Source organism: Ambystoma mexicanum, chromosome 6q (assembly GCF_040938575.1).
Source record: "Ambystoma mexicanum isolate Mex_15411 chromosome 6q, UKY_AmexF1_1, whole genome shotgun sequence".
NCBI lineage: Eukaryota > Metazoa > Chordata > Amphibia > Caudata > Ambystomatidae > Ambystoma > Ambystoma mexicanum.
In genome coordinates this window covers 1,270,116,205-1,270,188,293 of record NC_090937.1, presented here as the reverse complement: position 1 = coordinate 1,270,188,293, position 72,089 = coordinate 1,270,116,205, and positions in this window count along the sequence as shown.

Here is a 72,089-nt window from a genome sequence, read left to right as displayed (position 1 = left end):
TGCCCTAGCAATCTGCCACCCCAACTGCAGTCCTCCCGCTCTCTAAATCCCAAGTAGTCGTATGCTCTATTGGGCCTTCCCTGAGCTCCAACTTAAGGATGGATTCTTTCCTTGTCATTCTGCCTCTAAAGACCATTGACTTAGATTTATGAGTTTTTAAAAGAAAACCCATTTAAGTCACAGATTCAAAGATATATAATTGGAGTCTGAGGCCCATCGGGGTGAGGGAGGGGAGTATGGCATCATCTGTGAACAGGGGGACTGGTAGTCTATCTTGGGCTAACATTGGATCATCTGTCGGTGTGCCTAACAATTTTGCAATTACTACATTGATAAAAATGCAAAACAACATATGGGCCAGCACGCAACCTTGGCGCACTCCCATCTCAATGCCCACTGTGGTAGAGGTGTACCCATCTACACCCCATCTAATCATCACTCCATTCCCTGTGCATAAAAACAGTATTGCCCTCAGCAGTACAGGCGGGATGCCCAATGCTTCCAGGGTACCCCATAACCTTTCTCTCTGCACCCTGTCAAAAGCTCCCTTGAGGTCAGTAAAAGTGGCATAAAAAACATGCATGTTTTCCTAAGGGTGACATTTTTGTCACAAATTAAATGTAATCTCAAGCTTTGGAACACCTTTGGAAACTGCCGTACATATGGGTTAGGACCCCATGAGCTTCAATCCATACCTTAATGAGGACCACGGCTGCCCAAGCAAATGTTTTACCTCCCGCATCCAGCAGAGAGATAGGTCTATAGTTGCGGGGAGATCCCTGTCCCCCTTCTTAAATATAGGCACTATTGTATTGTATTCTTTTTCTCTTTTATATAGCACCCTTTCGCCATTTGTATGGCCTCAATGCGCTTTGTGGTTGGAACGCCCTCGTGACTGAAGTCCATGTGTGGGAGATTCTAAGAGTTAATTTTTGGCGAGGGTCCAGTAAGCAGCTTAGAGGTCAGGCACGTGGATGGGTGATGTCAATGGTTTAGGATAGAGTGCTAATGTTGGAAACTCAATGTGTGCCCAACTAGACCAACTTTTGCACAGGTTTTTGCAGTATAATAATGGCAGAGGTGTTAAGGTACATCAGGGGTTTCAGTATGGACAGCTCTGCGAGCTGCTAGACCGGAATTTCATAGACATAGCTGGATTCTATAGTGCAGGGATGGGTGGCTGTACCTGCGGCCTGTGTCACAGACATTGTGCAAAGTATACATACCATAAACTCGGATGGAGTTCATCTTCAAAGTCGTTTTCTTGTTTCTAGGTCCAGCGCAATTGGCTGATCATGCCAGTTGTGGTCTCCCTAGATTGAGAGCTTGAGCAGTGCGAGAGGGGGCGTCCGGAGGGACAGGGCACTGATGTACACTCATCTGGGGATAAGGTGATTGGTGAATTTATCATGGTGTGCCGCTGCGTTGGAGACTGTTGGAGACGGGTGTGGAGGGTATCGTTGAGCATACTGGCACACTAGCATGTGGCTCTCATTTGGGCATTGTGTGGGATGGTGTCTATTTTGTGCGTAGGATGCACCTTAATTGGGAGATCACACACGTATGAACGGTGCAGCTGGGGTCAGGTGTGGGAGTAGGGGGTGGGTCTGGGCAGTAAGTGTAGAGACAGAAACACTTGCAATCGGGACACCTGGATAGCTGGTGAAACACCTAAATTGGGGGCACAACAATAAATGCACTAACACCTAACATTGGACATCTGGATAGAGGGACAACACCCAAAATGGGGGCGAAACAGTAAATTCAGTAACACCTAGATAGAGAGAGAAATGCCTGAAATAGGGCCACAACAGTAAATGCAGTAACACCTAGAATTTAGACATCTAGATAGAGGTAGAAACACCTGAAATGGGGGCACAACATTAAAGGCAATAACATGTAGATTCGAGAAGAGCACATAAAATGGAGACCCAAGAGTTAATTAAATGGTATTCAACGGTTGAAGTGCAGCAGTGATAGGACTATTATTTACTAGCTAGCAATCCTTGGTAAGCTATGTTATGAAGCTGAGAGGAGCGGTAGGGCTTTCAGGCATACAGTAGTTGCGGTTTTCCCCACCCAGACCACTCTTACCTTGTCAGTTGCTGCTGGTTGACTACGGCAGGCTTCTCAGGTGAACACGAGCAAACAAGACTGGAACTGCTTCCCTTTGCCTTGGGGTCCTTAACAACAGGGGCTACACGGGCAGGCGGCTGCCCTGAGTGGACTTCTTAATAGGGTTCTTAAGGCCCAAACAGAATGGAGGTGGGCAGGCACAGTGAAACACCTGGAAGCATGAGGGCCACGGGCATGGAGGAAACAGAGAGAGCATTGAGAAGCGTGATGAGTATCCTTTAAGAAAATCAAGAAATGCTCAGGGTTAGCTCGGGAAGCAAGAAAACACACTTGCCTGCAAGGGAGACAATACAAAATGAATGTGTAGCACTGGAGATGCTACCTACACTCTCATGGACCTGTGATGGTAAAAAGCCCAATCAGAATGGAGGTTGGCGGGCACAGGGAAGCACCTGGAAGCATGAGGACCGGGGGCAAGGAGGAAAGAGCGAGAGTACCGAGGAGCGCAATAATTATGCTTTAAAAACATGTAAAAATGCTTAGGGTCAGCTCGGGTTGCTATCACTTTTTGGGCCCAGGAAACAGGCACCCTGCTAACTTCTAATGCTGCACTAAACAATTTTGCTAAGTAGGGACCACACACCCCAATTTTTGATGCATAGAAGTCTACTGGAATCATGTCAGGCCTGGTTCCTTGCCAATGTTTTGGTTTTGGTGGGTGAGCCTGACCTCCTCCATGCTTAGCACCAAGGGACAGTCAGTGGCTATGGAATGATCAGTATGAATTTGATTGTCTATTGACAAGCCATTAAAGTCCATGGTTTCATGATAGAGATTCTCAAAATGAGCTACACAACTAGATTCTGGGATGTTGCCCTGTATGGAACTCTGGTCCACCGGGCGCCCTGTCCCCATGATTGTCCAGAATCCTTTTGATATGATATGATATGTCATTTATAACACGCCTGTACACAAGTGTTTTGAGTAATTAATTTTAGATGCAGATAGAAATGTGCCCCATAGACCCACCACATAGGCCAGTTTTTATCCTTGAAAATAGATTGATAGTTTTCAGTGGCCTCATGCAGCGCTGCTGCTCCATCCTCTGCCACCTGTTTGGCTTACCTTATCAAGGCACTCTTAGCATGGCAGCAATCCCTATCGTACCAAGTGGTCCTTCTCAAAGTATGGGTTTTAACTACTCTCTTTGTTTTTACTAGGAACTTGACAAGATTACTGGTGAGCTCCTCATGTGTAGCTAGTATCTCATTGACGTTCTCATTAGCAATAGCAAAGAAAGTCTCTAGATGTGGTAAGGTGCCCTATAAATTAATGGGAATACTGATACCGATGTAATAGAATGTCTTTAGTGGCCGGTTACAGAGCTAGCAACTGAAGGGTTCTCATGTGCTTCTTTTGCTAGCCCCAATAAGGCACTCAACCTGATAACAAGTATAGGGTAATGGTCACTCTCAGGTCTGGGTAAAACTGATTTTTTTTTAAATAAGTGACCACATCGCCATGTTCTCTAATGCATGGTATATCAGACTAGTGTGATTTGGGGCATTACATATTTTACATGCTGGAGAATCCCCCAGAAACCAACAGTTACATGCCCTCGAGTAGGATTACATGATCAAACTGGCTATTTCTTCTGCATTTTTATACTCTCTCTTAGAACACAAGGCCATCAAATCTCCAATTCCCCAGATCTATCCTCCTCCGAAAGGTTAGCCATGATATTTAAAGGCTCAAATTGGAGGTTGAAGTCACACATTGCCATGAACCTGATATACAGGGGTGATTATCCCTCCATGCAACCACCCTTTCCTCGAGGAGAGCAAAGAGTCTTAACCCTCTCTGTGTAGCTTGCCGGTTATACGTGTTAATTAGAAGCACCTCTACACACCTCTTGTGTAGCTGCAAAAAATCCTTGATACCAGTACTAAAAGCCTTGATGCTAGAAGAAATCATAGCACTGACCCAGGTGAGTAGACCCCCACTCGGCCTTCCACCATTTCCTTGGTTAGCTGGCGTGGCAAAAGTTGCGACCCCCTGAACATTAATAGTGATCAAGGCCCATGTCTCCTGTAGACTTTTTGGTTTGTCCGAATAAACTCCATCCAACTCTCATCGATTAGATGCTTATGGACCTCTGCTATGTTCCATGATACGAGGTACACTTACAACCCTGGGGAATTCTCACATGCCACCTAAAATGTCCTTATCACAACACCCGTAAATATGTGAGTTTCCACAGATGTGGGGTGCACATCCCATCAATCCAACTGCCGTAGAACTGACCAATCCTCTTCAGGTTCCTCACTACTGTAGACAAGGTCTTTGACCCCTCCCCCCCAGACTGAATACAGGTAACATGCCAGGCTGATCAATGGTTCCAGTATCATTACAAAAATTAGCCTGCCAAGTGTAGTAGGCAGGTCTCGGTGATCAGATAAGGGGCTGCTACTTTACAAACATCTAAGGATTTAACATGAGGGCTGGCAAGATCTCACACAAGTTTAATTAGCCTATGTGTCAGTGAAATAATGCTTGCCAAGATAAGTCATGTGGGCTTGGTGAATGACAGTTAAGCCAGCCAGTAATAGACAAGGAGAAGTTTGCGTTTGGCTGCAGGGACCAATCAGTATGTATTGTGCAATCATATGTAATGTTGCATCAGCCTTAAAAGATTATAAAAGGCAGATGATTCTAGGAGCTCAGTGTGCCTTTCAGCCTGTCTTCTGAACCAGTATTAAAAGATGACTTGAAACTGAATCCGGTCATCCGTCTCTTCCTGTGTCCTGTATCCAAGTGCCAAAGTCCACAGATGTCAAGGTTCATGGGGTGAATGCAGAAGGTCCTCCTATTCACTATGCAGCGCTGTTACTGTCCCAGATGTAGAACTAGTACTTTGAGCATTACTTTGAATGGCTATCGAGATGGTGTAGGTGTTATTAATGAGACACCTAAACTCTCCCCCATGGGGCCTGGAAAGGTTACTGCATGAGCTGACGTAAACGGGACCTGCACAAGATCTCAATAGTTAGATTTGTTAATCATAGCGTCATGTGGATAAGTAGGTGGGCCTGTCTGCACTCTGTCTAGCTGTTGACCCCCAGGTTTTCAAGGGTCAATTTTAGATATTGCTTGCACTGGAGGAGGAGTCATACTAATTGCAACCTCCAGACCTGCTGGTGGAAGAGCCCATTGTTTCATAGAAAGCAGGCACTCTACCATCAACTTCACTGTCAGCTGAACTCTATAATCCCTAGATAGAGCACCCACTATTTGTTCACATGTTAAAATATAATTTTTATCATGGAATAACAGCCTCTTTTGGATGCAGCCAATGCAAGAACTTATTAGATAGACGTTCCCTTTTTTCTCTTTGATTAGTGGCCAGTTGGGTACATTAGCACAACAAAAAGGTGGGCACCATGCTCACCAGTACTGGAGGCTACCTGCCTTACCTATCTCATTTGTGGTTCTCACTAATCTGGTCAGCTGGTTCTTGAGCTTCTAAGCATTGATCACTCTCATAATCTGCCCCATGAAGCTGTGCATACGTAGATGGGTTGGAGCTATTTCCCCTCTTCTTGCATTCTCTACTATGGTAACCTCCCTTTTGTTATCTTTTCCTTCATTGCTGTCTTCAATTTGCCAATGCCGATTTTAAGAAAGCTACATTCTTGATGGAGTCCTCTGTAATCATCTTTCACCTTTTCTAAAAGCCATTGGAGGTGTTACACCCTTCACACTGAGAGACCACTGACTGCAAAGTAAATTGCCTATTACCCCGCTCAAGGGCTACCCAAACATACCCCTTATGACAGCTATTCCTAAGTCCATCAGGGGACTGTACCTGTTTTGAGTGGGGACAATCAGGACTGCTATTCGGGTGGGACTTGCTGAAACCGAACTCTGCTGATGCTGAAGTGTTCATTATTTTAAACATTTTACCTTGAGGAATCTATCTTACTTTGTCGGTCCCAATTTTGCTAAGGCTCGCGTAACCGGAAGGCAGCATTTCTTACAGACATGAACACCCTTGCAGCGTAAGCCCTGGTGGCAGAAGGGCTGGTACTGTTTGGCATGGACGGCTGCCGGATGCTGCACTACAGTAAGCAATCGTTTATTTCCTGAGATAACCGGTCATTACTGCCTATATTCCTGAACAATTTTAGCTGGCTATCAAATCTGGCTAGAATATTTTCAAAGCCACTGACTGCTGCTCCAGTCACTGAGAAGTACCTTTGCCTCTCCATCTTACCAGAGACAGCAGGGTTTGCAGAATTGGTGCCAGATCTGCAAACTCTTTGATCTGGTAAAACCGATTTTATATTTAAAGTAATGTTGCACTTATCGGAATAACCTTGGATCTTCTCTCCTTCATTTTGTAATCTACTACAGAAGGTTGTTTTTAGTACTTGCTCTAAGGCTTTTTTAACATTTTTTAGAACTATGAGGTCTGGTCTACTCAGTCAAAAAGGATCTTCCATGCTTCCGGATGCCATTTCGGCAGATCCACCGTGTATTAGCCTGCCACTTCCTCCATTTATGAACTGCTGGCTACCTACCAGTGGACATTTAACTTCCTCAACTTCACTTTAGATCTCACCTCTGCCTCTGCTTACTACCTCAAACTCAACACGGGGCCTATCATCTAGTCTTTCTACAGCCAAGCTTACAACCTCAATCTATACCACTAACTCATAATGTATTGATCCATAATGCTGAGACTGTACGGGGATGTGTTATCCCAGTTACACCGAATGGTAAAGTGCATCATAAAACCCCCCGCCATTCAAAGGTTATTCAGCCCATCTCAGGCCAAACATTTATAGACAAATATACTTTGAAAGCAACCTCCACGAGCACTGAAATCAAACTACCTAATGCTTTTAGAGGTAATTCTATGTTGGACCATTCAGCTATGACTAACCAGGCTTTTTTTGGTGGCAACAATAATATCACTGATATCAGTATTATTGAATGTGCAGATAAAGCCATGGAGTTGCCTTCTGCTGATGAACTCCCTGTACAGTCGATCCTACAGCCTCAAGAAGGCCCGTCCCAGAATACTCCAACTGCTCTTACAAATATTATTGAAGGTAACGTACACTCTGTGGGGGAAGCAAGCTCATGGGATATAAATCAGAGCCATGGACACTCACCTAGACTACACCACACCTTGAAAGATCTGGATGAATTCATCCGTCTGACTCACCCGATAGTATCTGCTTTAAATGTGGTGCTTAGTTCATTGTTGACTTGTACGACAATGTCTGGGCTGAATTTAAGTCTGTATAAAGATCAATGACAGAACTTAACTTGAAAATCGACTGTATTGGCACTGAAATGCTTGTAGACTTAACCAACAAAGTGGATTTGATCGGAACAGAATTGTCTCAGAAATTGGTTGTGCAGGGCCAATTATTGGAACCACAGTGTGATTGTGATGTAATTTCCCCTGTAGCTGCGCAAGTACCTATAGCAACACCGCAAATAATTGAAATAATAGACAATATGCCTATTTTGGAAGCTACTACTAATGACTTACCACAAGGACAGCCTAAGCCTGCACTACCTGATGCTGATGGTCTGTGCATTAGTACTGCTTCCCTACCCTGCTCAGCTAACCCTCCTTTGATTATTCCCAATCCTCATTATATCTCTAACCCACTAGCATCTGTTGAGACTGCTGTTACACTGGAAAATACTCTTAAGCATACTGTCCCTAAAAAGCTATTAGTTTCACGTAAATCATGCTGAATTAAGCGGAAAATGGTTACTAATTATTCTAACCAATTATTTGCCAAAACGTCAGCTTCTACTCTTTCCAAATCAAACTCAGCACCCATTTTTGAGGGACAGAGATTGTCCTCTGTTAGTCTAACTAAAATTAAATTGGTCAATTCTATTGCTCAAACTGACAGCTGTAATTCATTTAACACACCTATCCCAGGCATGCTGGATAGAAGCTTACTAGTGAAAGAAACCCTTGGAATCCCTAACAAAGGTTGGCCCAGATGCTGCATTATCCCTCCCCCCCCCCAACTTCAGTCTTGTGCCCGTCCTTTGCTTTACATCAGGGTTGTGGTTCTGACAAATTTAGGACTTTTGAAGATGCTTCAGTTCTGCCTATTGTGGTCCAGGAAGAAAATCCGATAAAGATCCAACGATTTGCTGATGCAAGGGCTGATCAACTTTCCTCCATCTGGGGGCCTCTCCAACTTCTGCCCTCCATGAACAAATATCCTAATCAGTCCTTCAGTCCTTGATTCCTGTACCCCCTTTAGATCTAGGGACAGAGTGAGGGAAGCTTCAGGTGGATAATATCCCTGCAGTATCTACACATCCATCTATCTCGGCAGGTTTACAGGATTTGGTGGAATGTTTACACAAAACCAACTGCTAGGCCACAGCAATTAGACCCTGTTATAAAACAAGGTACTAATCCAAAAGGTCCCCGTAGCCTACCCTTGGGCTTCATATGGAAACAAGAAGGCAATAATGCCCCCAAAATGAAACCATTGCACCTGATTAAATTACAGAGCCTTCTGGAGCTGGAAGCCCCGATCTGTCTGAACAGATGTAATGTATTGACCATATTTTCAGAAATACCTGCTCTTTCCTTAATCTCCTCTAAAGACATTGTTAGAGTGGCTTTTCCGGCCCGAAATTCTCAAGAGTCCAGTTTGATCCTCCTTTCTTCTCCGTTGGTTAAGGAATTGATTCTTACTCAAACAGAGTCTTTGCAGGAATTGGGATTTAAGGTTGAAGCTAGATCATCATGGGAAACAATGCCTCGTGGGCCTCTTACTACTCAACCACCCTCTAGACCACCGTTGGATCATTTATGTGGCCCTCAAACCATGTCCGACCAAAGAAACTCATCTAAACAGCAGGACACGGATGTTGATTGGGAAGCCATTATTTCCACCCTGTGGCAAAAACATGTGCCCTAGGCTGCTTCCCTCAAGGACAGACTCAGCTGCATCTCAGATCTATGCTTTAAATATTGGAATTCGAGTGGCAATCTGCATTTATTTACAAATCTGGAATGTCTACAGCTGCTGCGAGAAGCTAATATCATCTGTATTCAGGAGTCCTGGATGACCTCAACTCCATTTTTAGATGGCTATCAAATCTTTGACCAGCATGCTAGACATAACTTAGGTGGTAGACTATCAGGTGGTCTAATCGTTGCAGTCGACAACTGCATTGGTCTACACGGCATTGCACTCCTGGGCCTACCAAATGGGGCATTGGGGGTTGATCTTGAATTTAGCTGTGGACAACTGAAACTAGTAATTATTAATATCTACTGGCATAGTGGTATGGGAGCAGCTGAATTGTTTGTGTCCATGGTGTCTCAGACTATTTTTGACTGGGTACTTGAAAATGATTCAGGACATGTCCTACTGGCAGGAGATCTAAATTGCGATTGTACATTTTAGCTCTCACCATGGTAATTTTGCGAGATGAATATATCTAACTTAAGTCACTCGAGGAAGAAACATGCTGGCTATATTTAGTACTCTGGGTTGGGTAATGTAGGCCTACAACCTCTGGTAGTTCGTCCACAATATGTGCTTGATAATTCTATTTTGCACACTTGGCGGCGTGATTACTCTTCATCTATGCTTGACTACATCTTTGTGGATGACTATCTAAGCAAAAGATGCTCGCTGTTCGAAATGTATATGAACAACTGGAGCGACCATGGCATCTTAATGGCAATCTTTAAATAAGTCATCTCCAGTGGACCCATCAGTCGCAGCTTTTGGTTACACCTAATTCATAAGGCTCTGCGATTCGTTGGTCACCTAAAAATATTGACACCTTGAATCTCAATTTGAGGGCTAGGTTTAATCAGACTACCTATGATTGGAAAATGGGGACTTTCAATACTGCAACTGTTACGTCTCTTGTAAGAGCAGCGGTAGATGACCTGGGGAAACAACTCACATGCTCATCCTCTGCCAGTAAGAATACTCATCGCTATAATCCTGACCTAGCTTTGCCTAAATCTATCAGGAATAAAACCCTCAGGAGACTTAGACTTGCGAATCTAGATATGACTATACGTTTAGGCCTGATTAGAAGGATTAAACAAGGGTATAAAAATGTCTGTAAATCTATTAAACATCAGATTTTGCAACAGGATTCTGAATTAATGCTTCAGGTCATCATTAAGGCAAATGTGGGCACTTTCTGGTCAATTGTTAATGGACAAGACACCAACCCAGCTATTGGCTTATTAAACCCAATTTCGGAACAAGGCTGGTTGGATTTCTATGCCAATAGATTTGCTCTCAATCCGCTCAAGGGAGACGACACCCTTGTAAATTGTGTAAACTCAGGTCCTTTTCCTAAATGGGAACCCCCCCATTGAGATCAATACGGTGTTAGACCTAATATTAAAGTGCAAAAGTTCAAGAGCTCCTGGCCGAATGGCTTACTAATAACACCTTTAAAGCTGATCCTAATCTTTGGGCCAATCTTCTGTGCCTCGACTTTTGCAAATGTCATTCCAATTTTCAAATGTGGCAGTATGTCTGACCCATATAACTATCGGCCTATTGCGCTGATAGACGCAGATTGAAAAATCTTCTCCGCCCTACTTCTCTCGCATTTAAAGAACTGGGAAAAAAACAGTCACCCTTTGAGTCCCTTCCAAACTGGCTTTTGTAAATCCCATTCCACTAATATCAATGGAATTGTGGTTAAGTGCATTCAGGAGGCTGCCTGGACTTCTGACAGGGGCCCTACTTTTATGGCCTCTGTGGATCTCTCGGCAGCCTTTGATTGTGTTGACAGAAATAGCCTCTCCTCTGGTGTAAACTAGCATCAAGCGGCCTACCTAGGAGACTATTGAGCCTTTTGGAGGGAGTCTATAATATCTTTGGTGTAAGAATACACCTAAACCAAAAGGGGGACATGTCAGCTGTTGTTCGCACATTCCGAGGGGTCAGACAGGGGTGCGTTTTAGCCCCATGGGTGTTTACTCAGTATGCCTCTGATGCAGCAGAATTCCTATTGAAGGAGGGCCTCATAGCACCAAAACTGGGCTCTGTGAATATTATATGGCTGGCATATGCAGACGACTTTTTATTATTTGATCTCACGAAGGTGGGGCTTCAGCGTCTTTTAGTTGCCTTCTCAAACTATGCTAAGTTAAATGGCCTGAACATCAACCCCACCAAAACTAAAATCCGCGCTCTATCAAAAGTGCCCTGTAGGAAGAAAACCAATTCCTGGAACTTGGGGGGCGTAAGGGAACTACTTCCATCTGCTTTACCTATCTTGGCTATTATGTTGGGGCTAGTAGTGGTTCGAGAGGGCAGATAAATATGCTTCTGAACAAAGCTAAGACACTTGGTAAACGGATCCTTAAAATCTATCGCAAATATGGTCAATTCTCCATTAGACCAGATCTCCTCTTCTTTGAAGGGAAAATAGCTTTTAAGTTGACATACGGTTTGGAGCTATGTACGTGGCTAACCATTGCTAAACTCGATGTGATTGAAGGTGACATCTGGAGACAGGTTTTACTCCTACCTAGTGCGGTCCATCTGGCTGCAATTCGATACGAGTTAAGCTATATTTCCTTAAAATCTCATGTCTATTGGAGGATGCGTATGCTTTATGCTCATCTTAAGGTACCAATACCTAACACTTTATATGAACTTGTTGCAAGTAATACTGAACGTTCTGGCTATTTGTTCAAATTCTGTATTCTGTGTGAAACAATTCTTTGCAATATTGACTCAGACCTAGAACAGTTAACAACTAACCCTACTAAAACTAAAAAGAAATTGTGGGATTGTGATTGGTGCCTCACTATGGACTCCTTCCATTCATATAAATCTATGCTACATTTAGCACATGAACATAAGAAAAGAGGGGGGTTCCCTCTCCAGTCCTTACGATTTTCCCGAATCGAAACCATTGACATATTCTAGTAAGATTGCGCTGGAATATCCTTCCAACACTGGATACTAAATCGAGGTGGAAACAAATTACGGTGGAAGATAGCCTCTGCAGATTTTGCCAGTCAGCCCCTGAAACGGCTAAACACCTCATTCTGTTCTGTAGGCAACTTAGCGTCCTTAGAGACTCTTGTTTGAGTGCACTAAAGCTTCTATATTTGGGCTTACCAACTGACATGGTATGGCAACGCTGTCTGTGCCACCAAACTACGCGTGAGGGTCTGACATTGTCTGGTTTTATTTGCAACCTCCACTTGGACCATATGTGATAAAGTGCCTCAAGATATGTTTGTATATATATATATAGGCCTTTTCAGTCAATAATCACCATTATAGGTTGTTTACTCTGTTTTTCTTTTTATTTACTGTATATGAATTATTTGTATGTACTGTAAATTCCTATTTTTCTGTACTTTTCTCTTTTGTAACGGTTTAATAAAACCATACACAAATAAAATAAAAAGAAAAAAAAACTTGCCAAAACTGCTATCTCAGTTGCACCCTTGGCGTCAGTCTTCCAGTGGCTCCCCCTGTCCCCAGATGTGGATCCATTAAATTCCACTGGGATGGTATACCTTTTCCCAACACTTTGGATGTGAGGGTCATAACTAGGCAAGATTTCGCCCATATCTGCAAGCACTGGGAGGGGAACTTTTGCACCAGTTAAGTTGTCATTGGCATGTGAGATCTGACTTTCAGTAGTGGCCTAACTACACTGCTTGCATTGCTAGATGTGGGTGCTACTCCTATTATTGCAAGGCACCCATTGTCTTCAATGGCACATTCCAAGGCCAGGTGCCCTCCCACTTTACCCCTGCCCTCACTGCCTCTAATGCATGTGGGCTTGAGAATGCTAGATGCAGGCTCAATATCATATAATGAAGAGGCACTTTCATTTATAATTGTATTATCCTCATCTATGTGGTTTATGAGCATAGCAGCTCTCTTCCTAGCCTGGCCGGCAGAAGGTAACTTAGTTGCTTTTCTTTTTGCCATATTTGCAAGGCCCCCAAGATAGTGTAGTATAATATGTGTGTTAAACACCCTAAAACACAATATGACAATGCCACTCACTGTTATGTACTACTAAAAAGTTCCTTAGCACTGGAGAACATGCAAAAGGCACAAGAAAAGAAAAGAAAAAACTGAAAGGTTCAATTGCAAACAGAAATATATTGCTGCAAACTAAAATATTCATTCAATTTCAGACAGGGCGAGGCACGCTTGACTGCTTAATGGGCAGCCAAAGTCTGTCTAACCCCCTGCCCCTGAGCAAAAGTCGGGTAGTGTTAACCCTTACAGGATTTTGCTAATGATAAGCAAATTCCCAGGACCCAGCAGAAGAACAAGCACACAAATGGGCTGGGCAATGTCAGTAGTGTTCACCTGGAGACACGCGAGAAAATCTTTGCCAGTTCAGTAACCTCCACACGGCTTTACACGTGTCAGGCAAAGAAAACTGCAGAGACTACGGGTGGGTCGCGGGCTTGCCAAACAGAAACATCTGCAGCACCCAACACTGCACTCTGCCCTGGTCCGCTCTGGGCTTCACCGCGGTGGACTGCAGGCACTCCATTTCAGCTGGGAGAAGAAAGAAGGAGGTGGGCGCCCAACACTGCACTCTCCCCTTGTCCGCTCTGGGCTTCCAATATTCAAATGCTGGTTAGGGATGTCCCAGATTAGGTGCATTTGGCACCCTGACTTCGTTATCTTGATGCTGCTGGGTCAGAACTGTTACCTGGCACATTTCTGATTCTGCACTTTCTTTTGGTTTGAGATACATCACATCTGAAGCAGGAAGACTGGCCTAATGATTTGGCATAAGGACTGGCCTAAACATCTAACAGCCATGAAAGCAGATGTTTCAGAGAACCACCAGAGCACAACCAGCCGAGCTGTAGCCTCGCAGATGGGCATCAATAGCCCTCCCTTCGAGAACGTCCACAGAACAGTCCTGGAGCTGCTGGCTCAAGTCCCAAGGCTGCCTCACAGAATGTTTTCGTTGTACCTGTTGCGTGTTTCAATAGTGGACTTTGTGGAATTTGGAGTCTTCAGGGAATCTAGGAATAATACAAAGAAAGGCACCTGTAATACAGTCAGATCCCCGCGGCGTGGAGGGTCGATGCTGTAGAGGTCACAGAGTGGGAGTGGGAGGTCTGTCTCAAGATTGAGTTAAAGTGGAATAAAATAGATTAAAGAATACAGATTACAGAATACAGTTTCAGTGGCAACATGGGAGATGCCGGTCCACTGACAAGGCAAGAGGCAGGTGGAGATCTGTCATATAAGTCGGGGGCAAGGGCTGTTCTGTAGAGGCTGAAGAGCATGTTGCACAATTGGGATGTGATCCCCCGTCGGCACAAAAGAAGATGGAGATGGGGGCTGCCCAGGAACATCAGTTACAAAGGGTACCGCAGGGAAGGGACAAGGGAGATAGTGCTGAATCACAAGCAATGCACAAATATATCACAAAGGGGATGGAGGTACAGAGTGATCAGAGACACTCAGATTTTGAAGTAATGCTTACACAAATGTTCAAGAGGGGCACAATATGGCGGCTGTTGCCAGACGAGATAAGGAGGGTGGTGGAGGCGAATGTGGAGGAAAAGTTATAATCCGGCCAGGGGTGGGCAGACATTCTGAATGCAGCTGATGACGCATGGCTAAGAATGAAAAAAGCTATGTCAGTGAAGGAGGGGGAGGAGAAGTGTTGTTGTCCCTGGATCCTGTCCCTTATGGTTGCTTTGTTCCATGTTCCCCCTAACCCAGAAGCTGATGATATCTGAACATCGGCCTGTGTAAAACATGCAGTCCCTAACTCAGAACGGAACTGAGCCACGTGGCACCAACAAGCCCCTGGAAGTAAAAGTGGCACATAGCTGTATACTCGTGGTAAGGAAAATAAATACACTTGCACGTTTAATATTGGAGAGGAATAGCTGAATTGATCAAGCTAGAGGGCAGTAAAAAATGTATATTCAAGTTTGGCGTTTTGTTGTGTCCCATATAGCCTCCGGCACTGGAGCACAATCCGATCGGCCAAAGGTGGTAGAAGGACTCAAAATAATACTGACTGACCCCATTCGATAGCAGGACTAAAATCTGGGTGACTGCAATCGCACACTCGGGGTAAGAATACTAGATGGACCAGTGTGCTAGGTCAATTAACATCAATGACTAACAAGCAGACTTGATTAAGCACTTATTTGTACCTTTCATTTGCCCAGGGGCAGTGACCATGGATGGACAGAGATTGGGAAGTGACATTGCCCACTGTATTTGTGTTGAGCTGCAGCTGCAACATTGAGAGGCTAGATAAAAAAAATAATAGACCGAGTTACACTTCTGAGGTAATGAGATAATATGCTTTATAAAAAAGTTCCGAACTACTAGATTAATGTTCCCAAAAAAGTTGGGTATAGAAAATTAGGTAGCCAATGTGTTGTAAAATTTTGGAAATGGCTATTTGAAAAATAAGTACCCAATGATCAAGTCATGTGAAACCTGGTCAAAGTCCCAAGAGAAATGAGTCTAAGATAGATGATAAGAAGGAGTTACCAAGTTAATGATTCCCTTCTGCTGTGACATAAAGCACAGCAGGTTGTATTTAATAATAATTACAACTAGGATTTGTCGAGTACTAAAATCGATTGTCCTCTACTTGCTTCCCACAGAAATCCACTCAGTGATCTTGCCCGGAGAAAGGATCAAAGGGAGGTTATTAGATGCTGTACCTCAACGAATCCAAGAAGATAAGATTAACGTGTACATTATAAATCAATGTGGTACATACCCCTGAAGAATTTCCTAGTCAAAAGCGTGACATTATAAGAAAAGAAACATGTTGGGTGTGTTGTGAGTGTTCTATGAAAGATGAATGAGTGACGGTAGCACGGACAGTTAAAAGTTGTATGGACTGGTGAGTGCTTCCTAAATGGGAGAGGGTAGCTAATGACAGATCCTTATTGAAAATTCACTTTATGGTTACATACATGTGTTGATGAATTTAGGTACCACAAAACATTGTTGATGTACAGTAGGATTGTGCTGACATTGAAATGTATTTTAGAATGTTGTATAAACAATTTCTAAAATAGTATATGTGTATACTTTTATTTAAATGCTTTGTACCAAAAACCAATAAATTGATATTTTTGATATGAATTGGAATCGTATGTTATGATTTAATAAATATTAACACATATGACGGAGCAGACACAAATGGTCTCGGGGAATCAAGGGACCCTGTGAATACATTATATTATTTTTTAGAGGGCTGTTCACAAGTGGTCCATATAAATATTTTCTCTAGTCTCTCTGGTGTTTGTAGGGGGAGGAGAGAGGACACACAGAGGTAAAGGAATGTGAGGTGCCAGCACCAGTGCCTGTGGGGGTTGGGGTTGATGACACAGAACGTGGTGTGGGTGGCTCTGTGTATTTCCGAGAATGGGGAGAAAGTGGGGGAAGACACGGGCTGGTCGGGCACCGGAGGAGGCAACTGTGTGCAAAAGAGTGGAGGGGGACATTTTGGAAAAAAGAGATGCAAGGACTGATTTGACAAACAAACATTTCATAATGGGGAGAGGCATGTCCAGACAAAGTGGCAATACATAAACTGTTGTTCAGAGGGACGGGTGACTGTGGAGTGTACACCTTAGACAAGGAAGTGAACAAGATGCTAGTGAAAGGTGTAGTGTCGAGCGAATACATTTCAGAGAATGTCAAATCACAACAGGGCGCTATCATGCATGTGTACCAGAAAAGGACATTGACAGGCCCACATATGAAGTTGGTGGTCAGTGTCAGCGTGACTTAATAGTGTTTAGGGGGAAAGAGCAACACATGGTGAAGCACAATCAGGGGTGCTGGCTCTGGGAAGAAATATGATACTGCATCTGAGCGAGAGTGGCCTTTGGCACCTGACAATGACCCAAAGCCCCAGCTAAGGGCATCCATGGAAGTTAAGGTGTGTCATGCAATGGAGGGTCCACAGCTTGAAGTGGTGGAGATAATCCTACAGAAGAGCAAGAAGCAGGATCAAAGGAAATGTGAGCGCCTCTTGGCCATTTGGAAAGGGGAAGATGAAGAAATGATGCAGTATATCAATGCAGAGAAAGGGCATGACAATGCATTTCAGTGCCCGACAGAGACCCACGGCAAAAGAAGATTGGCACGAGCACATGTACATTTGTGTGACTCATTGGAAGAAAAAACAGAAAGAGGAGCCAAAGAAGGAGCAGTTGCAACAGATGGATGTTAAAGACACACAGAGGGAAGAATGTCTGTCATTTGTTCTCCATGGATTGCTGAGAGCGTTTTCAGCGACCAGGTATTCACCATGCAAGATGCTACTTGGGAAAAATATGACAAGCACTGACAAGTTGCTGCTGACACTGACTGCGGATGCACCTCGGGACTGGGAGGTACTGGAGGGTTACTATATCCTGGAAAGTAAGGAAGAGATTGACTTTGACTTGGACAGTGAAAATAAACATGACAGACACATGAATGGGGTGTTGCTGAAAGTGAGAGTGACAGGGATGCTCAGAGCTAGAAAGGGTGGGACATGTAGTTATGCCTTTTTTTGGTTTTTTAGATGCACCCTAGATTCTGGCTGATGCTAATAGGCGGGGGGTTTTATGCAATACAGTACAGTGAATGGCTTTAAATAAGTAAAGACATAAATAAACTGTCTTAGTTTGGTAATGTTTTTTATTTTTCTTGCTTCCTTGTTGAGTAAGAATAGTTTTTATTGCAATGTGCTTATGTAGAAGTTGTTCAAGGGTTTTGGTTAGCGATTCATAGATAAAATAAATAGAGATGAAAAATAAGTGGGCACATGTTACCTGGCACATTTATGATGATTCTCCACTTTCTTTTGGTTTGAGATATATCACATCTGAAGCAGGAAGACTGGCCTAATCTAACTGCCATGAAAGCAGATGTTGCAGAGAACCGCCAGAGTACAACCAGCCGAGCTAGCTGTGGAATGCCTGCCAGGCCTCGCAGATGGGCATCAACAGCCCTCCCTTTGATAATGTACACAACACAGTACCAGAGCTGCTGGCTAATGGGAGGAGATTAATATGTAGCTTTGCATTGTACATAAGTATGAGCCAGGCCTGGGAGGGGGCAGAGTTGATGCAGCCCTACAGAGCCTGGGGTATGTGTTAACATTACCGCTTTTACACCCAAACTCCTGGCTTTGTGTATTATTTGTGCCGAGTGCTGACTGCCTGGAATGCCTGAGCCATTGTGAGACAGTGTGAGGGAGCTAGATGAGCACTAGTATCGGGGGGGGGGGAGCAGGACACACGAATGTAACAAGAACGTACTTAGTTTTCTGAAAACTTTCGACGTGGCACTCATGAATTCCTCATGTTAATCTTCGAGGTTCTACAAAATGAACGTGTTTGTGTGGATTCTTTTATTGGACAATCTTATGAGTGGCTACATGTTTGCTCGGGTTGTCAACATCAAATTGTGTCCACATATCCTCCGGAATGGTTTGTGTACCTTTCAGTCACTGACAGAGAAAGTGTGCTCTTTTGTGACCTGGTTTCCAAGGCTTACAGGAGTCTGGAATGTGTACTTTGTGATGGTTACTTTCACTCTTCTAACCACAGTTTGCACTCTCAGAAATATTAGATACTGATGTTAAAACAATAGAGAGTTTGTGGATGAAAGATCAAAACATTAATTTTAACTTTGCAAATGTTCAGGTCTCGCTTTGACTGAAAATTCTTTGAATGGTTGGATTTATATTCCATGAAGTGGGAAACATTCACAGTAGACATTATACGACTTGGTTGTGGTGAGAAACATACCGGCTTGTCAGTAATGATTCTCAAGCCTAGATTGCCCATACATTTTAAGAATGTTTATCTACTTTTGACTGAAATCCAAATATACAATTTGAAGTCAGTATTTAATAAAACTTTCCTAAAGAAGTAGGCATTAATAATAAATAAAAAAGTTAAATTGCAAAGTTTTCCTAATACTTGTTTCATATTTCAATTGTGATGTAAACAACTATTTGCTTCTGTGAATATGACCAAGTTGTAGTTTCGAATTTTAACTAGAATGATAAAGGTTACTTGAGTACATACATATTTCTTTTCCAAACATTTTCAAAAATTGCATTATTCTGTACATTCTGCAATCTTTAGTTTTTTTAGTTGTTGTGATGTTTCCTAGTGATTTTTAGGTTGCATTTGTATGTTCCAGTTTCATTATTTCAGGTGATAGGGAAGCACTGTTATGAGTAGGTATTTATTGTTAAATGTGTTGTATTAAGACTGTAGATTAAGCTTTTTCGGTTTAAGATAACATTCAAAGTGCATGGTTACAATACTGTTAATCTCAAAGCTCATTTCAGCAATATAAAAATGACAAAGGTAGATATCAGTTGTATGTGTCACAGATGTGGATGCACTCTATTTTAGTTAGGTGATGGTTCAGTGATTCTTGAGTACACTTTAACCTAAGAAGCATCTTGATTGCTTTCCTTAAATTGTTTGCTTAACATTGTTAAGAAAACATTGTGGGAACATACTTTTTTTTAGACAGATAGTTTCAAGTTAATTACCAGAAGAATACAATATATGTATGCTTTTATGACTAGTACTATTTTATTTCCGTACATATAAAATGCACTTTTACTTTTGCATCCAACGCTGAATTAATGTAGAATGTAATTGCAAGGAAAAGGCTGTACTAGATGTCAATGTAGAATGTTCTGATTGTTATGTAGTGGTCCATAAAACCTATGACACAATGTAAGATAATTGAGTGTCCTTCATAAGGGATACATAATGATATGACATTCTGCTTCAGGCATAACACTGTTTCAGGAAATGTGGTGAGTTAAATAATAATATGGTTTACATGTTTTGTTTTACAAATTAGCATGTGTGTAATATTTATGTTGCCTAAACTAAGGATAATAAGATAATGATAATAAGAATTACCAGAGCAATAGCAGTATAAAGGATAATAGTAAAAGTAACACTAATCCAAGCAATAGTAAGAAACAAATAATTAAAATAATATTAATGTCAATAATCCTATCTTAATATCACTAACAAGCAACATCATGTTCAATTAGTTTTAGTAAGCTGTAAGTGATTCTCATTTAAATCATGTTAAAAAGGAAGACAGTCTTAGCCTTTATGAAATTAAAACCTGTGTTCTGAAGGTTACACTGAAATCATATCAATAAGTAAACAAGCACCCAAGTTACTATACACTGTGAAATGTAGTGTACCATGTTTTATCCGTTGTTAACTTATTAATGCTGGTTTCAGTGTTGACCTATACTAAAACAATCAAAACAACCTGTTCTGCTTTAATTCAACGAATTATGAAGTATATTGTGGAGGTGTTTTACTCAACAGAGAGTAGCTGTTTCCTCCACTGTCCTTTGATAATATCATTCAACCTTGGTTGGTTAAAAGGAACACCCATATCTTTGCTTCAGTACTTATGTGGTGGGCAAAATCAAAATTCAAGTGTATTGTATGTTTATTACACGTATTCTTGTATTATTGGACCTCTTTTTATGTTCTCATTGTTTTAAATACATTATGAATGTTACTTTGTGATGAAAAAATAACTGAACCTCTTCAGGTGAGATTATTTTCTTTTGTTGAAATAATGCATGAGGTATTAATGTTGATGTTTGAAATGAACCAGTGGAGTCGTCTTCATGAATTGATAATACTGTCAGAGCCATTGAAATTCAGTAAAAACCTAAGTTAAACATAGCTGTGGTAAAATAATTCAGTCTAGCAAAACCCTTGAAATTTGCTGAAAACATTTTTAGTTGAGGTGACATTCAGCTGCTAGTTTAATGCAACAAGGTGTTTGAAGCTATACCACCTTAACTATGTGCACCATATTGCACAGACCACATTCGCAGTGATAACAACACACAATAGTTGATTGATGACAACGCATATAACATAACGCATTACGTTATCAATGAGATAACTCGACCAGTGGATCACAACTGAAAGTAAAACAGCTGCAACATGAAAACATTGTATTTCTGCATCCTAAATAGATCATGGATTCAAGGGCAAAGCTTGTCTCAATTTCACATTTAAAAGTACTGGCAATCAGTCTTTTATAATATTTGTTGCAACATAGACAGTGGCCACAGATGAAAGCCATGGCCAGTGAGGCCTGGAGAAGATATTGCATAACAAAGCCCTTGCAATACAGGAAAAAGTTTTAGTTAATCCAGAGTTAAGATGATCAGATTTATTGCAACAAAACACATGTAATTCTGAGGATCAGGACATGATGATAATCTTAAATCAGAGCCCCCGCCAGCCAATGAGCACATACATGAGATCAGAGCAGGGACCAACAATGAAATAAAAATGTCTTTATGGGGAACATCTACATGAGGAGTTAAGTACATCACCACATCAGCCACATTTCATGAGTTCTGTTGCCTATCTTATTGCCTAAGTTAAAAAAAGGAGGTTTAAGGCAGAGAGGGATGATCATTTTTCAGAAGGGGTTCTTACCAAGAGTGCTACTGAGGAAGGCAAGTTGCATAACATTTTGAGATTAAATGAAATGACACCGATGACAAGAAAAACGTTTAGAATTCTTTGGAGACAGGAGGAGATTTGTTGGGATGCATGTACAACGTCCCAGCCAGGCAAAAATGTGCAGCCTGAGAAAAACCTACTAGCACTTACCATTGTGGGAGCAGACTGAGGTTTGCCCAGCAGAAGGCACATGTGTTGTTTTAGTTAGGTTTGACATTTATTAGATACTCACATGTAGCAACACAGAAAGAGCAACAAGTGTACTAATGTAGCAGTTGCAGAGGTTATAGTGCAGTATTAAAGGCCCTGTTTTTAGTTTTTGTATCGGAAGTTATGGTCTTTAATGAGATGTGCAGGGAGAGTTGAAACAGGTGTTCAGAAAGGTTCAGTGGTAGAAGCGAGGTTAGTGTACTAACATGGCAGAAGTGTAAAAAGAAATGGATGTTATGGTCTAGTACACAATCAAAATAATAGAATACAGCCCCTGATGTGGAGCTGCAGCCCTGTTTAGTTCAGCTCCAAAAATAAATCCCCTTTCCCATTCACCAGGTGAGAAGCTGAGGTCAGATGCACCCGCAGTGCACAGATAAATGCTAATTGTATACAGCTGAAAGGTCTGAAAATGGTGGGAGCAGAATGTTAGAATAGAGAGAAGCAGTAAGGGATGCACCCTTTGAAGGACAAATTCATTAACTAGGGTCTAATATTTCCTCATTCCAATCGGCAAGAAGAAGATTTAGAACACTACTGCCCACCCCAAAGAGCGGTTATCCCATTTGAATTACAGGCAAACGTGCTACTGAAACAAATAAATCCCTGAAATTCAAACTGAAGAATAGTGCCACAGTCACAGCATTACTGGGCACCTGGGGGGAAGGAGATACAAGGGAGCCGTAGCTGGAACATTTGTGATTTCGGAAAGGAGGAGCAGAGATAATGCCAATACATTTAATACAAGGTTGGGGGTGCAGCTTGTGTGCGCTGCAGTGTCTGGTAGATAGAGGGCCATGTGTCTAGGGGAATGGAATTACATAAGGTGTGCCCAATCGGTACAGGGATTATAGAGGGGTAATAGCATGTTCTTTAGGTGATAGCCAATGAGGGTGGTGGGATAATATTGTAACTTGCTTATTCAAATGTTGTGGTTTACCTCTCTATAACGTGTAACTTCATGGGAAGTGACACGCTCTGTGTAAATTTGGTTCTACAGGACCACCTGAGACCTTTTTACATGTAAAGAGGTGATTTTCTGGCCTTTAGAATAATTTTACTGTTCGGCTTTTAGGTTACTATTATTGTAATAAAATTGGTGACCCATATGTGATCCAAGACTCTCTGTGAAGTCGGGGGTGTCCTAGCCGCGTATCCTAGGGTGCAGCACCTATCTGCAGTGACCAGTCCCCCATGCATGATCTGAAGAGGTTTGCAGGTGCCATGTTGCCAGAAGGCCTGTGTACTCTTTGGAGCAGGGCACTGCTTCCAAATTGTGCAGGCTGTGATGGGAACTCGTATTGGAGGAACTAGTTATGTTATTGTTATGTTATTTTGCACTTATATAGCGCCTTATATACCATTGGTATGATCTGAAGGTGCTGGTAGGTTGAACGCCCTTGGGAACCGAAGTTCAGGTCAGTAGAGAGAGTAGGGAGAGTCAACGGCGCGTGTGCGCACCAGGTATGTGTGCAGCTGGTGCGGTATTCGTGAAATAGCTGCTTCTTAGCGGTAGGTGTGGTGGTTGATATCAGGGGTATGTGTTCGTTCTGGCAGGATTTATCCAGACCGACTGTGGCTGCGTTAGGCCTGAGGAGAACGCCTGGCTACGGGGTGTGTAACCAGCAGTGTTTACTAGAGTGATGAGGAGTGAGCAAGAGGAGTTGGTATGAGAACAGTTATACCGAAAGGTGTCATAGTATCTCTGTGTTCTAGTTGAGTGGTGGTGTAAAGAAGAGAGTAAGCGTGGGGTGTGATATGATGGGTTACATGCTCTTTCAAACGTTCCCTGCATTCCAGACCATACTATGTACGTTGCGCAGTTCTATGCGCTCCAGTCCGTTCTATGGACTTTTATTCATTTCATGAGTCCCCGTCAGCGCTACACACTCCGGTCTGCTCGACGCACCCATGCGTTCCAGTCTGCCCCGCGCCCTCCTGACTGCCCCACGCATGCACTCCTGTCTGCCCCACGCATGCACCCTGTCTGCCCCTGTATTTCGCATTCACCCACCCTACGCAGTCACCTGCTCCCCGCATTCACCCGCTCCCTGCACTCACCAGCTCCCTCCACTCACCAGCTCTCTGCACTCACCAGCTCCCGGCACTCATCCGCTCCCCGTACTCATCCGCTCCCCGTACTCATCCGCTCAATGCACTCGTGCTTTCTGCGCATTCGACTCATCCGCTCCCCGTACTCATCCGCTCGGCACACTCATCCGCTCTATGTACTCATCTGCTCTATGCACTCATGCTTTCCCCGCATTCAACATTAATATGCACTCATCAGCCATTTTTTTAACAACTCAGGCTCACCTGTTGTCCCACACACTTTATTGTCTGATCTCATCTACTTGGAGTATTTTTGTTTGCGCTTAGAAGGTTTGTGTGATTACCATTGGCTGCTGCTTAATACCGTACCTATTGGCATAGCACCACTTGCTATTACCAAATGTGCTACTACCTAGTGTGCAAATATTGTGTGTGATTAGCATTTATTGCCCAACCCTGCTGCCCAATATTATACCTATTCCACTCTATTATATATATTGCACATATATACATCTATGCATTCTCTAGGGAGAATGCATAGATGTAAGTGCACCTTTGTGGGAGAAAACAACAAGAGGATAATGTGTGGGGAGTGTGTTCATGGTGAGTGTGTGGATTGTAAAGACCACATGGCAATATATAGTGATTATTTTATATAGAGGTGGCCAGACAGATCTCCATCCATTGAGAGGAAAGGTGAAGTCAAGTTATTATTGCATGAGAAAAAGCAAAAAGAGAGAAAAACAGGTTTGTCTACATTGTGGAGTAAAGGCAGTGCTGCAGGAAAAAGAAGAGGTGAGGTCCAGTATATGGAGATCTGACATTCCTCCGTTCAGCAAAAGGGAGTGTGAGGAAGTAAATTCCCTCTTCCGAAGTCAAGGGGATAGAGGAAGGGTACAGACCATTGTGTAAATAAGTGTGATTTTGTTCTGTCGGCCCATTATATGGCAGACCTGGGATCCCTTAGCCCCGCATGAGGGGCTGTAAGGAGGTCAATTCCCTCATTTCGAAGAGGAGACTGAGGAAGCGTGTAAACCATTGTGTGGTCTGCGGGGCAAGAAAGTCGGGGTGGAGTGACAGAGAATCTGGGCAGTGTTGGGAGGTCAGGGTAGATCGGTGCCGCTGGACCGGTGCTCAGGAAACAAAAAGAGTATTTAGAGCGCAAGATTAGATGTAACATGAGTTGCCTTACCCCACTCAAATACATGTGTACAGCACTCCCGCTGAATGGGGAAAAGATTATGAAATACCATAGGGAGTAGGTTACTGATATGAGAAGAGAAATGCATAAGCCTTGGCCCGAAGTAGGAGGGAATAATAAAAATGTTCTCTGCCACATGTATTCTTATTTAACAGCAAAATATAAGGGGAAGAAGTTGAAGAATACGAAGGGCATTTTGTAGCTTTGGTGAATGGTTGAGGATTTGGAAGATGTTTCTGAGGACTCTAAAAGAGGAGAAATTGTTATACAAGCACCCTGTGTCACTCCTGTACCTAGTGTATTTCCTGCATCCTTTGTTACACCTACAGCCCCGCCATCCCCACAGGGGTGGTACCCGATGCAAGCAGCTACAGGTTATACTTATGTCAGGCAGTCCCCAGCAGCCAATGCCATGCATGACGCATTAGTGAGGGAGACAGAGAACAGGGCCCAGAAAGATTTAGAAACAGCGTTGTGAAAGACAGAGGCAGAGCTGGCGCAAGTCAAATTAGAACAGGAGGAAGGGAGAAGAGCACCAATAGGCACTGATGAATGAAGAGTGGGTGATATTTTATTTAGGATCGATAGCACCACGATTAAGGACGTACATGTTGAAACAAAGGACAGTGGTGGCAATGATGACAGGTATCGGGAGGGACTACCACGGGCAGACAGTTTGAATTATGAATCAATCAGATCAGATGTCGCTGTAGGGGTAGCGGAAGAGGAGGAATAGGGATCAGGTGAGGGCCAGGGAGATGCAGTACTGCCCACGCTGACACCACAAGTAGAGAGTGTATGGGTTCCAAGACTAAGGGCACTATTACCAACTCTAAAACTACATTTTCCTTTAGTTCTTCTCTGAGGCCTCTTTTATGCAATGAGACAGGGCTACAGCTGAACACCCGTGCCAAGCAAGGTCACAGTGTTGTGAAATGCGTAATACTACTCAAGCTGGCTGGGCTGGCTCATGGCCACCTCCTGACAAGGTACACAGCTGACGACATCGCTAGAACTTGATCATATCCCCAAGTGCAGTGGCTGCCTTGCAGATATGACAGAAAAAGCATTTCTCAATTGCGGCTATACTTGTCACCCCAGTGTCTCTCCCATGGACCTGTACACATGCTTTTTATGGGTGGAGAGTGGTTTTAGCCACTTCATCTGTATATAAGGATGAGCCAACCCTGAGGGAGTAGAGCACGGTGTGGCCCTCCCATGCACTGATCTGTTTGCATTTCAAGCCATTTCTTTCTACATCTGTTCTTCTGTGTATTGTTTATGTCAAGTGCCCAAGGGTTTGTGGGGGAGCAGGATGGACCTGTAACGTATTGGTGCGAATATCTGGACATTCCCCTTCCTGACATGCATGACTGAGGCAAAGGACAAGCAAGTGAAAAAAGCATTTTTCGCTGAAACTTGTTGCACGCTTGACTAAGGGACGCTGGGATTCAAACAGAGACAGTGCCTCAGAGTGCTACAGTGGTACAATACTGGATTAGAAGGGCTACTACAGGACTGCAATAGGGTCAAAGCATTCTTAGGCACCTGTGATACAGTCAGAGCACCAGTCATTGAGAGATGGTGTAGGGTCGATGCTGTGCAGGGCACATGGTAGGAGTGTGAGGTTGGACGTTTTAATTAACTTCCAGTAAGGACAATACCAGTCACAATAGGCAGATGCAGACCTGTCATATAAATCATGGTCGAGGGCATTTCTGGAGAGGTTTGGACGAATGGTGGGAAATTGGGATGTGATCCCCCAGTCAGTACCAGGCCACATATTGGAGGTAAAGTGGATTCTAGTTGGAAAAAAGGTCCCAGCTAAGTAGGTGGGAAGCCTGTTCCCATTGTTACACAAAGGTCCTGGCAGGGCGCAGTATGGGAACTGGCCGCACATGGAGAGGAACATGAGCAGGCACGTGGATAAAAGCACTTGAAAAACAAACCGCAGGAATTTCACTAGCCATAGGAGACATGAAAAGTCTGTTTGTTGCATTATTAGATCAAACAGATGATGTTTTGAAAAAAAGCAGTGTATCCAGGGGTACGGATTGGGTGATGACAGCCATGATAGGGCACATTTTAATGATTGCCGAGCTAAAGTATGGGCAGCTCTAAGAACAGCATATTCCAATACACCGGACATACATTCAAATATGGCACATAATATGAAAGAAGATGAGGACCCAACACAATACGTACTCCGGAATTCAGGAGATGTGGAGGATGCTGACAGGGGAACTGTGGGATAAGTCTATAGCAATATTCTTATCATATGTTAAAGAAAGGACTTCCAAAAGAGGTGCAGAAAGATCTGAAGAAGGTAGTTGGGTAAAAGTTCAGGCGATCATAGTACATAATGGCTGGCGACGGCAGGAGAAAGAGAAGAACATAGAGGACAATGCACAGAAGGTGGAGAAGTTAGTGCAGAAGAAATTAGCAAAGATGAGCATAGATGGAGCAGTGATTACGAACCGCCCGTAGGGCAGGTAGAACTGCGAATGGCACTGGTGTAAATGAGAATGGTGCCCGAGTGGACAGGAGGGTTTGAAGGCTATATTGGGACAGTCCACAGAGAGCTCTTACATGCCCAGTCCTGTCATTAACAACTGACTCGGAAGAAGAACCCCGGAGAGGTGTGGAGATAGGCAAAAAAATCATTATTTTTCATGGTTGACACAGATGCAACAAAATCATTTATAAAGGAAGGGCATTTCCCCTATCACAAAAGGCAATGGAGACGGAAGGGTTCTCTGAGTCAATACATTTGGTTTCATTTACGGAAGAGTCACCCATCAAGGTAAGTAGCAAAGATATGTTAGCTCAACAACTGCAACACCAGAGAACTTGTTAGCCAGGGATCTGTTCAGAAAGCTGAATATGACAATTTTATTCTCGGAAGAAGGGGTAGTGTGCTTCACCCCAGAATATTTTATGCTAGGGTCTTGGCGATAACACAAGCATTGTACAGTGATGGCACAACTAGAGGAATACCTTTGCACCTAGATTTATGTATGTATGGTTCAGCTGTGTTGTTGAGCTAGGTGCTAGGTAAAAGAAACAAGCCATGCAGAGTCAGAATTTTTGGTTAGGCCATCAGTGCCCCAAGATCATTGGTCTGGGTACCATTAACACATCAGATTTGGAGGGGCTGCTGATTGCATATTACAAGATAGTGCTCATATGGACTGACATAGAGGGACATTAGTGGTGTAAATATTTGTATATTGATCCCTGCTCATCCATTGAGTACGGTGTCAGACGGACAGCTGTTTGAAGATGCTGAGAATTATGGTGAAATGTTACTAGAGGTTTGTATCCCATGTCAAATAATGATTCAGTATTCAAATGTACTTTGTCCCATACTCATTGGCAAGTGCATGCTTGCGTATTTACAGAAATATTTGTTCAAGATCCCCAGCACTTTATGAACTGACAATCACCATGATGTAGGGCGCCTGAAGAGCATTAGGGGCAGTGCGTATCAGGTTGAACCAGGGAACAGTGTTAGCTAAAGTGTGACAGTACTCATTTTCAAGAGAGGCAGATGAGAGAATACACAAGACAATTGTTCTGTTATGGCAGCAGAGCATCATGGTGCCCTCAGATTTCCCATCTAACACCGCAATATACCCTGTCAAAAAAACAAAGGAGTCAAGGAGAATGATACATGACTTACACCCATTGAATAACAGTGTTGAAGCAAAGTTCCCAGCAGTATCGAGCCCCACTACAATACGTTGCAATATACCATCTGAGGCTGCACACTTTACTGTCATTTATTTGAAAAATGTGTTATTTTCAATTCCATTGCACCACGATTCTCATTATCTCACTGCATTCACAAAACATGCACAAAGGTTCCAATACACCAGTTTTCCTCAGGGCTACTGTGAGTCGGCCAGTATTTTTAACAGAGTACTACACATGGATTTGGGCAATATGCATGCACCAAGCACGGCCATTCAGTATGTAGATGACCTCCGAGTGTGCAGCACCACAGAAGATATATGTAGAGCAGGTTCTATTACACTGCTGACACTGCTTGCAGACAAAGGATATAAAGTAGACAAGGAGAAAATGCAACACTGTCAGAAAGAGGTTGTGTATTTGGTACAAATAATATCATCAGCAGGGAAAAGAGTAACCCCGGAAACAGCAGCTGCAGTACAGAACATACCACAACCCATCACAGTTAACAAAATGCAACTGTTTTTGGGTTTGCATAACTATTGAAGAGCATGGGTTTTTGACTATTCAAGGTACACTAAACCTCTATTGTAGGGATTCAAAGAAACACAAAAAGGAAAGGGTAGCACACATGGGCAGAAGAAATGATAACATATTTCCAGGAAATAAAAATTGCCATAAGCAATGCACCAGTACTAGCAACCCCTGAATATACAAAAGAATGTTATTTATTCTCACATTCCAATCGACAGTAATGACTGCTGTATTGGCTTAGCAAATCCTGAGGACACAACCTCCTAGCATATTACAGTGGTATATTGACATCAGGGATGCAGGGCCAATCCCCTTGTGAACAGGCATTGGCTGCTGCAGCCTTTGCCATTGAAAAGTCCTTAACAATTACAATGGGGTGCTCTGTGACATTATATGTAGAGCATGAAGTATTCACAATTCCTGAGTAATCTAAATTCACTTTAACTAAACAAAGTAATAGTTATAGAAATATTTAATATAATATTTATAGAAGTAATGTTGTACTGCCCACCCATTCACATTGTGAGATGCCACACAGTGAACCCTGCCATGTTTATTGCAATGCCTGTTGAGGAAGGTGAGGTAGTCCATGATTGTGTCACCTATGAAGGTGCTGAAGATAATTTAGTGCAAGCAAGGGAGGACACACTTCAGGAAGGGGAGGTCCTCTTCATTTATAGGTTATAAAAAACTGATCAGGAGACTGGCCAAAGACATAAATGTGCCGCAGGGGTGTGCCTTGTAGATGGGGAATATGAGGTTGTTGTTCAGAAAAGATTGCCAAGACAATTCTCAGCCCAGGCAGCTGAGCTAATTACATTGATTGAAGCATTAGAAGCATCCCAAGAATGCTCAGTGACCATTTATTAGGATTCCACATATTTGACCACCACTGTACATTCATGGATGTCTAGATGGAAAAGATGGAGATTTTGGAGGTCAGGCGGTAAACATGTACAGCATGCAGCCTTGTTAGAGAGATTGATTTTTGTTTTGACCCACCCAACACTAGTAGCAGTGGTTAAATGTACCACACACACCCAAAATACAGGCCCCATTTTTATTGGCAATGACGCAGCTGACAGTGCCAGCAAAGTAGTGGTGTATCACTGGGACACCAGATGTTACTGCATATCCGCAGGTGGCAAATCAGTAGTTGAATATAGCAATCCCATACACTGCAGTACCGTTCATGAAAATAATTGAGGTACAAGGACAGGCACCCCAGGAAGAGAAGGTGCTTTGAGTTAAAATGGTGTGCTCACAGTCACCAACGGATTTGATTTGGAGGCAAAACAGTACAGCAAAAGCAGTAATAACACAGGAGTTGCTTATGGTTGCTTTTGAGCAGCAGAACTGCCGAGTGCATGTTTCAAAACAATGCATCACTGCAAATATCCAGGAGGACTGGTTTGTCCACAACCTTCATGGATTTCTCAAAATGTTTATGGCAAATTGCACAATGTGTCATCTTTACAACAATGGTCAGACCCTCAGGATGTTGTGCAACACATTGCCCCATCCCACTGGCCCTTTCCGGGACCTTCACATTGACCACGTGGATAGTGTGTCAGTTTTCCTATTGAGTTGAGGCTTGTCCTTGCACACCACCTGATGCACAATTAGCAGTCAAATTCTTGGTACATGAGGTATTTCCTCGGATACGTTAGGTCCTAAGATCTGATAATGAACTCACTTTTTTGACAAATAGCTTTGGGAAATTGCATCCCTATTAGAAATATTGACAAACAATGCTTGATATATATCATCCTCAGACCAACAAGACTGTCAAAAAGATGAATGGACTTCTGTAGAGTACATTGTCTAAGATATGTAAAACTTTAGGGAAGAACTGTCTGCACTGTCTCCCTTTGTCTTTGTTTAGTCTGAGAACGCAGCCCAGTAAAGACCACCAGTTGTCTCTGTAAAAGATAGTGACGGAGAGAAGGATGCAGACACCCCTCACTCCTACACACACAGCATCAGATGCTCACAGGGCAGCAGGAGTTTTTTGGGGGGAGTGTCAGGCGTATTAGAGGGAATTAACAAGAAGTATAAATGTTTTGTCTCGCCAGTTTGCTCCTAGAAGAGAAGACACAGTTGAAGCAGATGGATTGGACTTACCGGCACTGCAGTTGAATCTGGGGGCCCAGTGTTCATCAGAAGGTTTGTCTGCCGGTGGAAAGAAAAGACATTCCAGGGGCCTTATACAGTGGTTAATCCATGCCCTTTGCAGTTTGTGTGAAGCTCCAGGCACCGTTCCACCTTCTCACAAGAATGACCACAATAGTGAGTATTTGTATTTGTATTTGTTTATTTATAACGCGCAGACCATCAGGCCCGGGGGCATCAGGGCGCAATTTGTACAGGGTTGCAAGAAAAGAACATACAGGGAGATAAATTACAAAAAAGTATAACAATACAGCATAATAACAATCTTAATAATTACATATCTTACACATGGTACAGTGTCCCTAGGCTCTGCAGAAGATGTATCCCTGAGGTAGTTGGGAAAGGTAGCAGACTGGAAATCGAGCAGGGGAACAGGCGGGTTGGGTAAGTAGGACCGATGTCTAACACAACTATTGCTGGTCAAAGAGCCAAGATTTGGTTTTATTCTTGAAGGCGTTGAAGGAGTCTTCAGCTCTGATGGCAGCGGGGAGGGTGTTCCAAACTTTGGAGGCTAGGACAGGGAAGCTAGTGCCTCCCGCTTTTTGGAGCTTAAACCTAGGGATAGTAAGGCAGTGAGTCTGAGCAATTCTTAGTGGCCGGGCAGTGGAGTGGCGCGAAAGCCGACTGCAGAGATAGATCGGAGCCTTGTTGGCTAGGCATTTGTGCGTGAGGGCAAGCGTTTTTAGGGAAATTCTCTGCTTCACGGGTAACCACTTAAGGCTAGCTCTGGCTTCTGAGATGTGGTGGTTACGAGGGATGTTCAGAGCCGCTCGAATTGCATTGTTCTGGGTGGTTTGGAGTTTGGACAGGTTTTCTTGGCTGGTGCCTAAATATAGGGCACTGCAGTAATCTATTTTTGCCATGATAAGTGTTCTCGCTAGTGTGACGCTATTGTGGGTGGTGAGGAAAGCTCTGCAGGCTGAAATGAGTTTGCACGTGTAGGCGGAGGTGGATCTGACTGCATTAGTTTGTCTTGACAAGGAAAAGGTGGAATCCAGGTAAAAGCCTAGTGTTTTGGTGTCTTTCGAGACTTGTATGGAGTTGCCGTCTATGGTGAATGACTGATAGGAAGGCTCCAGTTTGCTCAGGCGTTGTGAAGTACCCAGAATATCGTCGTTCAGACATAGCTGGTGCTGGGCCATCCAGGCTTGGATGACCAAGTAGACGTCATTGAGGGCCTTGGTGTCAGCAAGATAATCACCCGAGATGGGAATGAGTATCTGGGTGTCGTCCGCATAGTTGGTGTAAGAGACACCCAGATAATCGAGCACGTCGAAGAGTGGTTTCGTAAAGATATTGTAAAGGGTAGGAGACACGCAAGAGCCCTGAGGAACACTGCAATGAATAGGGGAGGGAGCTGCGGCAGCGGAGGGTGCAAAGACCCTCATAGATCTGTTGCTCAGGAATGATTTGATCCAGGCCACTGCGGAGGGAGAGAAGTTGGCAGCAGAGTGGAGGTGCCTGCAAAGGATCTGGTGGTTAACCAAATCAAATGCGGTGGAAAGGTCGAGGAGTAATAGCATTGCTAATTTGCCCTTGTCCTTCAGGACTTCGATCTGGGTTTTTAGGTCTAATAGAGCCGTTTCGGTCCCGTCTCTGGGCCGAAATCCGGATTGTCGTAGACCTAGCAGATTGTTTGATTCAAGGTAGTTTTGGATCTGCAGGTAAGCTGCACGGTCCAGTATCTTCAGCAGGAATGGTACTGTAGTAATAGGTCGGAAATTCGTAGGTATGCTTGGGTCAAGGGAAGGTTTTTTTAGTAGCGGGATCACCCAGGCGTCTTTAAGGTTGTCTGGGACAATACCTGTTTCAAAGGAAGAGTTAATGAAGGCTGTAATGAATGGGGCTAGGTCATGGGCGGAGTCCTTAATGATGGGAGCTGGGCACGGGTCACCTTGGCAGTTGGAAGGTTTCATCCTGAGGATGATATTTTCTACTTCGATGATAGTGAGAGGTGCGAAGGTGAAGGGTTTGATGTTGGCAGAGTTGGAGAGGGTGGGCCTAGTGGGGGAGCATGAGCGGTTGTCACGCCTCAGGCAGTCCTGCTTATCTTTTATTTTAGATTGGAGCATAGAGATTTTGTTTAGGAGGGCTGCTTGAATGTTAGCACACCATTTGCTGTCTTTTGTGCAAGTGTCTGGTGGGGAGACTGGGGTTTCGAGCTCTTTTAGGACTCTAAAGAGTTCCTTGGAATTAGAGTCGGCTTGTGTGATACGATTATTAAGCGATTCTTTTTTAGCAATGATGATGGCGTCTTTATAAATGAGGGAGGCGAGGAGGAAGCCGTCTTTATGCTCATCAGATGGGTGGCTTTTCCACCGGTTTTCCGCGCAGCGTTTGGCTTTGCGAAGGATTCTTAGCTGTGGAGTGAACCATGAGTTGAGGTGTGCTCGTGGTTTAGCCTTTCTAAGTTTAATTGGTGCTAAGGTGTCAATGGCCGTGAGCATCGTTTGGTTGTAGATGTCTGCAAGGGAGGTGGGATCAGAGCAGGCGTTGGTCGCCGCATTAAGAGAGGGGAGTAACAGTGGGAGGAGTTGTTCTCTTGTTATATTTTTTTTATTGCGGGTGGGGAGGGCTGGGGCTATAGGTGTTGGGGCTCGCGGGGAAGCGTCAATGTTAAATGTTATGATGTGATGGTCAGACCATAAGCATGGGGAGTTATTGAGGACCTGGATGTTGCAGTTGGAGCCGGCTAACCAATCAATGGTCCTGCCTTTAATATGGGTCGGTTCTTGTAAGTACAAGGTAAGGCCAAGGTCAGTAAGAGCATACTCCAGATCAGTTGCTACAGGATCCTTAGGGTCGCCGCGACCAAGATTGAGGTCACCTAAGATTATTGTTTGGGAGTTGTTTTTTGTATTGTCAAGAAGAAGAGTGGAAATTTCACTGACAAAGGTGGGTGCCGGCCCTGGGGGCCTGTAGATAAGGTGAAGGGTGGCCGTTTGGTTAGGTGTTAGTAGTAATTTGATTGTCAGCAGTACAGCTGATTCGAGTTTGGAGTCGGATACCACTCTTAGGTCAAGGGAGTTTTTGTGGATGAATGCCACGCCGCCGCCTCTAGTATGGGCAGAGGAGCGCTCACAGCGTGTAATGCCATAGTCAGGCGGTAAGGCCAAGGATAGAGAAGGGCCAGAGGCGGCATGTAGCCAGGTTTCGGATATGGCAATGAAGTCAAGGTTGGCAGTAGTGATAAGGTCGGCTATGTCAAGAGCGTGTGCTGTGAGGGATCTAGCATTGATGAGGGCACCCTTGAACACAGGCAATTTAACCCCTGTGGTCTTAGTATTGCAAGTGGCGGAGGGCGAAGGCGGGCTGGGTGGTGTGTGTGGGGCTTGCTTAGTGGTGTAGGTGCGGGAAGGACGAATACGGAATCTGGTGCCTAGTCTCTTGTTCCTGAGAGTAAGGGGGCAAGGTTGGTTAGGGGTTGGTTTTGTGGCAAAGTGTTTGAGCCAGAGAGCAGGGTCATTAAGGTATTGGTTAATCTGGTTGCAGGGGTGGTGAGCGTCAACGGAAGTTGCTGAAGGACGCGTTGAGGGTGTCAAAGTCATGGTGGGTGACGCTGGGTCACGTAGGTAAGGGCAGGCCAGGATATTAACCTCAAAGGTAGGAGTGGTTGACTTGGGTGGTTGAGTGAATGGGGCAAGGTATGTGGTTAGGAGGTAGTGCAATAGAAGGCGCACGCTGATGTGCATGATGATGGTGCTGGCTGCCAGAATAGGTTCCCTATGAGCTTGTTGAGAGGGACAAGTTAGGGTCTACTTGAGTGGGCCTGGTGAGATAATGGAAGGGGGTGAGGATGCTATGGTATGGCTGGAAGCCTCGACACCTAGATAGGGATAACCCAATGGCTGGAATGCAAAGGTCAGGGCAGCCCTAGATTAGCGTAGTCGCAGGCTGTCACCCAGGGCAGTGGTAAGCCTAGATTAGACGTGACCCAAGTCAGGTACGGCACAATACAATTTGAAGCACCCTAAGGCACAGCACCGTTGAAGTGGTCAGTGGGCTACCAAAGGGTATATTACAATTGAAATGGTCTGTAAGCGACCATAAGGCACAACACAATTGAAATGGTCTGTAATCGACCATAAGGCACAACACAATTGAAATGGTCTGTAAGCGACCATGAGGCACAACCCAATTGAAGTGGTCTGTAAGCGACCTTAGGCACAATACAGTTATAAGGGGGTCTACTAGTGAACATAAGGCACAAAATACTTATGATATTCTAAGGTTCGAGAGTTTCAAGGGAGGTATGAAACACATTCAAATAATAGTGGCTCAGAGTACATGCCTACAGTAGTGTCCCCGATACTGGCATGCGTGATTATACTCCTTGAGATGACGGTCCATGTAGAAAATGGAGTACAGGTAAAGGCGACTGAGGGGGCGTCGTATTATTGCAATGTCAGTAAAAGGAACAAGGACAGGGGCAAAGTACTTACAGTGGGTTCACCTAGTGTGAATGGGGGTATTTGGATACTTGCTTGCGATAGCTTGCCTCGGACTTTGCGGAAGGCGGTCGGGGAGGTTTAAATTGAGCAGGGGGGGTGGCCATGCCGCGCTCCCATGCGCGTAACAGGCGCCGGAACAGGCCTTTGTGTGGCCTTCGTGCTGGCCACCGGCGGTTCCGCCTACCGGCGGATTAATGCAGTTTTACACTGCTTCGAGTGAGTGATATTAAAGTATATTTTGTAGCACTTTTCCATACTGCAATTGGCCAATCCTTATACTATGATGAAATATTTGGATTTTTTTACATGGTTGTCTGTTTTCTTTCTCCCTCTGCAGGTTCAGCACTACAAGCGTTGTGTAATATATATGTTGTTTTGTTTTTGGATAGTGTTTTTGTGTGGTTATGTTTTATGGTTGGGACATATGAACAGGGGTATGGGAATAAAACAGATGTAACTTTGGAAATGACATGAACTAGGAGGAACACGGAGGTAGATATAGAATATAATCAGTATAAAGCGGCAATCCTTGACACTGTGACGGATGTACACCACCCCATATCAGATAACATGTGGTAAAATCGCATGTGCGAAGTGTGGAGGGTGAGATCAAATGAGAGCTGCTATGAATGCTCTTTAATACCTCATGCGACAGGCACATCCAAGTTGTTTATACCTCAGGAAATGCCACCTCTTATAGCAGAGTGTTCGGTACACTTTACTCTGTGAGGAGTATGAATGTTTTTCCAAGGGCACATGTTCCAAACAGTAATAATGGACAGAGATGATGAAAAATGTGCCGAGAAGAAACAACAATCCCACGGTAAAATAAGACAGTTGCTGAAGATGGAAAGAGCATAGTTTTCCATTAATAGATGGGTGGCAGGAGTATTGAGCAGTGCAGCAGGGGGCTTACTGGAGTTTTCACAAGATGTAATGGCACATGCAAATCAGAACTGTGGCAGAACATGGGGAAATGATGTGCCTAAATTGACATGGATCAAGTAATGTGAAATACCAGCAAAAGTACAGAGGTCAGCAGAATATTCTTTTTTGCTTCTGAGGAAATTGTACTAAACCTATAGGAACAAACATTGCTCCACTAAGATGCTTTTCATCCTTGATTTGACCAAAGACACAGCAGTGTTGATGGATGTGTATAGGGAGTGTGGATACTACATGTACATACACCTCCCGCCATCATGGAGGGGCATATGTTCAATGACCAACCTACACTCAGCAGTTTTGGTAATTCCTAATGCCCATTAGGCTGTTAAAAATGTGCCACTGCCAGAAACAAATAAACCCCCATCTGACAAGTGTGCCAATCGCCCCCTAAAGCTTCATCGTCAGAGAAGATCAAATTATCTATCCAAAAACTCATCCGGTAAATTGAGGGCAATCCCAGATCAGTAAAAGCTTTTTACCAAAACAGAAACTTTTTTCACATCCCAGTTGGTGACAAGTATCCAAACTGCAGCAAACACTAAGTGATTGCAGCTAACCCGGTGGGAGAAATTCAGTTAAGAATGAATTATGGGCAATCAGGCTTATGACCCTCCAGAACAGCTATGTTCTGGATTTGCTAATGGCTATGGAGGGGGTCGTGTGCAAAAACATCAACAGCATCAATAGCAACAGCATCATCAGAGACTACAGAGGAGCAGGAGCTATCTCTACACTGCAGGAGCAGTGTTCACCTCAACTCTGAATCACCAGCATACACAGGTAAGCCAGTGGGCCCTGTGAACTCTTTTAGGAGTCAACGACCATGCTCATTGTGCAGCATGGCAAAATTTCACGTCATTACCTTGGTTCTCCCCTTAACTCGCATTGACCTTCAGAAGCGCAGTGTAGCCTTGATACAGGCTGTTTGAACTGTCTTGTGGCAATATTTCCAGTCAGCCACCATTGCGCTCAATGTGGCGTCTTGTAGTATAAGATGGCCGCTCTGTTATCGTGACCTAGCACCATCTGATTGCCCAGCATCCCAGCACCCATCCCCGGCACCGGATTGGTGCACACTGCTGCCTTTTGCACCAATCAGAACGCCGGCAGGCGTGAGCCGGCTCCCGGACAAAGGCACTGGATAAAAACGCCTGTCTCGAGCCTGTTCCGAGTAATCCAGAGGCCAGGACCCATCCTTCTGCTCTGCATCCGAAACCTTAACCTCGCTACGACAATAGTCATCCACCCCTCCAAGGTACTCGGCTCTACCACTGACTACATTGTTGGTTAACGTTAGCCAGTAAGACTTATTACCTATTACGTGCTCCATTCTCACATGCTTTGCCTTGATCGCCGCAGTATAGTTCTACTCTCTATGCCCTGCATCTGCCACGTCACACTATATTATCATTGCGCTGTATCTCCCTCACTTATCATCCGCAACTGTAGCCACAACTGTCCTGCTTAGCTAATGACGCTTCACTTCCTATTTGCACATTACTCATGCTCGCTGCACACCTTTGCTGCTTGATGCACCTGTACCCTATGACTGTGTACCCTCTATGACCTGTACTTATCATATGATGGCTACCTCAATGTTCCATCGCACTAGTGTGGTACTGTGCTGTTATCTAAGGCCACTGTCGATTATTATCCTATTGTGTGCTCACTCTCACTAGTACGCTGATTCTACTATCCCTAGCTCATACTTACATGTGCCCTCATAGCTAATGTGCCACTCTGTGACCTAACACTGTCATCATGCTATATTCATTGTTTTATCTTGTAAGCTCACAAATGTCTATATGAGTCTGGCTATTCCTTATACTTAATCAGTATTAACACTGCCATCTCACGTCGCAACATGCACAAACCTGCACAATTTCGTCACTACCCCTCAATTCACCACTTTATAACATCCCTGTTATTGGCTCTCACACACTGTGCTAGCGTGCCTTCACCTTTCCACCTCTCGGCAAAGCACATCAACCTGAGCATGGCAGACATGGCCTGCAACAGAGCATCTACACTACAACCACAAACACCTCACCACTCACTAATCCTTACCTGAATGACCCCACCCTTTGGCTTAAACACTTTGCAGCTAAACCCACTCCCAATCTACCATGCGCCTTACACATTCGCAATGCCAGGCTAGGCTATAGAACTGCTCGCGCCACTCAGCAAACGTGTAACCACCCCAAACTACATAAACAATCGTCCTCCTCCAGGACACCCCACCACAGTATCACCTCTGCTGACCTACACATTACCAGTCACGCACTCCCAGCCTCAAGGACTAGTCACGACCTCAAAGACATTACCATCAAAGGTGCCCTCATCAATGCCAGGTTGTTTACTGCCCATGCCCTTGATATTGCAGAGTTTATATCTACACAAGACTTAGACTACTTCGCCATTACAGATACCTGGTTGCATGCCGCATCAGGCCCCCTTCTATCATTGGCCATTCCCAATGACTGTACCATCATAAGACTTGACTGCCCCCCTAACGATCCAAAGGCGGCGGTGTAGCCTTCATCCATAAAAAATCACTAAACATGAGAATGATACCCAATCAACACATTCCATCAGCTCAGGTCTTGTCAGTCAAACTCCCCATCTCACATAATCAAACTGCCACTGTGAATCTCATCTACAGACCACCATTTGCAGATGACCTCACCTCCCTAATATCTGACAAAACTAAGACTAACTCACAAATTATTCTACTAGGCGATTTCAACATGGGCCTACTTGACCCTAACGACTCTAATGCCTCGAAAATTGCTAACTCCCTTACCAACCTGGGCGTCATTCACTGCATTCTCAAACCTACTCATGAAAAGGGAAGAACACTTGACTGGTTAAAGGATATAAACTGCACCCTTACCTCTATAGTGAACTCACTGCGTCATTGGTCCGATCACCACACCATTACTTTCAACGTCACAGCCAGTTATCAACACCCCAGCCCAAACTTGGCACCCCCTACCTGTACTAGAAACAAAAGAGACATAACATAAGAAAGTGTTCACCCACACATTCTACCAGCTCTCAACAATGCATTACTATCCTGCTCTGACCCAACTGCCCTAGTTGACACCTAAAACAATACCATCCTCAAAGCCCTAGACTCTATAGCTCCAAACCAAACTAGCAAGGCCAAACCACGTGCGCACCTCAATTCGTGGTTCACCCCACACCTGCGGACCTTGCACAAAGTAACAAGAAACACTGAAGCCTGATGGAAAAGCCACACTTCTGAGGCAAACAAGGACAACCTTGCTATTGCTTCTCTTAATTACAAGGAGGCCATTCACTCAGCCAAGAAGGAGACTTGCAACAAACGCATCCTACTGGCCAAATCTAATACAAAAGAGCTCTTCAAGATTCTTAGAGAATTTGAAATTCCCGCCCCCCTCGTGATAACTGTAGCAAAGATAGCAGTTGGTGCTTAAACATACAGAATGCGCACCTACACAAAATGTGTACACTCCAGTCTAAAATCAATACAAAAAAGTTGCCTCCAGTCCAATACCATGCTTAACTCCCTCCTCAACAAAACTAACCTCACGCCTCCTACTGTTGAACCTTTCAGCTTCTCACCCTTAACAATCCCTGAGGTAGAATATATCATCAACAACCTTAAGCCTTCTAACTGTCAGGGCGACACCTGCCCCGCTCCCATCATAAAGGAGGCATCCCATGAACTGGCACCCTTCATTACTACTCTTATTAACTCATCCTTTAGCTGAGCCACCATGCCAGACAATCTGATGGATGCTTGGGTCATCCCTCTCCTTAAAAAAACATCTCTGGACCCTAGTATTCCTACTAACTACAGGCCTATCACAACTGTACCATTTCTGCTAAACATTTTAGACCGAGCCGCATACCTACAGATCCAGGACTACCTAGAACGCAACAACCTTCTCGGCCTTAGGCAATCGGGCTTCTGACCCAAGCATGTTACGGAAACAGCCCCATTAGATTTAAAAACACAAATTGATGATCTGAAGGATAACAGCAAGATCACACTCCTTCTGCTACTGGATCTCTCAGCCGCCTTCGACTTAGTCAACCACCAAATCCTATGTCGACATCTTGAAATGGCAGCACACTTCTCTGACAAAGCCACTATGTGGATCCGATCCTTCCTAGCCAATCGTTCCATGAGGGTCTTCTCCCCCTCCTCATCTGCAGCTCCTTCGCCAGTACTGGCCCCAAGGTTCTTTTGTCGCACCTTCTCTTTACAACGTGTTTACAAAACCACTGTTCGATATCCTCGACTATCTGGGTGTCACCTACACGAATTATGCAGATGACACCCAGATACTCATCCCCATCACTGGCAGTCACACTGTCAACACCAAAACGCTAAATGAGATCTACTTGGTAATGATGACAAGACAGAGCTCCTCATCCCTGGCTCTACTAACAGACTCAAAAAACTAGACAGCTCCTTCAAATCATTTGTCATTGATGGTAAAATCATTAAGGTTACAAATGACACCAAAACTCTAGGTATCTAGCTGGATTCCGCACTCTAGCTCGCGGGACAAATGAATGCTGTTGTCTCAGCATCTGCATACACCTGCAAACTCACCACTGCGTGCCGCCCCTTCATCAACACAGAAAACTGCATTATACTTGCGAGAGCCTTAATCTTGTCCAAGCTAGATTACTGTAACGCCCTCTATCTTGGGACCAGTTACCGCAATCTCAACAAACTCCAGGTTACGCAAAACAACGGCATCAGGGCGGCTCCAACCTTCCCTAGAAACCAGCATATAACAGCGTTGGTTATCTGTATCCCAAAGAATTGCCTTCAAATCCTTGGCCCTCATCCACACATGTCTGACTGATAATGCACCTCCCTATCTAGCCATTAGGTACACAAGACATACTTCCAACAGATCACACAGAACAGCCCAAATCCACTGCCTCTCCATCCCCAGATTCAAACTACAAAAATCGGGTGGAGTTAGCTTCCCCGTTTTGGCATCGAAACTTTGGAACTCGATACCCACCTCTCTCAGACTCGAACATTCCTTTGGCATGTTTAAGAGCAAAGTTAAAGCGTGGTTCTGGGAGCATGAATTAAACAACCTAGCTCCCCTTCCCTACTAACCCTTCACACCACACTTCTGGAACTGTAGATCTGCCTGTACATATTGTAAAAATTCTTAAATGTTTCCTGAACTGTAATGATATATCTGTCAATCCTAACCTTATGTGTTTAACATGTTTGCACTACACCTTTACATTTTTGCTGGCAATCATGTGTGCCTTACAATTGAGTATAGTGTTTGATTTATATCTGTAATATGGACCTACTTGTAAATATGCTATGTCAACTATCTTGTGCCTCACAACTGCTTATGTTTGTATTAACCTGTGCAAGCTAAGACATGTGCCCAGATGCCTTAGGGCCAGGCGCGCTATATAAATAAAGAAATACAAATACAAATACATTGGTCTGTCTTCTGTGTGGCAACTTTCAGTGACCAGACCAAGAAAATAAAACCTGCTAGGAAAAAAAGCTAGCTGCACCCTCTTTTGAGAAAGGCAAGAGCTTTTATTTTGCAGACTAAAGAAAAGGGTGACAGGGTATTACAAATCCACTGCCAAAGAGCTCTCTGATGTTTTTCGTACAAGGTTCTGGTTATAAGCACAAAAATCATCAATCATGACGCACTCGATTTAAAGTATTGATCCCCTACCCTTATTGGCTGCCACCTATATTCATGCTAATGATTCCACATAGCCCATCCTCCAATTGGTTCCGCTGTCTTCTCACTCATTTTCATCATGTGTGAGTAACGTCCTCATCCTTCATGGAATGCTACACAGCAATGGGTTAACATCAACTGGCATCACCCTACCTTTGATCCTAACCACATGACATGCACCTGTTTATCAGCGGGAACACAGTGGGCAATTCCGATATCAGTCTGGTCCTTGCGGACAAAGCAGCCCTTTTCTCATCCCAGGTACGTTGGCCTCCCATCATGCCCTCCTTACAGTATGGGCATCATTCCTAGCTCCCCCTTTATCAGTTCCCCTACCCAGAGTGAGTCTAGTGTACCACTAATGAATCCAGTTCATGAAGAATTTAGAGCCCATCTCCTTGGACATCTGGTAGTTAAAATAGAGTGACATTCATTCTGGGGGACTCTAGTGTCTTAAATATCGGTTCATGTTTTGGCATCCCAAGACCTCTGCCTTCACTCTCAGGAATATGACCTTGGTACTAGGCTGCAGCCCTTCACTTCTTCGGCTGCAAACTTTCCTAGCTAATTAGTTTAAAGGCCTAACTGATGTGAGGTCATATGTGTGTGTTCTTTGAGGCACCTGGGAACTGGAATGCAATGGTGAGACTGCAACACTATTGATAAACTCCCCCCTTTTTATTTCCTACTCCCTCCGATTATCCCCACCCATAACTAACACCCCTCCCCCCACACCATCCCGTGCTCATTTCCATAATTTAATATTTTTTCTACAATCTAAATCGTCTGAACGTGCATCCTAACACTTTCTGCACATATTCCCCCCCAAATGATGCCGAAAACGGGTTCTTGGCCCATGCGATAGAGCCCTTCACAATTTGAGGATTTCCATGGAGAAAAAAGCTGGAGTGTATGCTGACGATTGGTTCTATGTTTTTGTGGGCCCAACGTGGTCATAAATAGTGGTAAAATTGCTGGTTCCCATTGTGGTTTTTCTGCTCGTACTTTTGTGTTTGTGTCAAATGATCCTGTGATGTTGTACAAAGATCCAACCGAAGATTGCAATGATGATGGTGTCAATATCAGAGGGTAGAGCTCCTCCTCTCACAAAACACAAGTATACCCAGATAGATAAGATGGGGTTGTAAAACAGAGATGAAAATAGAGCAGAGTTTTGGATCCCACGTTATCTTGACTACAACCGCATGAGAACCAGAGAATTGCTTTGAGCACTGAGTTGATCTAGCTGCAAATGGAGGGTGTACAGCATCCAAGCCAGGCAAAAATGTTCAGCCTGAGAAAAACCTATTAGCAGGCTGTGGTTTGCACGGCAGAAGGCAAATGTGTTATTTTAGTTAGGTCTGACATATATTAGATACTCACATATAGCAAAACAGAAAGAGCAACACATGTAATAATGTTGCAGTTACAGAGGTTATAGACAGGGCAGTATTATAGGCCCTTTCTATATTTATTGTATACAAAGTTATGGTCTGTAGTGAGGTGCACGAGAAGAGTTGAAACGGGTGGAAGGTGGTGTCAGAAAGGTCCGGTAGTAGAAGCGAGGTCTGTGTGTTAACGTTGCAGAAGTGTTGCCGTATTGGATGTTAAGGCCTAGTACACAGAATACAGGTCCTGATGTGGAAATGTGGCTCTGTTTAGCTCAGCTCCAAAAACAAATCCCCTTTCCCGTTCCCCAGGAGAGAACCGAGGTCAGAGGCACCTGCGGTGCACGGATACATGCTGATTGTATACAGCTGCAAGGACTGTACATTCTGGGAATGGAATGTGAGAATAGAGAGAAGCAGGACGGGATGTGCCATGAGACTAGGGCATAACGTTTTCTGATGCCAATGGGCAAGAAAAAGAATTTGAGCGTCACTGCCCTCACCCAAGTGCAGCTATCCCATTTGAATTACAAGCACACATATTACCGAAACAAATACATCCCTCAAATCCAAACTCATACTGGGCTGATAAGGCGATAAGAAGGGAGGCGATAAGGAGGGAGCCATGTCCGGAACATTCCATGATTTGCGATAGGAGGTGCAGAGGTCATGCCAATACATTTAATACAAGGTCGGGGTGCAGCTTGTGTGTGCTGCAGGATCTGGTATAATGAGAAGGCATATTGTCATATCAAGGCAGAGATCGTTGTTAGTTCACTTCGATCGTGTCTTGATCAGAGGCATGCACATCACCTGACAATCTCGAAATGTTAATGTGCCAACAAGTTTAAACCACCCATCCCATGCCTATTTTCAATACTGATGATGATGGTGTAGAGGACCAGGTGTCTAGGAGATTAGGTTTAGATATGATATGATTGGTTATTTATAAGATGCTTAATACCAAGAGGTTTCTAAGCGCGGACCCGAGGATCGAACCTGTATTGCTCCGTGTCGCTTTGCTTCCAAGGTGAGCATGTTGCCCCTGAGCTATCCTCCCGAGACATATGGTGTTGCCAATCAGTCCAGGGACTATATAAGTGTATAAGCATGTTCTATATGCATTTGCCAATGAGGGCGGTGGGATGATATTGTAACTTACTTATTCAAATATTGCAGTTTTTCACAATATAAACTGTAACATCTTGGGAAGTGATGTGCTCTGTGTCAGTTTTGTTCTTCGGGACTGTCTGAGACCTTTTTGGATGTAATGAGCCTTGATTTCCCATGCAAAGAGGTGCAGTGATTATTTGGCCTTTGGACTATTTTTACCATTCGGTTTTTGGGTTTCGAGTCTCTTTACAGATTCAATTCAGTTACTGTCACCCAGTACGCCATTGTTGTGAGGAAGTAAATTCCGCAAGGTGGTAGTAGCAAAGAGAACATCATTTAAATGTCTTTGGAGCCGTAAGGTGGTATGATTCAGTGGCTGAAACTCTTTTTGTGGCCATTACAACAACATATTAATTGCTAGCAAAGAAACAGTCTTAGAATTATTTGTGAAAATCGAAAATAGTTGTTGCAGAAGAAATATGTTGGAGTCTTTGGATTAAAGAGGAGATTGTATTAAGTGGATGTCAATCAGAGGACCATTTTTCTGGTTTAAGATAAAATACAAGCAACAAATACAACATGTATTGGCATTGTGTGATAGAAGAACTGATTACATCCAGCCTCTGGCCCACAGATTGCACTAGCCATTCCCTCTGAGTACACCACTCAGATGCCATAGGTGGTGGACTGGCCATTATCCACAAAACCTCATTGCAATTCAGGGAATGTAAAATGGAATCACTCACTGGTTACAAAGTCCTCACGCTTAAGCTAGCCATCAGCCCCAAGGTAACAATTAACTTCCTAATAGTATATAGAGCACCGAGTACCTCAAACAATCCAGACATAGACTTACCTCTTTTAATTACACCCTTCCTCAAACTCAAAACCAAGTACACCCTCCTAGGTTACCTGAACATAGGTTACAACGACCCCATGGACAGCAAAGCAACGTCCTGCCACAATGCATTACAAGAGATGCAATTCACTCAAATTGTGAATACCCCCACCCACTCCAAAAGCAGAATTCTTGATTGGATACTCACCCTTAACACAGCAGTAACCATAGTCTTTAAGATGCAATGGACAGAACACTACTAAATCAAATTTAAGATGAACCTAGACACAGACTCAATAGCCAAAACATGTATCCCAGTACCTATCCAGATCAGAAATACACGCAAACTCACCCCTGAGAATGTTACTCCACTGCCAAACTAAATGCCAAACCGCTGGTGAACATCAATTCAGAGAGCATCTCTGATCACTATCACCAATGTTTACGAAATGCATTAGATGAATTAGCCCCCCTCACAACCAAATTGCCTAAGTCAAACACAGCTCCCCTTGGCTCAATTATGATCTCATAGAACTCAGAAGGGAAAAAAGAGCACTAGAACACTTACGCAGAAGAAATCACTCCCCCGAACTCCAAATCAAACTGCAACAACTATCCAAAGTTTACAAACTCAGTGTACTCACCCACAAAGCAGAATCGCTCAATGAACATATTTCTAACACATCCTCCAACACTAAAGAACTATTCACTATTATCCGAGAATTGGAATACTCCATCCCACCCACCAGCCCCACTAATACCAGCAAAGCCTGGTGCACCACAATTCAGGATGCCTTAGCCTTCAAAGTAAATACTCTCCAAGTAAAATAGCCTTGCAAAAAAGCTCCTAGAGCTCACAGCCAATCCCTCTCACCCTTCAGACATTAATATAGGATTCGATGTACCGGAATTTCACTGTGCTCAAGTCTCCAATGATCAGGTCCTCAATACAATAGCATCCCTCAAACCCTCTAATTGTAAAAGCGACAGTTTCCCGGCTAAATTAGTCAAATACTGCGGCACCACACTAGCACCCATCATTACCGAATTTGTTAATGAGTCCTTCAACTCAAGTGAAATTCCAGCTTCTATCAAAGTAGCTTGGGTCACACTGCTTCTAAAAAAAAAACATCATTAGACCCAGCCATCCCCACGAACTAAAGGCACATCACAACAGTGCCATTTCTTCTCAAAATCACTGACAAAATAGCTTATACACAAGTTCAAACACACCTAGACAAGAACCAATTGCTAGGAGATGGACAATCTGGATTCTGTCCAAACCATATTAGTGAGACCGCCCTACTGGCCCTATAAAATCAGATGGATGCTTTCAGGGACTCTGGTAAATTGTGCATCTTACTACTTCTAGACCTCTCTGCGGCCTTTGATTTAGTCGACCATGATAAATTATGCCAAACCCTAACCACCAACTTCCACTTCTCCACGAAAGCCACCTCTTGGATAAAATTGTTCCTCTCTGACCGCACCTCTAGAGTCATCCTAAGGGAAGAAGCTGCTGATCCCATCCCCTTATCCCTGGGAGTACCGCAAGGATCCTGACTCTCCCCAATGATTTACAACGCCTATACAAAATTACTACTCGCAGCACTCAATGCTATGGGAGTCATTTATACCAACCAGCCAGACTCAGCAAACTCCACCCCGACTACACCTCCATAGTGATAGATGGCACCCCCATCACCATATCCCACAAAGTCAAAACCCTAGAAGTGCATCTTGACTCTAGTCTCACCATGAATAACCACATCAGTGCTCTCGCCTCATCCCTGGCATATACAGCCAAACTCATTACATTAAGCAGGCCTCTCCTCTCCGCGGAAAACTGCCTAACACTTGCCAGAGCCCTGATCCTAAGAAAGATAAACTACTGCAACATTCTAATACTAGGTACCTCAAAAAGAAATATAAATAAACTACAACTCCTCCATCACAAAGCCCTTAGAGCAGCCAGGGACATCAACAGAAGAGAGCATATTTCTCAACACAGAAGAGAGGCTCAGTGGCTTAGAGTAGAAGCAAGAATTATACATAAAACTCTCACCATCATCCATAAATGCATCTCTGACAATGCCCCCATCTATCTCAGTCGAAGCATTTCTCTCAAAAACACAACCAGAACTCTCAGATCCAGTGCCAACACATTCCTCCACATCCAACGTTTCACAACATCTAGAGCTGGTAATGCCAGTTTCCCCATAGCAGCCCTCCGTATTTGGAATTCACTTCCTACCCATGTCAGCAATTAAACCTCCTTCCCTAAATTCAAGAAACAACTCAAAACATGGCTGTTCAACAAATACTAACAACGCTAGAGGTACACAGCGTGTCATTTCTACTTTGTATGCTGCCTAATCTGCACTGTCCCTGTGCTTTCTTTTTGTGGAACCCAATGTGCCACCCCTATACCTTTGCAACTGATTATGTTTCCCAAGATTAATGCAAATTGCTTAAGACGCCTTTGCTGTCAGTAACTGTTGAAGAGTCCCAAGATACATGCAACTATTAAGATGTCTATGATGACCTATGCCCAATTAAGTTTCCCAAGTTGGATGCTAATCGTCCAAGACGGATGCTAATCACCCAAGACGATTAGGATTAGCAGTATGTAACTGCTTAAGAATCCCTGTATGTATGTAACTGTTAAGAAGCCTATGATGTATGTAACCTACGCCGTTGATACCTGAGGGTTTGGACGTGTAATTAAATGCAAAAGATAAATAGATAAATACATTGTAACTAAGTGTGAGATATATTTGCGACAAAACAAAATACTAATATTGATTCTGAAAAGACATATCCTTCTCTGGAAGCAAGCAGATGTAATATATTCGACGGCTGTAACTCAAAGAACCATCTTTTTGTGGTGAGACAACATTGTATTTGTTTGTAAAGAAAAAGGTCCCGAATACTTTTGGTGTTAGGAGAGTGCATTTAGTGGCTATAGGTAATAGAACATTTCATTAGTGAGTGGAAAGTCTTACAATTCTTTAGTGGCAGGAGGATATTATAGCCAGCATTTATCCATCACTCAGTGCACCATTTTTTTGTGATGGCACAATATACTAGATTTGACTAGGAAAAAGCCTTAGAATTCCTGTGAGGAAGGAGCAGCTGGCATTCAGTGGCTGTGCCTCAGTTCACCCTCTGTTTGTGGGGGAAGCAAAATAGTAGATATTTGGAAAGAAACCACTCCCCCCACATTCAAAAGACTCAAGCATTAAAGCATGTCCCTCACCTCTTAAGAGCCCACCCTCTGGAGTAGTTTTTCAGTAACAACCTCAGGAATGTGGTGAACCTAAAACATTTTGGGACCAGGTCAGTGCATCTCTCTTCAGCCTGGACTGTCCACCTATGTTTCAGCATGCTGTTGGCATTTATTGTCCAATGCTGAATAGATACTGTCTTTCTGCACTTCTCCTGACCCTACTTTCTGGCATATCCAATTGAGACCAACTTTAGCATTGCATCACACAGTTTATAAACACTTGACTTGATTACCCCTCACCAGGACAATAGCACCGTCTGTGTTAGTAGTGATGGCAAATTGTATATCCTAATGGTTTTACCTTTGGGTTGTGCAATATGCCACAATATCTTCACCCAGGTAATTGTATTTTGCCAGCCGGGCCTTTCTCTGAACAATAGTAAGATAGAAATTGCTGAAAGTTTGTTTCTATAATTGAATGGAATCATGTAATCTAGATTTACATAAATATTTATAGTAATATTAATGTTGAAAGGTGGTCTGGTCCTTGTTTCCTGCCATCTCATCTGTTACTCCCATCCTCACCACATCGCCTCTCTTCTTGTATTACCATGGGGCTCTGAAGCAGGTTTTGTTCTGTAAATGATTCACTTTGACAAAGTATTAGTAAAATAAAGTAAACAAAATAGTGATTAAAGAAAACTAAAAATGAATGCACTGGCAAATAACGGCAAACATGTTAAAAAATTAATCAAAACTCCTCTAAAACACAAGTGTTTTTGTCATGTATGGAAGAAAAGGTGTACGAGAGGATAGCGTGGGAGGACAGCTCAGTGGCAACATGCTCACCTTGGAAGCAAGACGACATGGAGCAACACAGGTTCGGACCCCGGGTCCGCGATTGGAAACCTCTGGATATTAAGCGCGTTATAAATAACCTATCATCATCATCATCAAGAGTTCATGGAGGAAGAAAAGAACTCTGAAGAGATGATGAGGATCCAAGTCATATGTGGCATCATTGAAACCAAGGGATGGGGGTATGGGAGAAGGAATAAAGGTTCACAGTGCCAAAGGCTTCAGAGATGTTAAATAAGATCAGGAAAGAGAAGATGTGAGAGCAGCAAGCAAAGGTTATAAAGTTGGAGGCTTGATTGGGAGCAGTTTCAGTGGAGTGTTTCCTCCTGAAAACCTTTGAATTGAAGGAGAGCCAGCATAAGTGATCCTCCACAAGGCCAAAATGAAAGGGGAAGGTCTGCAGAAAGAGGAATTTTTATGGGTGAGCATCGGGTTTCTTGATGGGGATGGCAGGCACTGTTATTTATCAGGCTATGATGATTCTTATGAGGAGGGAATGATTGAGGAGGAAGGCTGGGTATGAGTAGATGACAGGTACAACATCTTTAATTGCTTGTGGTGCAAAAAGTAATTTGGGCACAGGATGGTTTAGCAGAGCTGATGATGAGTAGGAGTTCAGTAGTGAGGATGAGAGAGGTGAGTGAAATGTAGTATTGTGAAGAGAGGGTTGGAATGGGGTGACAGGGAAGGAGTAAAATAGGGGTGTGAACAAGAGAGGTAATTGGACAAGGTGTTGCATATTTTAGGCATGCTGGTGGGGATGCAGAAGGCAAAGTCATCAGACAAGAGAACGGAGGATATATAGTGTTTGTTTTGGGGCACAAAGTCAACAACGGATTTACATTGACAGCAGGTGTGGGCATGAGAAGAGACATGATATGAGGTTAATGAAGTAAGAGTATTTGTCAGGGTGAAAATCTGTTCAGAAGGCATGAAGACAGTCCATTTAGGCAATGAGAAGAGTAGGGAAGCAACACTTGCACCAATGGTGCCACCTCTTGGAGGGCTTGTAAGACCCATATGTGAGTGTGATGTGAGACAGGGTGTAAGAGCAACCAGGATAGTGATAGTGGCAAGCGATAGCAAGAGTTAGAACTTAGTGAAGGTGAAGGAAAGAGGGCTTTTCAGGAGGCTTGGACATGGCCCTGTCAGGATTCACTACCTTCACTCTCATGTATGCTACATGGGAGCCTAATATGGGGTATATTCCTTATTGGACTTTCCTTCCAAACATTACGAAACACTGCTTTGGTGTTTTGGGAGCTCTAAATCCATATATTCCATTTCACGTCCTTCCTGGATTTATTCCGGGTTTCTGGTAGCCTGTATGCTGCAGTAATCAAAAGACCATGCTTTCCAGAATGCCTGGCCCACTGCTTTATAAAAATCTATAACATAAAACATTGTGTGCACATTTCCTTGTATTATCTACTGAGCTATGTCTCCCATGACAAGTGCCTCCAGGTATTGGGGAATCGAGTGAGATTTGAACTTTCTTTTGTTGTTCAATGAGAGAGAGATGCGGGTGGTAGAGAAACAGAGATTGTGAAGTGTGTAAGATATTGATCAAAGGGAGAGGGGTAACTAGACTGAACAGAGGATTTAAAGATGGCAGACAGAACAATGATATCAAGGGAGTTTCTATGGATGGTGATAATTAGGTTATGCATGCAAGCCAGAGATTGGTCAGCGATAGTGGAGTGTAGCTGTATTATATGGGTGATAATAGTGTTGGAGAGGTTGAAGTCACCAAAATTAATGATGGATGTTAGGCAATAATTGATTTAGTAACCCTGTGGGAGACTACACAACCTTTGTTATCGTGGTATTAGGTAACCCACCTATTGGTATAGGTCTGTACTACACAAGTTGGTAGTGTGACTGAGCAGCCTGACCTATCCCAAGAAGGGTAAATGTGAGCTGTAGAGCTGTAGCATCGAAATTCAGAAATAATAATCCAAATAAATCTTACACTCAAGGTTTTCTAGTAAAACAATTATTTATTTATTTAATGGTCAGTTTTAAATAAGCATTCTTTAAAAAGGGCAATGTGCAACAATAAAAATACACTTCAAAATACATTCTCAGAATCAAGTCAATTAAGTAGATACTCTTAAGAGATGTTTCATACACACTTCGTACACCCTGGGTGACTTCACGAACCAGGACAGTATTGACATTTATATATCATGTGTGTACTTGGTAAATTCTGAGTTTGGCAGAAAGGAAAGGTTAAAGGAAGGAAAACAGGGTTAAAAAGGTCTTCAGAGCATGTGGGCACTTTTAAATCTTCCACTGAAGTCTAGATAAAAACCTTTCCTAGCAATATTAGTTAAAAATCAATCTATCACCTACAAAGTAAGTAAGAATCTAAGTGAAATGATTAGACGATTCTGTAGGGAGCCATGACAGCCAAAGTTAATTGGAGCAAAGTCTATGGAGCTGCACAAAGTTAGAGAGTTTGTTGAAGATAATCACTGTTGGGCCATAAGCTCTCACACTTGTGAAAAGTTAGAGCTACAGTCAACCTACCTATCTTTTAGCTGCTTATTGATTTCACTGTAGTGTTACTGTGTTTTTATCCAACTTTCATTTTAGTTACTTTATTGTAAATTTTGTACTGCTATTTTAGCTCCTATTTTAGCTCCTCGTGATTTCTAATTTGCACAGTTTAATTTGTAATCACATACGGTGCACGAAAGCGATTTAAAGCAGAAACACTTTGCTTCTGCACTCCTTCGCGGGTAAACGGAACTACATTACCCAGCATCCGGTGTAGTCTCTTGTCGGACTATTTATCCCCCATCTCAGCGCGAACATACCGGTGCAAAAGCGTTTAGCCGGTCTCTGACGGTCCGTGGCACTCCGAGACTGAGGGACCCCTCTGCAGATATCCATTTACAAAGGTAAGCATTATGGTCCTCTCGGATGTTCTTGCCCTTATTGTCAAAGAAAGAGCTGATTCGAAAATGAGATCTGCCTGCTCTCTTAATTTGAGGTCTGCCGCAAATCCACACGTCCAGGTACACCAGTCACTGTCACTGTACTCGCTGGATAAGATAGCTGTTGCTCCTCTGAATGGTGGCGGTACATCAGTAAATGTAATTCAGAACACAGACATAGAGGCTAAAACTAACAACACTCCAGCTGTGACTGCCGTTGGCTCCCTCATCCTCAGCTCAACAGACCAAAACATTATGGTTCAGGATAAAATGACTCTACCCCATCGTACGACCCTACCCCTCACTGAGATCAATGCTAATTGTAAAGGCATACTCAAATGTCAACTCCATAATACCCGCTCTTTGTTAAAACACGCGTTAGAGGTGTCTTCATATATATATACACATAACATAGACATATGTGCAATTACAGAGACCTGGAACCACCCAGCCTCAGGCCCCTCCCTTGCAACCGGCCATAACAAATTGATATAACATCTTCTGCAGGACAGAAAAGAAGGGATAGGGGGTTGAGTGGCCATTATTTTTAAAGACTCTCTTGATGTTTGGAAAGTTGACACACTTAATATTGATAACTGTGATATGTTTCATGCTAAAATTAGATAGCATTCGGAAAATACACTGAACATCATTCTTATCTATCAACCGCCAGTTCTTATGAAGGACTTTAGTGCTCAGCTATGTGATTTGCTACTGACATTTTTAAAATCTCTATCAAATGTTCTTCTACTGGGTGATCTCAATTACTGGCTAGGGGACAGTGCGGACCCTCAAGCCAAGTCATTAAATAGGGCATTGTCAAACCTCGTTTTCTCCCAATTTCTTGATACCTATGCATGAGAAGGGACACACCCTTGACTGGCTTGCTGGCCTTAACATCATGCCAGCTAGCATAGATGTGACTCCCTGCCCTTGGTCGGACCACTTTTTCATTCACTTTGAGATTATCTCAGAAAAATCTGTTCTTAAAAAGAGACTCGCTCTTAGTATTACTCGTTGTAGAAATTTGAAAAGGCTGACTCCGGCAGCCCTTGACCCATGGATTTCCGTTATGAAAGGCATGATTAATGATGACTCCTCAGTTGAGGATATTACCACTGCATACCAAGACACTCTCCAGAAGGCAGTCAACTCTCTAGCCCCTCTATCAAATAAAAAGATAGCACAAAGGGAAACCAATCCCTGGTTTACTTGTGATTTGCGAGAGTTAAAGAGCATAAAAAACAAGGCCTTTTACACCTGGAAAAAGTCCATATCTGACGCTGACAAAGAAATGTATAACAAACATGTCAGAATGGATAAAAAGGCTGTTATTACGGAAAAAAGAATTTACCTTGATGACCGGATTGGCAAAGCTCAGTCACAACCCAAGGAGCTCTTCAAGGTATTTAAAGAATTAGAAACAAAAAAGAATACTAATCAGGACACCATCATCAGAGACGTTAAATGGTGTAATCAAGTACAAGAGGCTATGGATGCTAAGCTTAATAAAATTAATAAAGGTATCCTAGAAGCTAGAGAAACCATATTGCACAAGGATCACAATGATACTACTTTACCATCTAAATGTTGGAAAGAAGAGGAACTCTTTTCCTTTAAACCTATTTCGGAAGCACACCTCACAGTGATAATACAAAATCTTAAACCATCAAACTGTAAGGGAGACGTCTGCTGCGCATTTACTGTCAAAGCCTGTGCCACCTCGCTGATCCCTACCCTTTGTAAATGTGTTAATGCCTCTATTAGAGACTGCTCAGTGCCAACCTGCATCACACATTCATGGGTTACGCCATTACTGAAAAAACCCGGCCTCTCCCCTGATGACCCCCTTAACTATCACCAAATCTCTAATTCTCCGTTCTTATCGAAGATCCTCGTCAGAGTTGCATAGACTCAACTATTGGCTCATTTCAGACATACTAATATCTTGAATAGTAGACAATCCGGCTTTAGGGAAAAGCACGGAACTGAGTCTGCTCCGTTGGATTTAAAATCCAGACTCCTTCATCATATCGATCAAGGTAACTCCAGCATGTTGGTGCTGTTAGACCTGTCTGCTGCCTTCGACCTGGTATACCATACTGTGTTGGTCTCCAGGTTGAGGGAGGTGGCCGGTTTCTCAGGTTTGGCAGCTGACTGGGTTATTTCCTTCCTGAAAGATCACCAATGGAGAGTGAGTAGTAATCTTGCAGATACAAATGCCAAGGAGTTGTCCCAGGGAGTCCCACAAGGAGCCTGTCTTTCCCCTATCTTTTACAACATCTTTACGGTGCCTTTCTTGGACTTCCTGGATACTAATAACAGAATTTACAAACTATGCTGATGACACCCAATGTATCATCCCTATCACGGGTGTCTTCCTGGTAGGTGAAATAAACATCAATAGAATTTACAATCTCATCCAAGGTTGGATGTGTTCCAATGGACTGGCCCTTACCACAAGTAAAACCGAACTCATGGTTGTAGGTACTGTTCCTAAAATCCGTAAATTGGAAGAACAGTGCACTCAACTCCTGATTGATGATTGTCTATAGAAATCAAGAAAAAAGTTAAAACGGTGGGGATATATCTTGATTGCAACCTCAATATGAAGACGCGCTCTGCAGCCTTGTGTCCTCGTCTGCATACTATATTAAATTGCTGTCCCACGCCCGTCCGCTTCTTTCACAAATGAGGAGGGAAACCCTAGAAAGAACACTGATAAGTTCAAGGATAGATTACTGCAGCTGCCTCTTGATCGGCCTTCCCAATTGTTGAATAGAGAGGCAAGTGGTGCAAAACAACACTGTTAGAGTTGTTTTGGCCCGTAAAAGATCAGATCACATATCTAAGGCAAAAAGGGAGCTACATTGGCTCACTATCAAGGACAGAATTCTCTTCTGGCTTTTGTCCATTTCATTTAACTGTTTGAAAAAATCTGGTCCTGGTTTCCTTAATGATGAGTTGTTGCTAAAGACGAGCAAATACAGCCTAAGATCGAATAATCACTCTCGGTTAACTGTCCCAGCTTGCAGATTCTCCCAGGCTAAATCAGGAGTTTTCTATTCAGCGATACCTATTGCCTGGATTAACCTCCCCATCAAACCTAGAGTGGAAAATTCCAACTCAGTCTTTAGAAAAGCTCTGAAGATGCACCTGTTTAACTGAAGAATTTTACGGCCCTCTACCTCCTGCTTTCCTCTACCACTATGAATCTCTTGTGGCTTAGAGCCACTTGTTTTCTGTTTTTGTCAGCGCCTTTAATCCTCAAGGTCAGTGAATTTGTGCCATACAAATCATAAATAATAAATAAACTCTAGAAAAGCAGCTACTGCATGTCTTAACTGAGATGAGCAAGTTACAAATGATGAAATAAGTACCCCAAAGTCAGAACAGTACCTTTTCTTAAAAGAAGAGGATCCAGCTGGCTTCTGTCCGGTTGCGGTGATGCAGATCTTGTGTTCCTGGGCCTCAGTCATCGGGACAAGTGGGAGGATATATGGAGGACTCCTGCACAGCAATTCAAAGGTCGGCAGCAGCTACGACCTCTTTTCAGATCAGCAGCACTTTGCGGTTTCAGCGCTCGGTAAATAGCACCACCGCGGATCTTGGACACTGGTTGGGCTTCCTCCACTCCTTGCGTCGAGCACTCTGGTGAGGTGACTCGAACATAGGTCGTCCTGCTTCGGGAGGGTCCTCAGGAGACTCCTGGAGCTTTTGGCCTGCTTACAGATGTTGCACACCCCTGGAACTCAGTTTCAGCAGCAGCAAAGAAGAACAGCCAGTTGGAAAAGGTATTACAGCAAAGTTTGTCTCTGGGTTAGTTGGTCCCACTAAGCCAAGGGAAGAAGTTACTCCATCCGGAGCTTCTCTTGTTGATCAGAAAAGGGACTTTCAGCAGAGCAGAAGGGCTTCAGTGGGCATATCAACGGTCCTCGAGGATGCAGCAAGCTTTGTTCATGGTTTCTTCATCTGGATGTCCTTTCTAGTGGTCGACTCTGCCTTCAGTCCAAGAAGCCTCACCTTTTAAGCAGGTTTCTCCTATTCATACACAGCCTAGCTGTCACTCACACAACAGGGTGGATGTCCAGCACAGACAGCCAGCCAGCCAATCATGGGTGCATTCAGGTAACCATGGAGACAAAGGGCAGGGGAGTTTTCGGCACCTCCCTGACTTCCTGCCCTTCCAGACACACTAAAGCCAGAGGCAGGTTTCAGCACTGAAGCTCGCCAAAGATAAAATGAATAAAGCAGTGAAATCTGGTTTGGTGCACAGCGTAAAATCCAAGAAAGACCTCAAAAACAGAAAATGGCAAAAAAAGAAGACCGAGCCATTTTGACAAATGGTCACCCAGTGGTGCTATACTGCAGCTGAGGATTCAGCCTGCGGTAGGGAAGTTCAATGTTAGGAAAATTAAACCACAGCCACCATTAAAAGTAGTGAGGGTAACATGATAAAAGTTACATGAGAATGTGGGATAAGGGGCTACTTGGTAACCCCCCAACACTCCACATAAGATGGTGTGTGCTTGACCCACAAATAGAAAAGGTAAGTAAAGTCAATTTCACTTTACTATTCTTGGGAACTGTAGTTCACCCAAGAAAATGTATTTTAAACCTTATGAGAAATCTAAAAAGATTTCTCTGGGACACTGCACTGAGGGTGCTGTGTGTCTCCATACAAAAAGGAGATGCCTATGGAGTTTGGCAGACTCCAAAAATAGAGGAAACATATAATCCAAATCAGGTCAAAACACATGTGAGAGTGAGTAAAAGGTCTCACTCACTCCAGGGTTCAAATTACAAAGTCCTAAATTCCAGCAAAAGAGATGCAGGTCTCTAAGGTTGAAGGGAATTAGCACAGAAATGAGAATTCTCCCTAACAATGTTTACATGCCAAATCAGGATGACCACCCTGCTGTTTGAGTGGCAGCCTAGGCTGTGCATGAATGGGAGGAACCTGCTTAAAAGGTGAGGCTTCTTGAACTGAAGACAGAGTCGACCACTGGGAAGAACACCTGACAAAGAAAGTGTCAATGAAGCTTGCTGCATCCTCCTGGACCTTTGAATTGCCCGGAGAAGCCCTGCTGCTGTGCTGGAACTCCTTTTCCTGATCAACAACAGAAGCTCCGGAAGGGACAACTTCTTCTCTTGGTTTAGTGGAACCAACTAACCCCGAGATGAACTCCACTGGATCATCTTCCCCGATTGGCTGTACTTCTTTGCTGCTGCAAAAACCGAGTGCCAGGGGACGAGAAATCTGTAGTCAAGTGCAACGTCTAGAATCCGGCCTGAATCTCCAGGAGTCTCCTAAGCACTCTCCAGAAGCATGACGACCAGAGCTCGAGTCCCCTCACCAGCGTGCAGGACTCAAAGAGTGAAGGAAGCCCAACCGGTATCCAAGATCCGACATGGTGCTGCTTACCGAGTGCTGAAACTGCAAAGTGACGCTGATCTGAACAGAGCACATAGCTGCCGATGACCTCCAAGATGTCCTCTAGATGTCCTCCCTCTTGTCCCCGTGACTAAGGCTCAGGAAACAGGATCTGCACCAGAGGACAGAATCCAGCTGGACCACTCATCTTCAAACCAGAGGTACTGTTTAGACTTGGGGTACTTACCTCAGTGGGGGGAGCAGGTGCAAGTGGATGTAGGTCACCTGTATTAAACCCCACCCACCTGTCACCTTCCAGGTTGCTGCTCTTTTTCCCTACTTAGTAAGCCCCGTCCACCTGGTGCCTTCCTGGTTGCCGCTCCTTTTCCCTACTTAAGAAGCCCCCAGCCTCTTTTCCTTTGCAGATGGGGAGCAGCTGCTAGTCGATGTAGGTCACCTGGTCTAGGCCCCACCCACCTGGTGTGTTCCAGGTGGCCGCTCTTTTTCCCCACTTAGCAAGCCCCGCCCACCTAGTGCCTTCCTGGTTGCTGCTCTTTTTCCCTACTTAAGGAGCCCTCCAGCTTCTTTTCCATTGCAGATGTGGAGCAGGTGCAAGTGGATCTAGGTCACCTGGCCTAAGCACCACCCAACCTCTTAGCCCTGCCTCTTCCTTCCTCCTCTTGACTCTTAGATCAAGGGTGTCCCTCGCCCGGGCCTCCGAAGCAAATGGCAGATGAAGAAACGGGCAATTCCTGTATGGACCTGTTTGGACCAGGAGGCCCCAGTCCCGACCCCCTGCTCAAACAGCAGGTAAGCATGCACCAACATGTGTTTACCCCCTCTGTCCCCACAGGCCATCCCCACCAACTCTGGTCCCCAGTGATGTTCCCTTGTGCCCCTACCCTTCCCGCACACAGGTGTTGCCTGTTTTACTTGATTGTTCTACCCTACTCCCCCTGCCCCCTTCCAGCCTACTTCTGAAGGAGTCTGCCCTGATTCATTCTGGTTTCACCATCACTGTCTTGTGGCCAATGCTGGATTTTACTTTTATGGACTTCATTGATTCACGGTGCATCACCCTTTCTCAACTGTCATGCTGGACTTCCTTTGCATCTTGTACTCATGGTGGCCCTGAAGCATGCTGTTCCTAGCTTCATCTTGTATTCTGGCTTGCAACATTATGTGTTACTACTGACTTCTGCAATTTTATTCGCAATCCCCTCTTGCTTCTCCACTCTTTTTGACTGCTTACTCTATGTTCTCTCCTCCTCTCCCTTTCTCCCTTTTCCTATCTCATCCCCTCCTCCCCTTACTTTCTTATATGCACTTACTCTAACAGAATTGTCCCTGGACCTAGTATGATAGCAACCTTGTCAGTCTCCTCCCCATCCTCTTATTTGTCCACCCACCCCCTCCAGCGCTATCTGAAATGTTGTCAGGCCTAGTATGATAGTTGCTTGTTTTGTTCCTCCCCTCCCTTTCTGTACCCCTCTCCTCCTTTTTGTTAATCTCCAGCTCTACCAGAAATATTGTCAGGCCTAGTATGGTAGTCGCGTGTCTGTTTCCATTTCCTTCCCACTCTCCCCCTCCCTTCCTAGCACTTGCACTATCTGAAATGTCGTCAGGCCAATTATGATAGTTCATTTCACATCCTTACTTTTCATGGCCTGTAAGAATGTCATTGTATTTACCCTTGTTCCCTCCCTTGCTTTGAAGCGCTTTGAAACTGTTATGATGTTGCTGTTTCATAGCGTTTCCTTTTGTGCATAGTAAAGCTAAATGACATGGAATGTTTATTACCTCAAGTTCTATGAGGTCACAGAAGCTGTGTTTGCTTACTTTGCTGTCAGCGTTCTAAGTTTGTCAGTTGAGTTTGCCTTTGTATTTGTAAGCAGCCCATGCTGTTCTTGGGGGTCTTTTCCCTACTTAACTTAATAAATATATCATATGAAGACTTACCTGTGCCTGTCAATGCCTTCATAACAATGGCGACGAGGATGGGATCGTATGTTGTCTCTAGTGTTTGGCCGAACAAATCAGCATTATTAGAGGAAGAAAAACCTTTTTGGCAGGTGAAATATGAACTGTCAGTTGCTGATGATATATTGTTCAGATGGGAGAGGGCAGTGGCTCCAGTTGGCATTCGAGGAAAGATCATTGATTTGGCACACAGTGGACATATTGGTATTGCAAAGACTAAAGGAGTATTGAGAACAGACTACTGGTGGGCGGGATTCGATAAGGAAGTTGAGGTCCGGTTGGGTGAGTGTCAATTTTGCATGAGGAGCGGGAAGGGAATGAAAGCCAAGAAGCAACCTTTAATTGATGTGGGTGTGCCCTCCCGTGTTTGGTGTGATGTAGCCATGGACATACTGGGACCTGTCGATTTGGGATATGGTCGGGGAAGATTTGTTGTTGTGGTAGTTGATCTATTTTCCAGGTGGGCAGATTTTAGAATTGTGAGAGAAATATCGGGAGAAAGTATGATTTAAGTATTACAAGAGATTTTTGTGAGTGAGGGTCTCCCAGGAAGTGTTCTTACAGACAATGGCACGCAATTTACTGGGGGATGTTTCCCAAGTATTTAGAAAGATGTGGTGTAGGCCATAAGAGGGCAGCTCTTTATCATCCTGAAACAAATGGAGTAGTTGAGAGACTGAATAGATGCGTAATGGAGAGCATTCGCATGGGGGAAGAGTGTGGATTTGACAAATTGGCTACTATTCAAAATAGGATGTGGGCGTTGCGCATGGCACCTCACGCTACCACCGGTTTGTGCCCGTTTGAACTCATGAGAGGTTGCAAACCTTATTCCATGGCGTGTACGCCATGGTTAGGCAGAAGCAGGGAATCTGATGTGGTCATTGATGAGGTGAGAAGATCTCTCAAGAAGAAGAAGAGTGAATGGGTCATGCGTGCAAATAAAAGGAGAGGAAGGAAGGAATTGCGTGTGGAGTGTGGTGACTGGGTGAGGATTAAGAAAGGGGTGGTGAGAAAGAAGGGTGACTTGTTATATTCTGACCCAGTTAGGGTTGTTGCTGTGTTGAAGGGTGCAGTGCATGTGGCCGGTGGCCAAGTTTGGAACAAGAATGGGGTTGCCACTGTGAAAAGAGGTTGTGTATGAAATGCAGGTTTTGTGAAGGAGTTTAGGGAAAAAAGGGAGATGTGTTATGATGTTGCTGTTTCATAGCGTTTCCTTTTGTGCATAGTAAAGCCTAAATGACATGGAATGTTTATTACCTCAAGTTCTAGTGAGGTCACAGAAGCTGTGTTTGCTTACTTTGCTGTCAGCGTTCTAAGTTTGTCAGTTGAGTTTGCCTTTGTATTTGTAAGCAGCCCCTGCTGTTGTTGGGGGTCTTTTCCCTACTTAACTTAATAAATATATCATATGAAGACTTACCTGTGCCTGTCATTGCCTTCATAGCAGAAACACATTGTATATAGGCGCTATATAAATAAACTATGATATCATATATTTAGCTCTGCTCTTCTCAGTTGAGACTTACATTTGCTACTTTTGTTGGAGTTGATTTCAACTCTGCTTTTCACAAGTGTAACAGCTTGTGACCCTACAAGTTATTTCTACAAAAACTCTCTAACTTTGTGCAAGACTTTTATTATCTAAGAAGCGACTCTGCTCCATAGACTGTGCTCCAATTGATGTTGGCTGTCCCGGCTCCCTGCAGTCCATTCTAGTCCATTGACTTTGATCTTTCTGTCCCTCATAGGTGGTAACTTGTTTTTAGACTGTTATTGTTATTGCTTGTCTAGACTTCATTGGAAGATTTAAGTATACTCACATGCACCGAGAACCTGTTTAGCCTTTTTCCTTCCTTTACCATTTCCTTTGTGCAACCTCAGAATCTGCAAAGTATAGCTTGTGATTTATAAATTCCATTACAGTCCTTGTGAATGAAGTCACCTCCAGGTGTAGGAAGTTTGTAAAAATCATCTCTAAAGAGTATCCACTAAACGTATGCTGATTCTGGAAAATGATTTTAAAGTATATTTGATTGTTACATACCTTGCCCTTTTTAAAGATGCTTATTTAAAAATTGATGTTAAATAAAAAAATAACTTTTTATAACTGAAACCTTGAGTGCAAGTGTTACTTGGCTACTTGTATTTGCAAATTTAATAGTGACAGCTATACAGCTCACATTTACCCCTCTTGAGATACGCCTGACTGCTCAGTCAGACTACCAACTTGTGTACTACAGACCTATACCAAAAGGTGGGTTACCTAATACCAAGCAGATAAGTGTTGTGTAGTCTCACACAGTGTTACTACATCGATTCTTACCTAACAAACATGACCGTCATCCCAGTTCAAAGCTATTCCATGTCAAATGTACGGCATCCCCTACTGAATTCAATACATGAAGCGGTAGCACTTCTGGGGTTGTTGCTGTATAATGACCATTGTATACATCAGTGGGTAACATGACCGATTCAAGAGAAAGGATTTGGCCTGGATGGCATATTTTACCATTATGATAATACTTTAACATTATGATAACACAGAACCTCCTCCCATTATCTTTAAAAAGATGAAACATGCTGAAATACTTTGCTAAGATACAATGGTCTAAACTGGAGGATGGACCCCAAAGGACCATTCAACCACAAAATAATCACATACTTTGTAACTAGCCACCATCAACGTCGTGTTAATGGCTAAAAAGCAATGGTTGCTTACCCTTGCCTTGTATTCACAGATTGTGCTTGCTTTATACACACATATGGAAAATATAATGTGCAGCCTGTGTGATGTATTGACCCACTTTGCCATACTATACGGCCTCACTCTGCTATCTATGGTGTGAGAAACAGCAAAATGGCGGCAAAACCGTTGTGCGCACCAAAACCTCCAATACTACATTTTTCAGCACACAAAAAGATGGCTGCAAAACCTGTCACCCATGCTGCATGTGTGTTGGAACAGAGCACACGCTGCAGAAAAAGTGCCTGTGGGCTCCATGACAAATAAACATGGGGTACCGAGAGAGCAGCAGTGCTTTCCCAGTGAAACTCCAAAATGTCCCTGTAAATGGCATTTACTGTGCTGCTGAAACTTCAAAATACCTGTACAAAACACTGTCCAACACTCAAAATCTTGCTTGGTGCTAAAATTCATTTAATCTAATGAAGGACTGTGAATTTACAAAGTCCTAAAATGTTAAAGGCAAAACATTTTCTCAGTAAAACTGGATTGCCTGTGAATGACAGTTCCTGTCAAAAATCTGTGTGCAGCCACACTGGGCTACCTGTGAGTGACAGCACCAGTCAAATGGGGTCTCCTCATTAAACTTAAAGTTGTCTAAAACTAAAGAGCTGCCGGATTAGCAAATATAAAAGGACTGTTGCTGAAAGGAATATGGATGTCAGTTGTTTTGATCCCACAGGTTTAAATCTAAGAATGCAATTTATCTATGTCATCTGATGCAACAAGTTTGTTTTGTGCTGATTTTAAGTCGAGAAATTAAAATGTAATTTAAGCTGGCTGGGTCTGCAAGAAGTTGAAAAACAGGTTTCCACCCAAGGGGAGGGCATTCCTCTCAGCAGATGCTCACTGACATATGATAATTGTGGAGTAGGACAGACTTTTGTCTTCTGCCTGGGACTGAACAATGGCAGATCCTCCATTCCAGGAAACGGACATGTGAAAAGGTCGTAAACGAGGCTGGCAGAAGGAAATCCCAAAAAGGCGTGGGCTACTCCTTGACTCTAGAGACAGACAAAATGCAGACCATTTGCTGCTAAGAATCTGTAATGAACAATTTTTAGAGACTTCTAACTCGCTATCAGAAATGGTGAAAAATATAAAATGGGCAGATTTGTTACTCTGATTTTTGGCCCTAGATTTCAAAATGTGGTGGCACTGTGTAGCATATTCTCAACAGGAATGGCAATATATGTGGTTTTATGGGAACTGTATTTAGGCTAGAATTGTTAAACTTTGCACACACATTCCTATGGTAAACATGCATATTTGTGTAAATTTGGAGAAAGTTTGGAAAATGTGTTCATAGCGAAATTGACAAAATACTGCAAAAAGGTGATACAAGGTCTCACAGCTGTGGGATTTTGAGGAACAGTTATTCCATAATATATGTAATCCTTGAATTTTATAGAGGTTACACATGTGTAAATATGTATTTAGGACAACATTTGAATTTGATACTACTGGCTAGGGGAGGTTTCTAAGGATTGTAAAAACCAAACCATAAATTTGACATCATCTGTCCTTGATCCAATCACTCAGGTGCAAGGCGGAGATGAGGCTCTGATCCAATCCCAGTTCACAGGGGCGGGTTTAGTAAGCCGGCCCATACACCCATGTTTGTGATGCCATTGGAAATGATAAATAGAGACAGCTGACAACATATGGGGACTCTCTCTCTTCTGATTCCAGCGAAGCACTCTGATCCAGCATTCAACATCCAGCCTTTAACATCCTGCCAGATCCAGATGCCAAGAATCAGGCCAAGCAATAGCTGAACCATTTTCTGCTAGGCCACAATCCTCAATTAAACTGAAATATCCAGAAACAAGAAGGGCAGATCCTGTGCAGTTCTGGTGACTGGCCTAGCTGATCCAGTCCCGCGCCTGATGTGCTGTCTTTCCCTGTTAGACAAGATCCATTGACCTGAATCTTGACGGACCTAAAATCTTAAATCCCAGTGGATTGTGAGTATTAACAGGACGCTAGAGAACTATTGTATACCTTGCCTTATCTTGTCCTACCCTAAATCTCTGAACTATCCTTAATTTCATAACGAGTAATAGTGTCAATATATTAGTGTTATTTTATTCTGTCTATTTGCTAAAGCGTCAATTCCATAGTCATTTTTATGTGTGTAACTCTGAGTCAAAAATCCCACTTTGAGTGTTTGGACTGGTACCGCCGGGGAAGGTGCTGGGGATCTGTTACTGAAGTCATGAATCAGTCTCAGAGCTTACTGTGGCACAACCAGGTTGTCTAGCATGCATGCTCTAGTCTTGAATAAAAGCATCACCCATATTTTCTGATTTTAAAATGAAGTTCTTGTCCAAATTTGTGTCTTTATTTCTGAACAATATCTCACTAAAACCTCCATAACTCCCTCAGTTTTAAAGATAGAAATGAAATTTCAATTCCCACTGATACCTAACATCCTTAGCTATATCCACAACCTGTTTTTCTCAAAAGTCACATAGTAAAAGTTTGCCGCGAATTTACATTTGCAAAAGTTTTACACGTGTGAATTGCCTTTAAATCATTTCCCACTTTGCTTTTGAGATTCCAAATATTTTCTTTTGATTAAATCATTGCTTTTGCTTGCTTGCATCCGTTCAAAGCGGCTCCCATAGAAATGTATAATAATTTAAGCATTTTTGACCAAATTTAGTGTTTTTGCTCAGCCAGTTTCAAAGCCATGCTGACAGTTGAAAAGTCAAATCCGTTTTTCTCTTGTGTTTTTCTCTTGTGTTTAAGGGGGAAAGGTGGGAGTGATATTCTGTTTGTTCTGTATTATTCCAGAGTACCTGCTCTCTCCTCACATCTATTTAAATTGCCTATTGGTGGGTTGGGTGGTGGTGCAGGGGAACTTCTTACCACAGTGCCATCTGTTCCAAACCAACCCAAAAGTATTCTTTTCTGTGCTGCATTCTTTTTGTGTTCATTTCCTGATTCCCATTGCATTAAAGATATTATTCATTGTTCTTGTCACCCATTGGTGATTATTGTTACCTATTAAAAATAAATTGCGATTTTAAATTCTAATACATATTTACCTTCGCAAACTAGCCTGATTCCTGGCTCAGTGTAACCTGGGGGTATTTTGAGAAGGGGGTGATATGAGTGGTATGTCATTCAGAATATTGTACTAAAAATAAATAAGGGTTTCAGTTGAGCACCACATGCTGGACGAGACTTGGGTGTGTGCCTGTTTTAAATCACTTACAGCTTGGGGGCTCGTGGCCAGGATCCTGAATTTGGCATACCACTTGTGACAGTCTAACACAGCATACTAACCGACAGCGTACATATGCCTGGTTGGTTGGGCATACTGTGCTACACTGTACAATCACCCCTCAAAAGAAATACTGAAAAGAATTGGGGCTGTTTGCAAAAGTAAATTAACCCTGAGATAACTCAGAAGGAAATTGACATTTCTCAGATGGCAAGCCCAGTGGAAATTAATATTGCCTGGGAACTGTCCTGCACAAACTGTTTGTCAGGGATGAGTGGCCAGAACAGGATGAACAGGTATGGCTACAGGATATAAAACAAGTCACTGCAATCGACCTTGATACCTGGCAGGACAAGGGTCCATTACATCAAGCACTTAGCGAGCTGTACATGGCCCCAAAAATAAAAGAGGAACAGTGCAAAACTGCCAAAATAGCAGCCTACCTGTACCACCACATAGGAATTCTACAGGAAAAGCATGCAGACAATATAGAGTTGACAAAGAGGCAAGGGGGAGCAATGCAGAAAATCCAAATCAATCTGGACTCTGCAGAGCAAATGCTCCAGGAGAGCCAAGAATCTGAAACAGAGGCTAGGGAGTATATCACCAAACTCCAAGAAGATGTGGCTCTCTTGCAGCAAAAGAATTTAGAACAAGATCTCAAATTACAGATACCGCAAGAGGAGTATCAGGAAAGAGTTGACTCTCTACAACAGAGTCAACAGAAACTGGAGCATCATTTGAATTATAATATAGTCTGTGCAGAACGGATAGTCACCTTACAAAACCACCTAGAATCATTGAAAGAGGAAAAAATTAAATTAATTATTACAGACATCCACTCTCAAGAGGAGTTTGATGAGGAGCACCATAAATCTAGTGCATTTAAAAAACAGACGGATGACCTGGCTGAACAGACAACAGACGCCTTATGCCAGGAAGTCAGCCAATTAAAAACGAAGTTAGAGGAAAGAAAGTTGCCCCTACAGGCATTTAGTGAAATTAAAGCTGATTATGAAAAGCTACTAGAGCACACCAGGCGGGTGGAGGATGCTCTGGCAAAGGACACTCAAACCAATAAGGACCAAACTCAGGAGGTGAGTCTCCTACAGAAAAAAAATTGGCCCAATATTTCCAATCCAGTCAGGAAGCACAGAGAGACAATGAGGTCCTCTGTGACAAAAATGACAGGCTCAACAAAAAGATAGCCGTACAGGAGCAAATCATTGAGACCAGTAAGGCCTTAATAGAGGAGCAAAAGGGTCAGATTTTAGCAGTTCACCAGGGAATAGGGGCTGAAAGAGATGGGGTAAGAAGGGACAGAGAAACACCTGAGCATAACCTCAGGGCCCCTGTCATCAGGGACTTTATTCCCTTCAGTTCCATGGACTCTGCCACCCTCATGTCCACTGGCTCATATGAACCAAGGGCCACGGGGATGGTAGACTTTAACACAATGGGAAACATGGGACTTACAGACCAGTGCCTCCCAGAAATGGATGGGCGGGCATCGCTGTACAGATTCCCAAATGTTAGGGCTAGCCTCTCTGATCAGGAAGACTCCAGTGAGGGGAGAATCAGAGAGTTGGATCCTCAAAAATATCACCTACCAAGGGATCAGTCTGCCAAATTTGGTGGGGAACTCCATGAAACTAGACACACCAAGAGTATCTTAAAAACCTCTTCCCAGCTATGGCAGTTTGGGGGGTACTCAGCCAATCCTGGAAGCAAGGGAGAGTCAGAAGACTCTTCTGAGCACCACAGGTCTCAAGAGACTAGGCTCCCACATTCTGCAAGCCATTCCCAAGCTCCCAGAATCAGGCAGAGCCTAGAGGATCAGATAGCCACCTCCTGTAGCAGTGCCTCTAAGTCAGAGGATTAGTGGACAAGGGTGACTAAGATGGAAAAGGCCAACAAAATTAAGAGGGCCCTACTGAAAGATCCCGTGAAACAAATAAAGGCCATTAGGAGCTTCATAACTCCCTATCATAAAAACGCCAAATATTCAGTTTGGGAGCACCTCGAGTTGTATTAGCAAATGATGGATACTTTCCACCTGAAGGATAGCCAAAGTTGCATTCAATACGTCAAGTGGACATTTTTCCCTGAATACTCCACCTTCTTTGCGGGGCTGGAGGATCAGAACCACTCAAGATGGTCGACCTATAGGGCGGCCATCTTAAAGCATTTCTCCATACATAGAAACCCTCAAGAGGCCGGCAAGGCGCCCTACAATCTACAATGTGGGGAAGACCAGGCCCCACAAGAATTTGTACAAGATTTAAAACGTGCCTTTGCGCAGACCACCAAAAGGGTGCGCACAGACAGTAGGGAGTTCATCAATACCTTTTTTCATGCACTCCCCAAATACATCATGATCCAGCTGGTGAGGGACTTTCATGAGAAGATATCACTAGACTGGGCCATTGAACAAGCAACTCGCATTCATGAAGTGCAGAAACCGGTAGAAAATAAAAGTACCAATAAAAACCCCAAACCAACCAACACCCCTGCTAAGGTGGCAGAGGTGAAGGTTGCCCCCATTTTAGATGTGGAGATGGAGGGGGCCTAAAAATATTCCTGCGCAAAATCCTCCTAACCAAAGACCCAGAAGGCCCTCGGGCCAATCCCAAACAGGTAGTCAGGGAGGTAACCCCACAAATGGGGCCCCTAACTCCCCTGATTATATCAGCCCCCATTAAAAGGCAGCAGACCAATCCGGGGGCTATGTGTGGACTCCCCCAGCCCAAGGGAGTGGGGGATCCAACCAGGTAGCTGCCAACCCAGGAGACTTCCCTCCCAAATTTCCCCAGGAGGGCAGTATTCCCCCAAATGCTGGGTTGAGTTTCTTTCCCCCGTACCCACCAAACATCAACCCCCAAAACAACCCTTCTTTCTTTCCCCACTTTCCTGTGCCCAGACAGCCCAATCCAGGAGAGGGGATGCCAAGGGTGGAGGGGTAGCAGAATTATCCCAAACAAGGGTATTATGGGAGAAGGGACAGTTACCCTTCACCTAGGATAGACCAGAGAACCCTATACCAGCCAGAGCGGGTGTCCCAACTGGAGCGCCAGGTCCAGAACTTGGCATAGGATTTGGGTCGCATGTTGAGGGCTCAGCAGAACCCTCAGATGAACATGGTGGCCCAGAACCCCTCAAATCAAGGGTCTGGTACTCCAGAGCAATGACGGGGAGAGAACCCTGACAACCCACCGGTTCCCAGGGAGGAGGCACAGGGGAAGGGGGAAGTAAAGCCTTAGAGAGGAAGCTTTCTTCCCCACTTGTTAAATGCCCCTGGAAACCCAGGAACCAGAACCAAAATCTCCTGCTCCCGAAAGTCTGCAACCTAAGGAACAGAGGGCGGGTATTAGAAATAAAGGGCCTAAAAAGATCCATTTTGTGGAGGAGGTTAGAATCTTCCAATTTGAAGGAAAGGGATCCTCAGAAGAGTCTGGGAAAAGGATCTTCACCTTCAGGGATGGGGGAACTCCTCCCAAAGAAAAATGGGTCCCAAGAGATCCTAATCCAGACTGGCTAGATGTGGGGACTGAGTTAAAACCGCCCATCATTGAACCCCAGAATGACCAGCCAGAAAATCAGCTGGCCCAAATCAATTCTGGTGACTGCCTCCAAAAAGGGGGGGCAGCCCAGAATCAGAACCAGGGGAGTCCAAAACTCCCCCAATATCCAACTCTCCCATTTTTTTTTTGCAGATTCCCAAGCTCCCACACAGGATCATGCCCATCCCTATTCTGGGGACTGCCTCAAAAATGGGGGGGACAACCACAAATCAGAAAAGGAGGAGCCCGAGACTCTTCAAATCACTGAGTGTGAAACTGTGTGCTCAGATTCCCAAACCACCCAACTTCATTCTGGGGACCACCTCCTAGAAGGGGGGGCAACCCAGAACCAGCACAAGAGGAACCCCAAACCTCACCAACCACTTCTGTTGACTGCCTCCAGAAAGGGTGTGCGGGGGCAGCCCAGACACAGATCAAGGGGAGCCCGAAACTCACCATATAGCAGGGTGTCAAAATTCTATACTAGATTCTTCAACTCTAATACCGTCTCTTGATCCAACTATCCCAGTGTTAGAGTCAGAAATGAGCAAATTGACCATCCAGCTTACCAAGAACACCCATTACCTTTGCCCCTTGGAGGAGAGGGAAGGTAGATTCTACACCCCCATTCAGGTGCAAGGGCAATGTGCAATTCCAGCACTGGTGGACACTGGATCCCAAGCAACTTTGCTGTCAAAGAGGATCTTTGAGCAGCAAAATTTAGGAAGGGGGGAAAGATACCAAATTCCTCTCACCCCTCTTCCTGGAAAGCTAGAGAACTTTGATGGGAGGGAAATTCCTGTTGAAGGGTCTGCAGAGCTGGAAATTAAAATTGGGCGAGACAAAATGAAGCACCCGGTTTTAGTTGTGGTGCCAGAAGGAACCTCCTGTCTATTAGGCAATGACATCCTCTGCATGCTATCTCGCATAATAAATTGTGTGAATAAGGTACTCTGGACCCAGACTCACAGGCCAATTAAATTAAAACAAACTGTCAACCATGTTAGTCTCAATGGCACATGCCACATGGATGAACAAAAACCGGACCAAATCATGTTCTACTTTTAAAATAATGACATACCCGACGCCACCGTCATAGCTGTGGGACAACCAACTGGTGAAGAGAACTCCTCTCCATTTCTGCAATTCATTCTCCCTTCCAGTCTCAAGTGGCATTCCACACTGCAAGGGGATACATTGAAATTTGATACTAATGTTCAATCAGTAAGTCTCAAGTCCATAGCCAAAATTGATATCAAACCAGCACAAAACTTAGCTGGCATTCTGAAAAAGGGTGAACAGCTCTTCCTCCCAATTCAGTTAAATGACGGGAAGGAGTCTGTCCTCACTCGATTTGAATAGCGAAGAAAGCTTCATCAGCGAAGTATTATTCAAAAAACTCCCAAAGGACCAGACCCTACCCGCCGTAGAGTCTGTGCAGCAATGCGTATGCGACCTGGAAACGCCCCGCTCGAAACATCCTCTGCTTAGCAGTTTCATGATCAAAATATCAACGGATGACAAAAGCATTGGACATACTTGTTGGGTTGAGCAAGGTGTTCCTTCCGCCTTTTATATGAGCAGTGACCTCCTCAACCAACTCGAGATTTTTTTAGACCCTAGTTATTGCCAAGCCCGGTCCCAACTGGAGAGTAAATCTCAGGGTCCTGGCAAACCTAAAGAAAGCCTTCCGGTCAGCACTAGTGCTACGGTACGAAATGGAATTTCAGAAATGGAGGACAGGTGACCTTCCCAGGCCTCACCTACAGAATCTACCTGGAAGACCATTAGTAAACATAGGCAGAGAATATTGCCAATTGTTAGGGAATGCAAGTGTCTTTCCCACTGCTGATATCCCCCGAAGATGTGTGGGCACAGTAGTAGGAATATTTTCATAACCGTGTTATGTTCTGTTTTCTAGGATTGGCACTAAAATCCCAAGAATCACCAAGGAGGACCACTCAGAGACCGGGATGAAAAACCCAAGGAATCCAGAGTATGGTCCCATCTCAACCCGAACCAGCGAGGAGAGCGTGTTGCCTCAATCGCTGACGGGAGTAGCAACTGAATTTCTCCACATGGACAGAAAAGAACATCCCAATCGCCCGGCTCCCTCTCGACTGGAAGTCTAAATGAAGTTGTGAGGCGGGATTTGTGGGATGTATTGACCCACTTTGCTATGCTATGCAGCCTCACTCT